This window comes from Ascaphus truei, chromosome 12 (genome assembly GCF_040206685.1).
Source record: "Ascaphus truei isolate aAscTru1 chromosome 12, aAscTru1.hap1, whole genome shotgun sequence".
Taxonomy (NCBI): domain Eukaryota; kingdom Metazoa; phylum Chordata; class Amphibia; order Anura; family Ascaphidae; genus Ascaphus; species Ascaphus truei.
This window is the reverse complement of record NC_134494.1, coordinates 21,524,754-21,594,539: the sequence shown is the minus strand read 5'-3', so window position 1 is coordinate 21,594,539 and position 69,786 is coordinate 21,524,754. Positions and strand designations below refer to the sequence as shown.

At 48.0% G+C, this 69,786-nt stretch overlaps 4 protein-coding genes and 1 long non-coding RNA gene across 12 annotated transcripts; 2 read left to right on the top strand and 3 right to left on the bottom strand.

Annotated features, from left to right (window-relative positions):
• Window positions 1-23,571: 23,571 nt before the first annotated feature.
• PTS (6-pyruvoyltetrahydropterin synthase) lies at window positions 23,572-33,598 on the top strand. The gene is made up of 7 exons (XM_075566936.1): window positions 23,572-23,712; window positions 28,787-28,955; window positions 29,781-29,860; window positions 31,977-31,999; window positions 32,645-32,701; window positions 32,925-32,995; window positions 33,132-33,598. The coding sequence occupies exons 2-7, from the start codon at window positions 28,852-28,854 to the stop codon at window positions 33,253-33,255; spliced, it is 459 nt and encodes a 152-aa protein (XP_075423051.1). The 5' UTR covers window positions 23,572-23,712; window positions 28,787-28,851; the 3' UTR covers window positions 33,256-33,598.
• A 53-nt stretch (window positions 33,599-33,651) lies between these two features.
• On the bottom strand, window positions 33,652-37,653 carry BET1L (Bet1 golgi vesicular membrane trafficking protein like). Its single transcript, XM_075566937.1, has 4 exons — window positions 37,510-37,653; window positions 36,319-36,410; window positions 35,901-35,957; window positions 33,652-34,268 (listed from the first exon to the last, which is right to left on the bottom strand). Exons 1-4 carry the CDS (start codon window positions 37,526-37,528, stop codon window positions 34,101-34,103), a joined length of 336 nt encoding a protein of 111 aa, XP_075423052.1. The 5' UTR covers window positions 37,529-37,653; the 3' UTR covers window positions 33,652-34,100.
• A 1,259-nt stretch (window positions 37,654-38,912) lies between these two features.
• SIRT3 (sirtuin 3) lies at window positions 38,913-45,741 on the bottom strand. Of its 7 annotated transcripts, none has more exons than XM_075566929.1 (9): window positions 45,511-45,722; window positions 44,854-44,894; window positions 44,600-44,720; window positions 43,396-43,554; window positions 41,288-41,520; window positions 40,564-40,664; window positions 39,962-40,123; window positions 39,375-39,578; window positions 38,913-39,185 (listed from the first exon to the last, which is right to left on the bottom strand). In XM_075566929.1, exons 1-9 carry the CDS (start codon window positions 45,549-45,551, stop codon window positions 39,156-39,158), a joined length of 1,092 nt encoding a protein of 363 aa, XP_075423044.1. In that variant the 5' UTR covers window positions 45,552-45,722; the 3' UTR covers window positions 38,913-39,155. The 7 variants fall into 7 exon arrangements, with proteins under 7 accessions (XP_075423044.1, XP_075423045.1, XP_075423050.1 ...); XM_075566930.1 differs by having other exon boundaries at window positions 38,913-39,167; window positions 45,511-45,721; XM_075566935.1 differs by lacking the exon at window positions 44,854-44,894 and having other exon boundaries at window positions 45,634-45,741.
• On the top strand, window positions 42,703-56,526 carry PSMD13 (proteasome 26S subunit, non-ATPase 13). Of its 2 annotated transcripts, XM_075566927.1 has the most exons (14): window positions 42,703-42,850; window positions 45,926-46,028; window positions 47,434-47,512; window positions 47,813-47,847; window positions 47,982-48,037; window positions 48,275-48,318; window positions 48,465-48,551; window positions 48,818-48,989; window positions 49,072-49,151; window positions 49,383-49,508; window positions 54,096-54,158; window positions 54,441-54,521; window positions 55,903-56,019; window positions 56,179-56,526. In XM_075566927.1, exons 2-14 carry the CDS (start codon window positions 45,928-45,930, stop codon window positions 56,272-56,274), a joined length of 1,137 nt encoding a protein of 378 aa, XP_075423042.1. In that variant the 5' UTR covers window positions 42,703-42,850; window positions 45,926-45,927; the 3' UTR covers window positions 56,275-56,526. The 2 variants fall into 2 exon arrangements, with proteins under 2 accessions (XP_075423042.1, XP_075423041.1); XM_075566926.1 differs by lacking the exon at window positions 42,703-42,850 and having other exon boundaries at window positions 45,836-46,028.
• Window positions 56,527-60,318: 3,792 nt separating this feature from the next.
• Window positions 60,319-66,160, bottom strand: LOC142463808 (uncharacterized). The gene is made up of 2 exons (XR_012787502.1): window positions 65,903-66,160; window positions 60,319-60,506 (listed from the first exon to the last, which is right to left on the bottom strand). It is a non-coding gene; the product is annotated as an uncharacterized LOC142463808 (long non-coding RNA).
• Between the last annotated feature and the right edge of the window lie 3,626 nt (window positions 66,161-69,786).

Genomic DNA, 69,786 nt, shown 5'->3' with positions numbered 1-69,786 from the left:
TTATCCTCCCTGAGATGTCTGGCTTGAATTTGTGCGTCCGGCTCTAGAGCTCTCTTTGGCCCTGGGGCTTCTTGTCATTGGTTGGGCGAAGTAGTAGCGGTGCCCGACAGCCTGGATGAGCTTACTATTGTGACCCTTGTCCCGGAGAAGAAGCAGTGCCAACTGGAGCACATCTGTGCACAGACTTTCCACACGGATGCAGAACAAAAAGGTAGATACATCTATTCGAGGATAGAACAGCCAGACAGGACGACCAGGTCAGCGTCATGTGCCAGAGAAGCCTGTGCCAGAGTCACATGCTGCAGGTGAAGATCCGTGTACAGGGCCGTTGGAGCGCAGAGCTGCAGCTCACGGTGGTGGTCCCATTCAGAACATGGGAGGAGGCTCTTGAGACTGCAGTGCCACCAGAACTGGTCACTCCCGATACCAACAGCCATAGCACAGCCAAAGTGACGATTGCAAACACCTCCACCCCCAAACAGACAGCTTGAGCGGAGACAGTCTGTGCACTTCACCTAGGAGTACCTCCAGCCTGGAGGCAAGCCGGACAAGGAGCAATCACTGGATATCTCAGAACCCAGCGGGACGCCCACAGAATCCCGCTCTCACCGCCTCGCAGCCTGGTGGTCCGGCAATCCGTCAGCCGCCGGATATCACTAGCCAACCAGTATTTGCTGACCAGCAAGCAAGAGAGCATGACTTTGGGCGCAAGTCCACATGTCTAACCACTGTCGAAGAAGAGAGCAGCCAGAGACCTCATCTGCATCCAGCATCAGGAGCCGTTAGTGAGCAGAGCGAGCAACACTGCAAAGTGTCAGTCAGAACGTGTGCTTCTTTGTCATTCCAACTACAGTTCCAAAATGAAGCATGAGTTCTAATGGTTAGTGTCACGGGAGACCAGGACTAACACCCCGGACAGAACGACAGAGTTAATAAAAGTGAATTTATTGGAAAAAGATAACCACAACAGTTCCATACAGAAATAGACACACTCCCAACTGGGAACACCCTGCAGGCCTAGGTGCAGCGAGCTCCGTGAGATTTCCCCGATCTTCTCCCACGCAGTGTCTCACAGGAACCGGACTTCAGGCCTGGAACTGACACTGGAACTGGAGGCTGGCACTGACACTCAGGCCTGGAACTCTGACTGGAACTGGAGGCTGGCACTGACACTCAGGCCTGGAACTGACACTGGAACTGGAGGCTGGCACTGACACTCAGGCCTGGAACTGACACTGGAACTGGAGGCTGGCACTGACACTCAGGCCTGGAACTGACACTGGAACTGGAGGCTGGCACTGACACTCAGGCCTGGAACTCTGACTGGAACTGGAGGCTGGCACTGACACTCAGGCCTGGAACTCTGACTGGAACTGGAGGCTGGCACTGACACTCAGGCCTGGAACTGACACTGGAACTGGAGGCTGGCACTGACACTCAGGCCTGGAACTGACACTGGAACTGGAGGCTGGCACTGACACTCAGGCCTGGAACTGACACTGGAACTGGAGACTGGCACTGACACTCATGCCTGGAACTCTGACTGGAACTGGAGACTGGCACTGACACTCAGGCCTGGAACTCTGACTGGAATTCTAACTAACAGGGCCTCCCTCCCCACCACTTTTTATATTTCAGAGAAAAACAAATCTTAACAATAGATTAGCACCCAGCGAATTGGAAAATGTAACTAATACAGATGGGTTGTATAACGCAATATACATGGGAGAAGCGAAACACATTCAAAGGATGTTATAAGTGCAAAGTGACCAGGTGTGTCACATGGGAATTAATTGACACGGAGGATATAAAAAAAAAAAAGGCTTTTGCGCAAATGGCCGAAATGTTACAATAAGGCAATTTATTAACGGCAACCAGTATTTTGTAGTGTATACGTTGGAATGCCCATGTGAAAAACAGTATATAGGACGCACAAAGAGACGTCTTTAAACTCGTTTTTGGAACATAAGAGAAACATTGTAGCTGAGTTTGAGAAACATGGCATATCTAAGCACTGTCTTAGAAAGCATGAAACAAATCCCACAGGCTTGAAAAGAAAAGGAATTGGATTAGTCACATTGGGACACAGAGAGGGGTGATAGACTTTTACCGGGTAGACAACATCAAACGCATTGGATACACTTCCTGCAGACTCTGTCACCAATGGGTCTTAATCAAGGTCTAGATTTCGCTGCTTTTATTGTATTGTATATTGTATTGTATGTCTTTGTTGGTATGGCGCCATTAATGTACATAGCGCTTCACAGCAGTAATACACGTGGTAAGCATATAAATAACAAATAATAAATAAATATAAATAACAGATCATGGGAATATGTGCTGAACAAGTGAAGATGGCGGTGTAGCCTTGTGTGTGGTATGTGCCAATAAAGTTTTGTCAATCTACCCGCAAGTAGCTTGGATGTTTGTCACACGCAGTGGCGCCGGATCTTCTCTCTTGCTATCCATGGGAATAAGCGCTTCAGACAAACGTACCATTTAGGAAGAAGAGTCTCTGCTCCGAGGAGCTTACAATCTAATTGGTATGTAGGAGGAACGTACAGAGACAGTAGGAGGGAGTTCTGGTAAGTGCTTCTGCAGGGGGCCAAGCTTTATGTATCATGTGTCTAGTAATATCTACGGTGCTACTCATTCATATGCTTCTTTAAGCAAGTGTGTCTTAAGGTGGGTCTTAAAGGTGGATAGCGAGGGGGCTAGTCGGGTACTGAGGGGAAGGGCATTCCAGAGGTGTGGGGCAGTCAGTGAGAAGGGTTTAAGGTGGGAGGGGGCTTTAGATACAAAGGGGATAGAGAGAAGACATCCTTGAGCGGAACGCAAGAGTCGGGATGGTGCATAGCGAGAAATTAAGGATGAGATGTAAGTAGGGGCAGAAGAGTGTAAAGCTTTAAAAGTGAGGAGGAGAATTGCATGTAATACGGGATTTGATAGGAAGCCAGGAGAGTGATGTAAGCAGGGGAGATGCTGAGAGATTTAGGAAAGAGTAGAGTGATTCTGGCAGCTGCGTTTAGGATAGATTGTAGGGGAGACAGGTGAGAGGCAGGAAGGCCGGACAGCAGGAGGTTACAGTAGTCGAGATGGGAGAGAATGAGGGCCAGAGTCAGAGTTTTATTAAGATTTAAAGTTTGTATCATTTTTATTATTATTTATTTTCCATCATTTAGTCCCTTGTGTACATTCATCGTGCTATTTTTATTCTCTTATCCATTTACATTTTTGCAATTATTTTTATATTTATTTTTTTACCTTTTATGCATAAAAATGGTTAATTTCTTCACCTTTGTGATGTCACTGACTTTTTTGTTTGGTGTCGAACCCATTCATTCTATTTCCTGTCTCTTCAGTTAGTACCCAGCATACATCTCCCCATCCTTTTTTTTCGTTGCCTGAAGCTTCTGAATTATCGGCACCTTCAGGGACCAAGTTTCACATCCATACGTGAGCACAGGCAGAGTACACTGGCCGAACACTTTACGCTTTGGCACAGTGAATGGTTCCCTTGAAATATTGTCCTGTTTCTTCCAAATGCGCCCAATCCCATCTTCATTCTCCTATTAATTTCATTCAAATGGTTCCCATCCATTGTTATTTGCCGGCCAAGGTAGATATGTTCTTCGACTTCTCGTTCTATTCTGTTTCTTTTGATCTTTGCAGAGTTGACACATTTTGTTGAACATCACTTTGGTCTCGCTGAGTGTCATGATAGAGGGGGTTTGGCCCGGGATAAAAGGGGTTACACCCCATTTGGCCACCCCCTACTCTCACCTGGGAAGCAAGGGGTTAACTGGACTGTGGTCCAGTAATGTGTTTTTACCTTGCTTCAGCATCCTAATGTATATTCCCCTGTATAAATGTATTGTTTCTGTGCCAGTGTCTGCACCACACACACACTGGGGCTTAAGGGGTTAATGAGCTACAGTTTAGGAAAATACAAATATGTGTGGTGTCTTTTCAGAAATATCTGGGCTTCAAAAGGCTTGATTGAAGTTGGGTGTGAAAAGTACAGAGGGGGTTTAGTGTACAGTATGTTAATACCTAATTGGCAGACCAAGGGTATATTGCTGGTAGAGACAGCTAGGCCCATGTCTGGAGCATTGGGTGTGAAATCTAGCACCTGTGACAAATGTTCTCTACACACGAGTCCCTGCTTCAAAGGATTTATTGACCAGGGGTTATGGGGGCCAGGGGTGCGGTTACCCAAGGAGATATCAGAATGAGTAACCTTATTAAATATAAGAATATTCTGAGATGTCCTCGACTGAACGTGCTAAAAGCTACATATGTGTATTCGTGGGACTGATTCGCACATAAGGATTATAGACACATGATGTCTAGCAGGTACTAAGAGACAGATATTAATATCTCTCTTAATTTTAATATTACACTGTAATATTTAGTCTTATTGGGAGCGTCATGCGTGCCGGAATGTATTAATATGACTCGCGTGCCAGTAAGTATCACTGAACTGAAGTTATGAAGTTATTTAGATAGGAAAAGCAGTTTTTAAACGTCCTTGGGTGGGAGGAGTTTTACTCTGGGGAAAACTGTCAACCTCACCACTGATTTATGAGAGGGGCTGGGTTTAGGTTGTGTTCAATGGGAAATAATTGTATAAGAACCAGGCTCAGCCTATGGCTATTGTCTTTCGTGTCTTTGTGTCATTCTGAGATTGCTGTATGAACTGCTAATCAAGATTCGTGATTATTTCATAATTCCAACTTTAAGTAAGTGCATATTTTGTCTGTTATTTGTATAATCTCGTGTGTTCACCTTTTTCAAGGAATAAATGATATTTTATCATATCTAAGCCACTAGTGGTCGCTATGTCATGGGGACAGTCCTTATGACGTGGTCACTATGTCATGGGGGCCCTGGTGTGCCAGTCTTTATGATGTGGTCGCTATTTCATGGGGCCCCTGGCGTGCCAGTCCTTATGACGTGGTCACTATGTCATGAGGGCCCTTGTCTGCCAGTCCTTATGATGTGGTCGCTATGTCATGGGGTCCGTGGCGTGCCAGTCCTTATGATGTATTCGCTATGTCATGGGGCCATTGGCGTGCCAGTCCTTATGATATGGTCGCTATGTCATGGGGGCCCCTGGCATACCAGTCCTTATGTCATGGCATACCAGTCCTTATGTCATGGCATACCAGTCCTTATGTCATGGCATACCAGTCCTTATCTCATGGCATACCAGTCCTTATGACATGTTCGCTATGACATAGGGCCCCTAGCGTACCAGTCCTTATGACATGTCTCAATGTCATGGGGCCCCTGGTGTGCCGGTCCTTATGACATGTCGCAATGTCATGGGGCCCCTGGTGTGCCGGTCCTTATGAGATGGTCGCAATGTCATTGGACCCCTGGTGTGCCATTCCTTATGACGTGGTCGCTATGTCATGGGACTCCTGGCATGCCATTCCTTATGACGTGTTCGCTATGTCATTGGACCCGTGGTGTGCCGGTCCTTATGATGGGGTCGCATTGTCATGGGGGCCCTAGCGTGCCGGTCCTTATAACATGGTCACTATGTCATGGGGCCCCTGGCATACCAGTCCTTATGAAGTGGTCGCTATGTCATGGGACCCCTGGTGTGCCAGTCCTTATGATGGGGTCGCTATGTCATGGGGGCCCCTGGTGTGCCAGTCCTTATAACACGGTCGCTATGTCATGGGGCCCCTGGCGTGCCAGTCCTTATGAAGTGGTCGCTAAGTCATGGGGCCCCTGGCATACCAGTCCTTATGATGGGGTCGCTATGTCATGGGGGCCCAGGCATGCCAGTTCTTATGACATGTTCACTATGTCCTGGGGGCCCAGGCATGCCAGTCCTTATGACATGGTCACTATGTCATGGGGGCCCAGGCATGCCAGTCCTTATGACATGGTCACTATGTCATGGGGCCCCTGGTGTGCCGGTCCTTATGAAGTGCTCGCTAAGTCATGGGGCCCCTGGTGTGCCGGTCCTTATGACATGGTCACTATGTCATGGGGCCCCTGGCGTGTCAGTCCTTATAACATGGTCGCTATGTCATGGGACCCCTGTTGTGCTAGTAATTATGATGTGGTCGCTATGTCATGGGGGGCCTGGTGTGCCAGTCCTTATGATGTGGTTGCTGTGTCATGGGGGGCCTGGCGTGCCAGTCCTTATGATGTGTTTGCTGTGTCATGGGGTCACCAAAAGGTTAAACATTTAATTGAAACTGGCGCCAAGTTTGACTGACCTTTTACCCTCCGTCAGCTAAAGTTGGGCACCGGCCAACCTTAAACCTTTGCTGATAGTGATTAGCACATACGTGTGTTATAAACACAGGGTTCCTGTGTGTTACGCCGGTGCTGCCCGCAGACCAGACCCGTCCCCTGAGCTGAAGGGGGAAGTGGTAATACACGCACCCGCAGTAAAGGGAGCGTGTCCGGAGTGTGGTATGAAGCGTTGCCAGGCCAGGTGTAGTAAGGTAGACAATACTTGCCGGTACCAGTTGTAGAGATAGAGTGATGAATGCCTTGCCGAGGTCAGGGAGTGGAGAGTGGAGATAGGTCGTAGTCCAAGCCGTGTTCAAGGGGTTACCAGAGTAAGCGTTGTCCAAGGAGTGCCGAGATCGAGAGCCAGAGGGGGTAGTCGTATAAGCCGCGTCAGAACCTGTGAAAACACTGAGAGATCCAGAAGTACTTCCATACAGAGACTATGTTAAATGTCCTTAAATTCGCTTTTTCTGTAGATTCACATCAGTATAACAGAATTCAGCATTCTTGTCGTTTGCACACAAAAACAAAACGTTTATTTTGAAAATAATTACTTACATACAAAAATAGTAAGAATGACGATGGTGATGTTTCAAATAGATTGATATTCTTAAGAATAGTTGCACATAGTAACCTTCTTTCAGTTAATATTCTATCCAGGTATTAACATGTCCTTTTCTCCTCTTCATGGTATTATCAATCTGGACTGGTCTTTCTTCCTCTGGCCTATCTTCTCTCCATCCTTCCTTCCTTCCTCAACTCACTAAGCTCACTGCTGTATTTATCCATAAAGACCCACCCAGTCAGCCATTTTAACCTTGAAGATGGTATATCCTAACATGGCATTTATCTACATTGCTGATGATATGAACTACCTCTCAACATATAAGGAGCTTCAAAGTTGCTGAACGTATAATTACTTCTGAATATAAATGTCTTATGACAGCACTTTTCCTAGCTAGGACTTGTGCTGAAGCATTATTAACACACCAGCTGCTGTGACAGCTTCAAACTATTTAGGACTATAGCCTTTGACCTTTGTTCATTCTTGTTATTAGAATAGACTTCATATGTAAATGAATACTAAGAGATAGACAAAAATGATCTTCAAGCTCATTCCAGAGTTAGAGCAGTTTTCTTATAAGACACCATTTCAACAATTGTCCTTTAATCATTCATTCAGATGTGTGTATATGTTTAAACTTCTTTTAAGAAAAAGACAATTTCTTACAGCCCCTCTAATTTATATAAAAATATAAATAAAAAATCCATGTACCAATCACACACCAGTTGTATCACATTCAAAGATTATAAGGACAATATGTCAAAAGATATCTCCTAAATCAAAGGATCATTATTGGAAGAGTTGGAGGTTTTTTGTAAATTTCTGTTCATCATTTTTTTCAAAATATTTAGTCCATTGTTCCCAAGGGAACTCATTTACTTGAGATATATTAAATTGTAATGGAATCATATTTACATCTTTTGAGAGAATCTGTGACATATTCACTTGAATTCCATGTAAATATATTCCAATTGGACTTCCTCCAATACAATCCTTTTAATAAAACCTCAGAATGTGTACACATAGGAAAGAAAGCTTTAACTATTTCTTTATCTGACATCACTTGTATACATACCCTGCCTTTTTCTACCAGAGTGACAAGATCGTGAAATGTTTTTACTGTCTCAATACAAAGTAAGCATGAACGATAAATAATCTTGACCTGGCGTAATAAACAAAGTATTTTAGAATAAAAATGTAAACAAGCGTAAAAAATCTATTCGTTAAGTCTTGCTATAATTGTGTAAAAAATAAAAATCTGGATATTGGAGACTATAAAATAATAACTGAATATTACTACCACTATTTCTAGTACTGTTATAGGAAATAAAACTCTTTCTTTTCCCAATATGGACTTTTAAAGAAAAAATAATAATACTTGTACACACTGTACATCGCACCCATAAATCTGTATAATTTTGAACCAATAACAATTCTTCTAGCAAACTTTGTTGTACTCCTAGAGATGTAATTCCCCGTTGTACTTTTTCAGTATTGATTATTTCTTTCAATAGTCCGAGTAGTAATAAATATAATAAAAATAGTCATTTTGTTCTTTTTCCTAAAAAATGAAAAAATATTCAGTCTCATCGGTGATGACTCTTGTTGATTTTCCTCATTCTTCTTGACTCCGATCATCCAATCGTATTCTTTATTCATCACACAATTACATATGACCTGTAAAAATATAGCAGTATCATTATATTGGTAAATATATTTAACCTTAGTCCATCTGGACCATACACTTACAGTACTGTCTACATGTTACATACATAAATCACAAACATAACCTTTAACATAATGTTAATTATAATGTTAACTATATCATAAGATCCTTCTCAATTTGTTTACCAAATACTTTTTTTTTCTAAAAAAAAATGATCATAATTGTCAACTACTTCCCCCCCTTTTAAAATTTTGGAAATACAGAAGACCTATTTGAATTCCTAAATTTTAAATCCAATTCTACCAACTGATTATGGATGATACTTTAAATCTTTATTTAATCCCTAAAATTTCACATGTAAACTTTCATCACTAAACCTGTGAAATGAGAACCCCTCTCTGACTCAAGAATGCGAGGAAAACCCCATCTGGAAAAAACATGATGCCAAAAAACTCGTGCTGTAGTAATTGCATCATTTTGCTTGACCAGAATGCTCTCAACCCATTTTGAAAAGACAGCTCCCGTAATCCAAGCATGTTTTAACCCATTCTTCCCTGAGGGTAAGGAACCATTGTGATCAATTTGCAATGTGGACCATGGGCCATCTGCTGGTGCAATACATTGGAAAGGTGGTTTTTGCCTTTTGAGCCTAGGATTTCCTTTTAAACTTTCCAAAAGTGTCTCTTGTCCTACGTGACCCAAACTTTCATGATTTATGGCCTTTTCTTTATGGACACGAGAAGGCTTTAAATCAACCCGGGAAATAGCAATGAACATATCCTTTGCCTGTTTCTCTGTAAAGGAAAGGAGCTGCATATCTTTGTGTCTGACTGTCGCTGTGGCACTAGTCTCTGTAAGCACTACATTCTGTTCTGTTAAAACCTCTTCCTTAGCCAAGGAATCAACTATTGCATTTCCTTCAGTGAGAAAATCCTGTCCTGTTTTTTGTGTTATTTGGAAATCTTTATTAAGTGTTGTGTTGAGACAAAAATTATCACTGATTTCAGGTAATTGAAACTCACTGGTGACCATTTCAATTGGACAAACACTTCTCTCGTTACCATATTCAGAAGGATTAATTAACACAGGCTTTCTGCCTTTAGAATCTTTCCAAATTACCTTATTGCCTAAATCCACAATATTACAAAGAGGTGTTCCTGACAACATTGGTAACTTTTCTTTTGTTACACTTAACTGTGCCCCGGTATCTATTAAAAACTCTGTATCAAACCCCCCTAAGGTTCCTTCTTTATCCAAAGTTACTGGAGTTAATACTTCAAGAGGACGTGGTTTCAGATAGTCTAGTCAGGATGAATTAAGTCTTTCGTCTATGTGAGTTATGTTACAAACCTGTTTGTGTGTGAGATCATTAGTGTCAGTGTAACTAGCCATGATTTCTGTAATTTTTTTTACAAGGAGAGCATCCCGTGTTTGCTTAGGTGCTGTGGGCTGAACAAATACATTCTCTTTCCGCAAACTTTTTTGTAGATCTAAGAATTTGTCACAGTTTCTTCTATAATGCCCGATTTCTCCGCAATGAAAACATTTAAAACCTTGCAGCCGCAAAGGCTTGTCTGTTCTGCAGTTGTCACTCCTGTCACTCTGACTGTTCCAAGAGCTGTTACTTTTTTGAGTGGCATGAAAGGCATTTCTATCATTAACAACTTCTGAGATTTTAAGTCTGGGATTATTCTGCAAAAGCTGACGTCTAATATTATCAATAAAAAGAGCAGCAACTTCTAATGATTCTTTCTCAGAAGCAATTGCTAATGTTACTGGATCTAAAAATGTAAATTTTTTTACAAATGCTCTAATCATTTTCTCTTCAGAATCTTGATCAGAAAACAGTAATTTGTATGCAGTCTGGAATTTTAACATAAACTCAAAAGTATCCTCTGTAATTTTGGGTTTAAGATCTTCCAAAATATCAACGGTAATGGCATGTCCGGTGGAAATGTAAATTAATTGATTAAGCCTGTCAATGCAAGACCCTTGTATAAAATCACCGTTATCATCCACTTGAGGCATGCTGACAGGCATTTTTAACCTTCGACTCATGTGAGTTGGTAACCACAGTTTGTAAATCTTATTTCTTTGTTCCTCAGTCAAATTAAATCGATCTGTATAAGATTCAAATATGTCTGCATTATGAAATGCATCCAGGTGATTTTTATAATCAGGTATATCTTTTAATACCTTCATTAAATGATCGTGAATCTTTAAATTCAGTGTGGCTGCTTTGTCATGGAACTTTTTCCTTGTCATTTCTGTGCTGCTAATGTCAGTCATATCTAAGTCTGCACTAGAACTAGGAATAAAAGACGCCCCTTGAGTATCTTTTTTCTTTTTGTCTTTACCAGCAGCGCATGCAAATTTGATATTGGATGTTTCAATTTGTTTTTCTAACTCATGTATGCGTTTATGTAAAATGTTACAATTTGAACATTGATCAGTTTTTACAACTTCAATTTTATGCGAATTCTCATCATTGAAAACCATCAAATTAAACACTTTGATCATTTTCATGACATTTCTTAATTTTTTCTTATCTTTATGCATAGTTAGTATTTTCTTATCTATTCTCTCATTTTCTATTTGCACCTGATTCCACAGAGAATTCCATAATTCAGTGTCAGTAGATGTATGAGGTAACACATTTAACATCATATTACTGTCATTTGCATATGAATTAATAAATTCCATTACTTACGTTTTGTTAAGTATTTTCTTTCACCGAAAACTTGTGCTGCAAAAACTCGAATTGTTCCCCCACAAACGTCGCAACGTTTCTTTGAAGAAATTCCACGCTATTCCATTCAGCGCATACAAATGCTCCAGACAATGCTCCCTGCACGTCCCGCAAATGTACCTTCTTCCTTGGGAAACTTGACCAGACAAAGGCAACCCCCGAACAGTCCGTCTCCCTCTAGGAGATTCGTGAAACGTGGTTCTCTGTCTCTGATCTGTTAATCAACTGTAGTCAAATCTACCAAAAACTTGACACTTCTTTTTTTTCTTCGGTTCGTTTCAATTTTTTCTCAAATCTTGGATCCAGGATGTATCGACAACACCCCCTCTAATCCAAATGTGACGAAAAAACTGAATGAAGGCTGGCTCGCCAATGTTAAATGTCCTTAAATTCGCTTTTTCTGTAGATTCACATCAGTATAACAGAATTCAGCATTCTTGTCGTTTGCACACAAAAACAAAACGTTTATTTTGAAAATAATTACTTACATACAAAAATAGTAAGAATGACGATGGTGATGTTTCAAATAGATTGATATTCTTAAGAATAGTTGCACATAGTAACCTTCTTTCAGTTAATATTCTATCCAGGTATTAACATGTCCTTTTCTCCTCTTCATGGTATTATCAATCTGGACTGGTCTTTCTTCCTCTGGCCTATCTTCTCTCCATCCTTCCTTCCTTCCTCAACTCACTAAGCTCACTGCTGTATTTATCCATAAAGACCCACCCAGTCAGCCATTTTAACCTTGAAGATGGTATATCCTAACATGGCATTTATCTACATTGCTGATGATATGAACTACCTCTCAACATATAAGGAGCTTCAAAGTTGCTGAACGTATAATTACTTCTGAATATAAATGTCTTATGACAGCACTTTTCCTAGCTAGGACTTGTGCTGAAGCATTATTAACACACCAGCTGCTGTGACAGCTTCAAACTATTTAGGACTATAGCCTTTGACCTTTGTTCATTCTTGTTATTAGAATAGACTTCATATGTAAATGAATACTAAGAGATAGACAAAAATGATCTTCAAGCTCATTCCAGAGTTAGAGCAGTTTTCTTATAAGACACCATTTCAACAATTGTCCTTTAATCATTCATTCAGATGTGTGTATATGTTTAAACTTCTTTTAAGAAAAAGACAATTTCTTACAGACTATGTCGAGCAAAGACTGAGAGCAGAGAGGAGCTAGATAAAGCAGAAAGGTCCAATTAGGAACGGAGGCGGGACAGGAAGAGCTACAGGGAGACACTGCAGATTGGTGCAGGCATAACAGGCCAGGTGAGTCTTGTTGGTAACCTGAGTATGCCAGTGCAGTGTGCGGGGGCGGAGCCTGAGGTCCAGGGGACGGGAAGAAGAGTGTGCAGACTGAGCGTGCTCCGTAACTCGTGTACGCGCGTGAACCGAGCCACTGGATGGTGCAGGTGTGCGTGCAGGAGGGCGTGGGCGCGCGCGGCGCTGTACAGAGGAATCGCCGAGGGGAGTGATCCCGCGACGGCGGCAGGGGTGGGGAGCCGTGGAGACCGGTAAGGCAGGGTTGTTTTGTGTGTCCAGGGGCTCCCTACGGGGAGGGAGTGCTCTGTGTGAGGAGCGTGGAGAACGCCGATTCCTGAAACTGTGTAGGGGACTGGAGGGGTGTCTGTGATGGCAGCGTGGCATGCCCAAATAAAGGTTAAGCCTGCATCTGCCAGTCAAGATGGCTGCCCACTGAAAGGGTTTAGGTGCCATCTCAGGGTTGGAATCTAACCCCCAACCTTGGTCATTGTTCTCTCCTCGGCACTGAGGCGTCTTCCCCTGCGGGAGATATGGAACTGAATTTGGGGTCCGGGGTTTGGGTCCTAGCTCTGTTTGCCAATGTTCCCGTTAGTCAGCTCCTTTCCCAGGCCTTGCCCCTTGGGGCTGTCCCAAGGCACTGGCTCTACCCCTTCCCATGATTGGTCCGTTCTGGACGTCCCGGCCAGGAATGTATAGGAGCATAGAAGACAACACAGATCAGAGCTCCACAATTGTTCTTGGTTGGTCTCTGTGCACAAAGACCAACGGTATCGAGAACGATGCGACCTGGGGCAGTTATCCCCGAGTCACTGGCATCCAGGAACTGACTATTGAAGCAGCATCCAGGGAAAGCTAGTTTCGGTAGGGCCCGGCACCCAGTAAGCTAGGAGTGGAGTTATTGCGGTCTTTTTCTTGCGCTGTTCCCGGTTGGCTCCGGCCAAAAATCAACTCGTCTATTTAAAGCAGCAGAACTGGTGACCCCGAAGCTGAACCGCGTTTCATTTCAGCTCCGGACACCCCCTGCTTCCCGAGATAGTAACCTCGGAAGGGGGCGCCGGTATCTCTTTGCAGTTTAAGTGTCCCGCGTCACGCGGGCCGAGAGAAATCCTCAAGATATGACGTCCCGGCTTCCTATTGGTCCACGGTATGCGGGACATTAAAGCCGCCATTAAGATATCCCTGACTAGCCCAGCCAGAGCTGCTACCTGGCGCCCCCTTCCTTGGTAAGTATCTCGGGAAACAAGGGGTCCCCGGAACTGAAATCAGCGCGGTTCAGCTCCGGAGACCCACAAAGTGTCACCAGTTCTGCTGGTTTAACCTCTGCGTTCTGCCTGCTGTTTGCCTGCCCACGTAGTCTGGCCAACCCTGTACTGGCAGTGTTTTTATGCTAACTTTATTGCAGTTATGCAGACCGGTGAGTGCAATGCTTCACATTGAAACTCACTTTTCAGCAAAGGAGATTGTCAATGTTATTCTGAAGCCAGGGTCACGTTGGTATGAATGGCTCCCGATAGCATTAACACAGTTCCCTTTTAAATCACTCCAAGTCCTGTAATATTTCCTCCACTTTATTGGGAAAAGGTAGCAGGGTACAGATACTTGTGGATGGTGTGTAGTGGTGATTGTTAGTTAGGAACCGGTAAAAAGAGATGGCCTCACCAAGGGTTATAAACAGGGAAAGGTTCTTTACTCACTGTCTCCAGGGTTGAAAAGAAAGTGAGGTGCGGTGTGGGCAAAGGAAAAGTCTAGGGGCAGACCATGTCTGAACAAACAGGAGGGGGGGCAGACTAGCCCATTCTGGTGAGGATCTCAGAGACTGCTGTAGCAGCTCACTGATGTCATGCTCGCAGGCAAGGAGTGCAACATTGTTGCAAGCCACGCAGGCACAGTATGTGTCTGCAGACTCCATGCAGCTGGGAATAAAATCTGACAGGCAGAAACTGCAAAGGAGAGAGGGGGGTGAGTCAGAAATGTGGCTCTTGTTCCATAACACTCCCCGTCTGGTATCTGTAGATACCACTATATGGCAAGCTATGTGGAACATATGTGCAATACATACAACATAACAATATACTGCAAAGGTCCATATTTCCATAGCAATGTGATACCGGCTGGTACCACTGGCATCAAAGTCCTTTGGCCAGGCCTTCCAGTAAGGGAAGCCAGGTGGGTGCGCAGCTCTTGGTTAGCTTGACGCACCACAATGTCTCTTAAAAGTCCACGGCACTGGTAACCAGTTTTTCCCCATCACAGTCCGATTTGGGCATTAGGAGGATAGTCTCTGTAATGGGTCTTAAGAAGGTTTTAACGATCCCATTCTGGGCCACTCGTACTTCCACTTTGCGAACCTTTTCGTCTTCGCTTGGGATAGTTCTGATTATAAGTCCCATGGGCCACTCATTTCTTGCCACCTGTTTATCTTTCAACAAGACCACATCCCCCACTTGGATATCTGGTTTCACTGTTTGCCATTTGTGGCGTTCTTGGAGTGTCACCAGATACTCACGTCTCCAGCGATCCCAAAATGTGTTGGCCAAGTACTGCACCTGTCTCCACTGTCGTTTGTGCATATCCTTAGAGTGGAAGCCTTCGACTGGGGTGGGGACGTTCCCTACTTTCTGGGTCAGCAGCATTGCTGGTGTCAAAACGCTTGGCGATTCTGGATCTGTTGACACTGGGATTAAGGGCCTAGCATTGACTATTGCTGATATTTCGGCCATGAATGTGGTTAGCACTTCGTGAGTGAGTCGAGTCAGGTCGGTTTTTAGCATTATAGAATCCAAGATACGCCTAACCACTCCGATCATGCGTTCCCATGCTCCGCCCATGTGAGAGGAGTGAGGAGGGTTGAATGTCCACGTGCACTCTTGGTCACGCAGGTATCTTTGGATACTATTGTCTCTATTGTCCTTAGTGTTTATTTGTAATTCCTTGCATGCTCCAACGAAATTGGTACCACAATCGGAGCGTATTTGTTTAACTGGTCCTCTGACTGCAAAGAACCTTCTGAGGGCATTTATGAAGCTTGAAGCATCCATAGATTCTATAACCTCGATGTGTATCGCTCGCATACTCATGCAGGTGAAGAGTACCGCCCAACGTTTGCTGTTTGCTAGTCCGCCCCTAGTTCTACGCGAGATGACCATCCAGGGCCCAAATACATCAAGTCCTACATAGGTAAAGGGGGGTTCTGTATTAAGTCTGTCGACAGGTAGATCCGCCATCCTTTGGTCTTGGCTTTTGCCTCTCAGCATTCGGCACCTAACACATTTGTGGAGATTACTGGCCACGCACCTTTTCATGCCAACGACCCAAATGCCCGCCGCCCTAATGGCGCCTTCGGTGAAGTGTCGTCCCTGATGCATGACTTGTTCGTGGTAGTGGCGCACCAACAAAGTGGCGATGTGATGCCGGCCAGGGATGATAAGAGGGTTGCTTTCCTCCCTGCTCAGTTGGGACTTATTGAGGCGACCTCCTACTCTCATGAGGCCGTCGTTGTCGATGAAGGGATTCAACTTCCAAAGTGGACTGTTTTTGTTAACACTCTTCTTTCCGCGAATGCAATTGATCTCTTCCGCATATGTTTCCCTTTGAACATGACTCAGAACAGTTTCCTTAGCCTTTGTAATTTCCTCTACGGTGCGCAGCTCTTTGCAGATGTGCCAGCCGTGGCAACCGGTAGTTTTACCGTCTGGTGTCTGGCGGAAGGAGGAGGCTATATGCCCGAGATGGGCTACTGTTCGCAGAAGAGCCGTCCACTTTGAGAAGCGTTGGAATCGATGTGATCCGAATGCGTTTTTGTGCGATACATTGGTGAGTACCACGGATACTTGTGGGGGCCTTATCTCCGTATCCTTTTCGGGATCCACGAGTTCAAAATCGTCAACTGGGGTTGGTAGCGTTTCCGCAGGCTGCGCAAGGAACATTGGTCCTGTGAGCCACGACGTATTCTGCAGTTGAGATGCGGGTACTGATCTGGTGGCGTGATCTGCGGGATTTTGCTCTGTGGGCACGTGGTGCCATTGTTCTGGTTGGGTTGACTTCCTGATTCTTTCTACACGGTTAGCTACGTATACGTAGAATCTCCTTTTCTTATTGTAGATGTATCCCAGTACCACCTTGCTATCTGTGTAGAGTTTGACGGCATCTGGTTTGCTGTCCATCTCATTCTCGATAAGCTCCGCCAGTTCTACTGCTAGCACTGCACCACACAGCTCGAGTCTGGGTATAGTATGGTCAGGTTGTGGCGCCAGCTTAGCTTTGCCAAGGATGAACCTGATGTGGCAACTTCCATCCACGTCCGTGGTTTTTAGGTAGGCCACCGCTGCTATAGCTTTGGTGGAGGCATCTGAGAACACGCAAAGCTCTTTGCTGTGTGCGGCGGTGAGAGATATAGGTGAATAGGGGCGTGGGATTTGAAGTTGCTCGAGGGCCTTCAAGGAGTGTTTCCACGTTTCCCACTCTTTCCGTTTTTCTGGAGGTAGTGGGGTGTCCCATTCCTGTTTTTCGAAGGACATTTCTCTGAGGAGGGACTTCCCTTGTATAGTGACAGGAGCCACGAATCCTAGCGGGTCGTAGAGACTGTTAACGGTGGACAGGACTCCGCGACGTGTGAAGGGTTTTTCTTCGATGGTTACCTGGAACGTAAAAGTGTCTGTTTTAAGATTCCAGCTTATCCCCAGGCTCCGCTGTATGGGAGGCGTGTCGGTCCCCAGATCCAAATTCTTGAGATCTGGTGCTTGATCATCTGCATGGAACGCCTTCATCACTGTGGCACTGTTGGAAGCTATTTTGTGCAACCTTAGGTTGGCCTTTGCTAACATCTTTTGTGTCCTCTTGAGTAGATCTACGGCTTCTTCTTCGGTGGGAACTGATTTTAATCCGTCGTCCACATAGAAGTCTCTTTCGACGAAGCTCCTGGCGTCTTTCCCGAACTCTGCTTCCCCGTCTTGGGCCGTTCTTCTGAGGCCGTAGGCTGCCACTGCAGGTGATGGGCTGTTCCCGAAGACATGTACTTTCATGCGGTACTCCGTGATTTCCTTTTCTATGTCGTCATCTTGGTACCACAGGAATCTTAGGTAGTTACGGTTGTCTTCTCGCACAAGGAAGCAGTGGAACATCTGTTGAATGTCTGCGGTTACGGCGATAGGTTCCTTGCGGAAGCGGATCAGCACTCCCAGAAGACTGTTTGTCAGATCCGGCCCGGTGAGGAGAACATCGTTTAGGGAGACTCCCTGATGCTGGGCGCTGGAGTCGAATACCACTCGGATTTGGCCAGGTTTCTGGGGGTGGTAGACGCCAAACGACGGGAGGTACCAGCATTCTTCGCCTTCTTTCAGTGGGGGCGCCGACTCTGCATGGCCACTGTGGAAGATTTTTTGCATGAAGGCCACAAAGTGTTCCTTGGTCTCCGGTTTCCTTTGTAGGTTGCGGCGGAGCGAAGAGAGCCTAGACATAGCATGGTCTCTGTTGTTTGGGAGGCGTCTTCTTGGCGAGCGGAAAGGTAGTGGGGCCACCCAACTGCCCAATTCGTCCTTGAAGAGCTCCTTATCCATTAACCTCAAGAATTCTTTGTCTTCCATTGATGGCGCCTGTTTGTCGTCGTCCTTTGTTGTCTGGAACACTGTACTCCCTAGGTCATTGGGGTATTTTCTTGCCACAGGCGCGTCTCCGTAGTTCCTTTTGGTCTCGAGCTTCTCGTGGACCTGAAAGTGGTTCGGACAAGGTTTGAAGTGGGATATACGACCGTTTTCCAACAAGTTCGTATGTAGGGCGCCTACGTTGTCGGGTCCTCGTATCCTGTCTATGCATACTTCTCCAACTACCACCCATCCTAGATCGAGCCTTTGAGCGCTTGGGCCGTTGTGGTCCCCATTTCGCTGTTCGCGGATCTTGTGTGCTCTCATGATGTCTCTGCCAAGTAGCAGCAGGATCTGGGCATCTTCGTCTAGTGGTGGGATATGATCGGCAATGGTTTTTAGTTGGGGATGGTGTCGCGCCACGTCTGGCGTGGGGATCTCAGTCCTATCTTCTGCCATGTGATTGCACTCGATGAGTGTGGGAAGGGGCATGCTCACTTTGCCGTCTATTGAGCATATGGTGTAGCCATTCACTCTTCTCCCTGTAGTCTCCATTCGCCCTGCGCACGTTCTGAGAGTGTAAGGAGAAGTACTGTCTTGTATGCCGAACATATCGAAGAATTCTGACCTGACCAGCGATCGGTTGCTCTGGTCGTCGATGATTGCATACATCCGTTTGGCTCTTTGGGGTTGTCCCTCAGGGTGCACTGCTACCAGACATATTTTAGAGCAAGATCTACCGTCGTTTCCTTCTCCGCATACTTCTGTGCATTTGGATGCTACTGACGTCGGGGGGGGGGTGTCTCCCACTTCTTCCTCCCCGCCCTGCTTTGTCGGAGGGTTAGGGGCTTTGCTTGCTTTGGGCTTCATAGCTTCCGGGTGTAGGGCGGCTATGTGCCTGTCGCTATCGCACTCTGTGCATTTCATAGCTTCTTTGCAGTCCTTGAATAAATGAGTTGTGGAAGCACAACATTTGAAACAGGCTCCCCATTCCCTGAGTAGGTTCTTTCGCTCCTCTATGGGTTTCATCCTGAATCCGAAGCACTTGTTAAGTGGATGCGGCTTTATGTGGATAGGGCATTCTTTGTTAAGGTCCCTTGGTTTTTTGTCCCTGTCGGCCGTCTGGCTGGGACTCGCGTGGGTCGTAGGGGGCACGTCCGTCCTGTGGACCGAGATGGGTGTTCTGGAGTCCTTGTGCCTTGCTGTTGACCTTTCGTTCCTCGGGTGGCTAACGCTGGATGTGGTTTGCGCCCCTAAGACGAAGCTGGGGTCGTTTCTTGTCTTTGCCGCTTCGCAGATGAAGCTCACGAAGAATGAGAATGGGGGGAAGACAACCTGCTTCTCCCTTTTGTATTTGGAACCTTGTGAAAGCCACCTTTCTTGGAGGTTGAAGGGTAGCTTCTCCAGGATGGGTCTCACTCCACGAGCTGAATCTAGGGCGTTGAGACCTATTAAGGAATGGTCTTTCCTTGCGAACTCCAGTTCTTGCAGCAGGTCTCCAAGATCTCGTAACTTCGAGTAGTCTTTACTCGTGATCTTGGGGAAGCTCTCGATTCTTTTGAAGAGTGAATCCTCGACTGCTTCAGGGCTGCCATAGGTCTCTTCTAGCCTTTCCCACACTAGGTCCAGACCTACTTGGGGTTGATGTGCGTTTGCCGTCCGAAGTCTCTGCGCTTGCTCCCTGGATACGTTCCCCAAGAACTTAACTAACAGGTTGAGCTCTTCCCTTGCTGAGAAGTCCAAGCTGTCGATTGCGTCTTTGAACGTGAACTTCCACGTCCGGTAGTTCTCAGGGCGGTCGTCGAAGCTGATGAGTCCTGCGTGCACCAAGTCGCGCCGGATCATGTACTTGGCTATGTCTGTCAGACCTGAGACATCGGCGCGTTTGCCCCGTTCTGAGGTAGTTGCTGGGACGGTCTGTGCGGTCGCCTCTTCCTTGGCGTGGACGCGTGATGGCTGCTGGCCAGTGTGAGGGGCTGTTTTCTCCCGCGTGGGTGTACCTGGATTGCGAGCCTGTGGTGGTGCATCCGTGTGCGCGCTGGCGTGCGGATCACTATTGTGGCTGTGGCTATCCCAGGCAGCACGTGCCATTGATGGAGCAGCATCTTCTCCTCGTGGTCCTGGCGAGTCTTCGGTATCTGTGGAGTCGCCCCATCCGTGTTGAGATGGTGCGCTTGTGTTCACACTGAAGAGGCTCCTTACATAGTCTTCAGTGCGTCGAGCTGGATCCTCTGAGGCTATCCGTCTGTACGGTTGCTCCCCGCCGTCCTGTTGCGCGGCTGCTTCTAGGACTTCGGCTTGGGCTATGGCGGCAGCAGCTTCTCTTTCTTGATTTAGGGCCTCTAGGTTGGCGTCCACCTCTGCTTTCTTCCGTGTAGCGGTGGCAGCGGCTGCAGCGGCGTTGGCAGTGGCGGTGGCAGCGGCTGCAGCGGCGTTGGCAGTGGCGGTGGCAGCGGCTGCAGCGGCGTTGGCAGTGGCGGTGGCAGCGGCTGCAGCGGCGGCTGTCTGCTCCTCCTCTTCCAAGCGGGCCCTTTCTAATTTCATGGTCGCCTCTTTCTGAGCGTATGCGGCCCTGGCGCGTGCGGCCTCTGCGGTGGCTCGCGCCTTGGTAGCGCTAGTGCTTGCGCTGGACGCGTTGGATTGTGCTGATCTTGCTGACCTGGATGAGTGTCTGGATGCGCTGGAGCGCTGTGACGCGGTCTCCAGGAGGAGCTCTTTTCTCACGCTTTGCGCATCTGTGATGGCGGCCCGCACGCGGCTGTCACGTGCAAGATCAATGTTGTTTTGTAAGTCTCTTTCTTGCAGGCTTTCACCGGTGTTAGCCCTGGCCAGGTAAGTGGCATATGCCTCTGACAGTCTTTGGTAGCGTGCGTGATCAGTCTTTAATTGAGTTATTGCCTGCTCGAGCTGTTGTACAGAGTTGCCAGCGCCGGCGACATTGCATACCCCAAGTGCGGTTGTTTCCCAGGCCAACTCTAATTTGGCGCGGTGCGCTTCAATGTCAGTCTCATATTTTTCGCGGGCCTTTTGTGTCAGTGTGACTGTCCGTTTAGGCCTTGCGCCTGCCCGCGCCTGTTGTAGTTGCGCGGCGGTCTCTGTGTCTGAGAGATCGCTTTCCTGCGTGATGTCTGGTGAGGCTCTGAGTTCTGCCATGCTGTAGGTGTGTGTAGGCCTTTGCCAGTGCGTGTGGCGTGCGGTCTTTTACCTGTCAGCGATGGGCGTCTGTCTCAGATGATGCCGAGCGGTGTCCTGCAGCGTGCAGCGTTGGGGTAGCTGTACTTACAGATGTCCGTTGGCTCCTCACTGTGGGGCTGAGCAGCGGGTGGACTCAGACAGAGAAAAAGGCAATTAGGTATTGTGAGAGAAGCACTGTTAGTTGCAAGGCTGTGTGCAGTTTGCTGTATAAAGCTTGCTGCCCTGTCTGGCAGAGTGAAGCTGCTGCTTGTCCTGGGGTGCAGAGACTATTCTGTATAGCATAGAGTCTTTGAGTAGTAGCTGCTGTGTGATTCCTTTGTGTAGTATTAGCAAAGTAAGGCTGCTCACTGTCTTTGCATAAAGCTGTGGTAGTTTGCTGTGTAGAGGCTTGTGGCTCTGTGTAGCAACGTGCTTGTGCAATGTGGTGAGAGACTGCTGTTTATATATTTGCTACGTAAGCTGCTCGCTTGTATCTTTAGCATAAAGGCTGTGGGTAGCAGCTCCTCTGTGTGTATTTCCCAAGGCACACGGTCCTCTTTTTACTATTCTGAAGCCAGGGTCACGTTGGTATGAATGGCTCCCGATAGCATTAACACAGTTCCCTTTTAAATCACTCCAAGTCCTGTAATATTTCCTCCACTTTATTGGGAAAAGGTAGCAGGGTACAGATACTTGTGGATGGTGTGTAGTGGTGATTGTTAGTTAGGAACCGGTAAAAAGAGATGGCCTCACCAAGGGTTATAAACAGGGAAAGGTTCTTTACTCACTGTCTCCAGGGTTGAAAAGAAAGTGAGGTGCGGTGTGGGCAAAGGAAAAGTCTAGGGGCAGACCATGTCTGAACAAACAGGAGGGGGGGCAGACTAGCCCATTCTGGTGAGGATCTCAGAGACTGCTGTAGCAGCTCACTGATGTCATGCTCGCAGGCAAGGAGTGCAACATTGTTGCAAGCCACGCAGGCACAGTATGTGTCTGCAGACTCCATGCAGCTGGGAATAAAATCTGACAGGCAGAAACTGCAAAGGAGAGAGGGGGGTGAGTCAGAAATGTGGCTCTTGTTCCATAACAAATGTACAGTATACGGCAGAGCTGTTATAAATGATCACAACGTGGAAATGTAATAGTTTTAAAGTCTTGACAAATATATTTAAAAATACCGCGTTGTGAGCACATTCACACATCTCAGACAATTCTGCAGCCCGGCCTGTCCCCATTATCTCTTAGCATGCAATGCTTCCCCTGCAGCCAGGGATTCTGGGTAATAACATGCAAATGAGCACAAATGGTGTCATTCTTTACACCAGGGGGTGCGCAAACCGGGGGGGGGGGGGTGCAAGATTTTTCAGGGCGGGGGGTGGTTGCAGATGCCCCCCGGCTTTCCCTAAGGCATTTAAATGCCGGGGATCGCGTGAGGCCTCTGTAACTATCCTTATCTTGTCTTCTGCGACACGTCGCCATGGCACTGTGACATCACGTGACCCCGCAGCTTCATTTGATGCCGGAGACAAGGTAAGGGAGGGGGGGGGGTGGCGTGAGCAGGAAGGGAAGCAGGCAGGGGGGCACAGCGGGGAGAGATTGCACACCCCTGCGTTACACTGTACGGTGGAGGGTTTTTGTCACTTTTAATTTTTTTACCCACCATAACTTTTTTAATGTCTAAATGTCTATATAAGATAACATCACAATATTCACCTGGTCCTTCCCTTTTTCTGATCTGGCCCCTGCAGTTGAAGAGCCCCGCACAGGGGGGGGGCCCCGTGTAATGGAGCGAGGGCGTATAAAGCCGCACTCAAAACATACACGGCATTGGAAATGGGCATGTTTAACCCTGTACATTCCAGAGGCTACCAACACATCGCGTAGCTAGACTGTCTGGCAGCCAAGGGGTTAAGACGACGTTCTGTCCTTGCCCGCGTGTTGGAGCATGTGATTGGGGTGATAACGGGGACATTTAGAGGTTTTGGAGAATATAGAGAAAGTGAGTGACTTTTTGATATCCTGTGTTTAGTGCCGTGGGTGGGGAGGACTGCCCTGCTCCTGCCCCCGTGTTGGGTTCACACAAAGCTCTTGCTGTGAGAAGAATAATTCCTGCAGTAAGTCAGCTGAGGCCTCTGCTAATGTGCAGAACGCATTGTGCCAAGTGCTGTGATAGTCACACGGGGCCCCTCCAGGAATACTCACCCTGGGAAGGTGCTTTCAGCACCAGCCAATCACAGCTCGGGCAGGGAAGGGGTTTATAAAACAGCCCTCTGCAGGGATCACACTGGGAAGGAATTAGTGGGACAACGCTCTGCAGTAGGCAAGGGTTGGCTGAGCGACGCTTTGCAGATCCCTGGCAGCTAAGGGGTTAATCAAACGCTTTGCAGGTCCCCGGCAGGAAAGGGGTTAATCGAAACAACGCTTTGCAAGTGCCTGGCAGGTAAGGGGTTAACGGGAACAACGCGTGGCGGATAATTGGTTAATCAAACAGGGATGTAAAGGTCTCTGGCAGGTGAAGGGCTCATCGAAAACAGGGTTTGCTGGTCTCCGGTAGGTGAGAGGTTAATCGAAGACCGCTTGGCAGGTCTCTGGGACATGAGGGAACAGGAAACGCCGGTACGTATCTCAGCAAAAAGAATTGTTTATCTGTGGCGGAGTATCTGGTAAACGTTAAATGACCCCTGTCACGGGAGACCAGGTTATTTACCAAATCTCCTGGAACTCAAATCGGCATAAAATCCCGTCCGCGGCCGCTACGATCGTTTCTGAGAACTTGGGCGCAAATGTCGGGACTTAGTCTCTGGCGGGCAGGCTTTTCAGGCTCAAAATCGAAGCCGGTTGCTCTGCTATTCGCACAGAAGCAACTTTGAAAATCCCGCCCGAGCTCTTACTACCGGAGACTACCAATCTGATTGGCTCATCCATTCTTATAGTATTTTCAGTTTCGTTCACAAAACTGAACAGCCAATCAACGCGTGGGAACTTTCCCAAGCAGCCAATCAGAGCGAAGCTGGCTAGAAAAGCCGGGTCAGTGGGAAATCCGAAATAGCCAAGAGACATGCGCAAGCTTGCCACCTCTTTCCCTGGCTATCTCAATGCCACCCGCTGGGCAGGCTCCCCAAGGTCTGGCAGAACAAGTGGCATCCCGGAGGACTGTCATTGATCTCCGGACCTGGTACTCCGCCTTTCCCCGCTAACCAAATGCTATTCTCACCTCTGGGCATCCTCTGGCTGCTTTGACCTCCGATGTCCAGCAGACTTACCGGCGCCTATGGGTTTGCACGGGCAGCCTGTTTGGACATCGATTCCGAATGTAAAAAGCACATTACATTATATTAAAGTATCTTTTAATACACTCTGAGTCTCTGGGTACAGGGGACAGAAAAGGAAAAATATATTGTAGTTTTATTTCTATCTGCCTTATTCCCCACACACTTTCACTCGGACTCAGTTTGCACTCTCAGAGTCCCCTCTCAACCTTATATACGGTTAGGGAACCCACAATCCTTATACTGGTTGTGGGTCACCTTGGCACTAGCTGGGGTCCCCCCCCCCTTAACCTAGGTATTCCCTAAGCTACAGGAATACATGTTTTATCCCTGTGCCTCATTCTCCTTTCTGGGCTGTGCTGAAGCAGGGTACCCTAGTGGTGAGTCGTGCATGCGTTTTCAAGGGGGAATATTGCCGAGACAATGTGCCCACATATATCCGAGAATCAGGCATGATTCCCGGGTACATTTATGGGGGAATCGACAACTCCAGACCCCAACCTTCTAGGCACATTCTGCCAACGGTTCCTCCGCAAAAAAAACTTGAAACTCATACCCTAGCAATCCCTGCTCGCTGGCACGCCCGGAAAGGGATAAACACCAACAATGGTTTTATTACAGACAGTATACTGGAATGGTACAATGTTGCTGGGCCCAAGAGCTCACTCTCTTGGACCCTTATACACGGGGCAGGGGTAACCAAAACGGGCTTGACCTTTATTGTATGGCCTGGTTACCCCCTCCCGTCACAATCCCACGTAACGGAGTTTCCCTCTGTGTGCCGCCATGTTCAGTGTTCTGCGTCCCCCTGCCTCTCCCGGCTGTCACCGCATGTGATACCATTTACAGCTCTGCCTGTGACCGGGACCACTTAGTGCCAAATATCAAAGAAAGAAGCACTCCCAGAAACTCCTGTATCCTGCCACGGGTGACCGTCCCCCGCCCCCCCCCTGTCCTGGGGTAGAAACTGCTGTATCCTGCCACGGGTGGGTGCCCGTCCCCCCCCCTGTCCTGGGGTAGAAACTGCTGTATCCTGCCACGGGTGCCAATGGGAGAATTCCCCGATCGAGGTGGGTCAGTGGGTCTGTACGGTGGGTCGGTATGACAGCGGCTCCCGTCTGCCTGCAGTACTCTCCCTCCTACTGTCGGTGCTGGATCCAACTTCTGCCCGACCAGAGGAGGGAGCTGGAGAGTCCCCGGACTGGCAGGACCGCTCCTTACCCCAAAGTAAGTGGTGAGAGGTGGCTCTTACATCTCCTGGCTGACCCTCCTCCTGTAGCATTGTGTTGTTATGGCGACCCGATGTCACATGGCGATGCGTTGCTGCGACGCCGCAGGAGGAGGGTCGCTCTTCAAGGAATCGCCAGGTAAGTACAATGCGCCCCTGCGGGGTGCTAATCTCTCCCCCCCCCCCCATTCTCGGGTTAAAAGCGGCTGAAATTAGCATGGTTGAACAGAACCGGTCTTGGATATAAATAACTATTTATTAAACAAACAATTAGAAGATTTTATCCTCTTGATACGGGTCCAAAATCAGGGCGGAAACGTCGAGCTAAAACGTTTCCTTAACAAATACCGCGTTATTTCTGTGCAAGACCAGCGCAGGGCTGTTCAGCCATCTTTATTTCAGCCGGGACCACATGGTGACAGCAGGACGGGGTGTTTGTATCGCATGGGAATGTAATAGGACGGTCTCTGTTCAGACTGCGCTTCTATAGCAGTGATGTATCCCCGGTGTTTCCGCAGCTGATATATAGGGAGATATACAGGGAGAGATTAAAGTTCTGTAACATTACATTGAGGTCTAGTTTTATTTTATACACTACTAGCTGATATACCCGGCGTTGCCTGGGATGTAATGTTCCCGCTCCCCTCCCTCCCCTCTCTCTCTCCCCTCCCTCCCCTCTCTCCCCTCCCTCCTCTCTCTCCCCTCCCTCCCCTCTCTCCCCTCCCTCCCCTCTCTCCCCTCCCTCCCCTCTCTCTCTTCCCTCCCTCACCTCTCTCTCTCCCCTCCCTCCCTTCTCTCTCTCCCCTCCCTCCCCTCTCTCTCTCCCCTCCCTCCCCTCTCTCTCTCCCCTCCCCCCTCTCTCTCCCCTCCCCCCTCCCTCTCTCTCTCTCTTCCCCTGTCTCCCCCCTCTCTGTTTGTCCCCTGTTCACATCAATCCGGTCCCCCCTCCTTTACAGGTCCAGACCCTCCCCCCCATTTACAGCTCCGTTCCCCCCCCCCTTTACAGCTTCATGCAGTGTGTGCGTGTGCGCGTCAGTCAGTGTGTGTGTGTGTGTGCGCGTGTCAGGCAGTGTGTGTGTGTCAGTCAGTGTGTGTATGCGTCAGTCAATGTGTGTGTGTGTGTGTGTGTGTGTGTGCGTGCGTCAGTCAGTCTGTGAATATGTGCGTCAGTCAGTGTGTGTGTGTGTGTGCGCGTCACTCAGTGTGTGTGTGTCAGTCAGTGTGTGTGTGTGTGTGTGTGTGTGTGTGTGTGTGCGCGTCAGTCAGTGTGTGTGTGTGTGTGTGTGTGTGTATGCGCGTCAGTCAGTGTGTGTGTGTGTGTTTGTGTGTGTGCGCGCGTCAGTCAGTGTGTGCGCGTCAGTCAGTCAGTGTGTGTGTGTGTGTGTGTGTGTGTGTGTGTGTGCGCGTGTCAGTCAGTGTGTGTGTGTGTGTGTGTGCGCGTCAGTGTGTGTGTGTGTGTGCTTCAGTCAGTGTGTGTGTGTGTCAGTCAGCGTGTGTGTGTGTGTGCGTCAGTCAGTGTGTGTGTGTGTGTGTGTGTGTGTGTGTGTGTGTGTGTGTGTGTGTGTGTGTGTGTGTGTGTGTGTGTGTGTGTCAGCCAGTCAGTGTGTGTGGCAGTCAGTGTGTGTGTGCACGTCAGTCAGTCAGTGTGTGTGTGGCAGGCAGTCAGTGTGTGTGTGTGTGGCAGTCAGGCAGTTCGTGTGTCAGTCAGCCTGGTGTTGCCCCCCCCTGACTGTTTCCCGCCCCGCCCGCAGAGGGGGGGAGGGCTGTGTGTGTTCTGACTCTTCCCCCGTCATCCCCCCCCCCCATCCCACCCGTGCGGAGCTGCTGATTGGCGCTGGCTTCTCCCCTGGCGCTCCCGGCGGTAATACGGGGCCCGCGGTGTGAGGAGAAGAGCCGAGTGGGCAGGCGGAAGGCGGCGGCGTGTGAGAGGCGGCGTCGGCGACGCGGCGTGAGTGCATCGGGCGGGAGGCGGCGTGAGTTTGGCGGGCGGGAAGCAGCGTGTCGAGAGGTGAGGTGGAGGAGGCTTGCTTTTGGTGTGACGGGGGGGTTTGAGGTGAGGCGGCGGCGCCGAGGAGCTACGCCGATGCCCGTGGGTAGCGGTGCTGGCGGCGCCAGGGAGGCTTGGGTTTGCTGTGACCGGGGGTGGGATGTGGGGAGAGGTGAGGCGGCGGCACCGAGGAGCGGGTGCTGATGCCCGTGGGTAGCTGTGTCGGCGGCGGGTGAGTGTGGCAGTTGGGTGAGGTTATAGAAGCACGCAGACCAATAAGAGGCGTGCGGCGGCGGGGCCACGGACCATTCTGATTGGCCAGAGGGTGAGTGACAGACCAACTGACCAATCAGATTGCCCATAAGCACAGCAAATATATGTTTTCTGCAAACAAACAACGTTTTAATAAATATAGATATAGATGTGACCGATTTCAGTTGTATTGTATTGTATGTCTTTATTTATATCGCGCCAAAAGTGTACTCAGCGCTTCACAAAGAATAGAGTACAGAGAATTATAATAATACAATAAGCGCAGCAACATCAGACAATAGGAAAGGAAATCCCTGCCCCGAAGAGCTTACAAACTAAGAGGTGTGATGGGAGATTTACAGAGACAGCAGGTGAGGGAATAAGTGCTGTGTATGGCAGTGCTTGGGCACAATGGGCGGTAGGAGTGGCCGAGTGTTCTGTGTAAGTTCATATCTCGGTGGCGACATCGACTCTTCCCGCTCTACTTTTATAAGCCAATGATAACTTTAACAATAATTAAAAAAAAAAAAAAAAAGGGTTTATTTAATAAAAGAAGTCGCTAAACTGTTTAGGGTTGTAGCCTGCCTTTGACAGAGCGATGCTCTGCAGGGAAGGGGTTAATGGAGTGACGCTCTGCGTGATTCGCAAGGGTTAACTGAGATGCGGTGGAATAGACTTTGCATATTTGATGTCATTGTGACAAGGGGCTGGCTCGGACCAATGAGAGGGCGGGATACCCTGGCCAATCACATGCCGCTTCCCTGTGTCTGCCCTGTAGGCTGCTGATCAGAGAGGCAGACATCAGACCGGGTGCTGACGCTGTTCTGCTACTTGGGCGCCAAGATGTCCGAGATGCAGACCTGTGACTTGCTGACACCGCCCCCCCGGCCCCGCGTCATCCAGATTTCACGCAGTGTGACGTTCAGCGCATGCCACAGATTGCACAGGTAAGCATCAGATCACCCCAAGGGGTGTGGGGGGGGGGGTGTGTATTATGTACACATTATGTACGTGTCTGTTACTGTATGTGTCTGTTATGTACGTGTCTGTTATGTACGTGTCTGTTACTGTATGTACGTGTCTGTATGTGTCTGTTACTGTATGTACGTGTCTGTATGTGTCTGTTACTGTATGTACGTGTCTGTATGTGTCTGTTACTGTATGTACGTGTCTGTATGTGTCTGTTACTGTATGTACGTGTCTGTATGTGTCTGTTACTGTATGTACGTGTCTGTATGATGTGCAGACTTGTTACCGACCTGGAGTCCGTCTCCCCTAAGTTTATCAGCAGGGTCTCACAGACTTCACTGGAGTCTCACTGATAAATCATCACTTTTTCATTAAAATGACATTTTTTTTTTGCCTTTGAATCTCTGAATGACAATGATTTGGGTCCCGCTGATCTCTGTACAGATGTGGGGTTCACAGCACCCTTTGTTTCATTCATATGTCACATATGAGCTCATGTTATTTTATTGTTTTTGGGATGTTCACGTGTTTGTTTCAGTGTCTGGGTCCTGCCTTGGTGTATTCACATATGTGACTATTTGTATATTCACCGTTCCATCTTTCTGTGCTCAGTTCATGTACGTGTCTGCGTGTTGATGTGTGCGTGATGACGTGTACATGTCTGCGTATTGACGTGTACTGTACATGTCTGCTTATTGACTTGTATCCAGGTGTCTGAGTGTTCATGACTGTGTGTCATATACGTGTCTACTTTCACATGCGTGTGTGCGTGTATTTTCATGTGTCCCCTTACTGCTTTGCAGCTGCTCTCTGAGCGCAGAGGAGAACAAAAGTATCTTTGGCAAATGTAACAACCCCAATGGACACGGTCACAACTACCGAGGTGAGAGGGGCCGCAGGGCGGGACCGAGGTGAGAGGGGCCGCAGGGCGGGACAGAGGTGAGAGGGGCCGCAGGGCGGGACCGAGGTGAGAGGGGCCGCAGGGCGGGACAGAGGTGAGAGGGGCCGCAGGGCGGGACCGAGGTGAGAGGGGCCGCAGGGCGGGACCGAGGTGAGAGGGGCCGCAGGGCGGGACCGAGGTGAGAGGGGCCGCAGGGCGGGACCGAGGTGAGAGGGGCCGCAGGGCAGGACAGAGGTGAGAGGGGCCGCAGGGCGGGACCGAGGTGAGAGGGGCCGCAGGGCGGGACCGAGGTGAGAGGGGCCGCAGGGCGGGACCGAGGTGAGAGGGGCCGCAGAGCGGGACCGAGGTGAGAGGGGCCGCAGGGCGGGACCGAGGTGAGAGGGGCCGCAGGGCGGGACCGAGGTGAGAGGGGCCGCAGGGCGGGACAGAGGTGAGAGGGGACAGAGGGGAAATGGGGTGGGGTTCCCTGAGCAATGCCCTGAGGGATGGGGGGTCATTGAGCGATGCGCTGCAGGGATGGGAGTCATTGAGTGATGCGTTGCAGGGATGGGAGTCATTGAGCGATGCGCTGCAGGGACGGGAGTCATTGAGCGATGCGCTGCAGGGACGGGAGTCATTGAGCGATGCGCTGCAGGGATAAATTAAAGGGACAGCTGTATTGTAACGTCTGCTCTTTATCAATTTAACTTTACAACTTTAATTCAATGTAAAATTAATTAAAGTTAATACAAGTCAGTTTCCCAGCCTGAATAACTCACTGGACCAAGTCACATAAGTATTTGCCATGTAAGGCTAAAGGGTTACATTAAGATACTGCACAGATACTACTATTGGAAGATACATATGCAGAGATGTAATAAGGATATTGACATTTGATTCCTTCTTTGGCAAATCAGAGCCAGAATCCGTAATGTTTTCTGCTGTACGACGAGCAGAGGATTCTGGGTAGACCTTGTTGTGTTTGTTTTTTGGAAGCGACAGTGAGAGACCATGTGTCTATGTACAGATGTAACACAACGATGTCTCCGGAGTAAAGAAACGCGGCTCCGGCGGTGACTAAGCCTGCCGTGACATCACTGTGTGGGGTGGGGGGTCCGTGTTTCCAGATGTGACTCCCCACAGCGATAATGCTCTGACACCAGGGCGGTCACGGAAACGCCACATCTGTACAAAGCATCGCTTAACGCAATCTTGTCATAAAAGTAACACATTAGTACATCTCTGCGTCCATGTATAAAACCCAAATTTGATATGTTGAGCAGGCAATTATTTCCCCGAAGGAAATCAAAATGACGGTAGGGGTGGAGCTGGAGGCGGAGTTTGAATGTTGTCCGTGGGGCGCGTATGTAAATAGTACATCACGGTGCATGACAAGAATGAGCAACTTTGGTGTGGCAAAAGTGCATCCAAATTGTCCGTTAACTTGTTGTCGGCGTAAGAAGACACAAGGTGGGGATATCCTAAAAATGTTACCTGTTGGGGGAAGGAAGGAGGGGGGGGAAGGAAGGGGGGGGGGAAGGGGGAGGTGTAACTTTAGTACTGAAGTTGAGCACCGCTGGTGTAAACAATCTCATATGCTATTTCTCCAAATCATCAAAAGCCGCAGTGATTGTGTGTTCCTTACTTTAATAACCCCATTGTACATGAATGAATGTAAAGACAGCAATGTCACAGCACGTTTTAAGAGTTTCAAATGAACTCATATTATGAATCTGATTGAACACGACGGGGGCTGTAGGGGCGGCTCAGTGAGTAATGACACTTGCCGCTATCAGCTCCTTGTGACCTTGGGCAAGTCACTTTACCTCCCTGTGCCTCAGGCACCAAAATCATAGATTGTAAGCTCCACGGGGCCGGGGCCGGGTCTGTAACAATCCTATGTACAATGCAATGTATACTGTCAGCACTATACAAGAAAACTATTATTACTATTACTACAGAAACAAAAATGTCTGAAACTGAATACAGATTTTTTTTCCTGTTATTTCTCTTCTGAATAGTTGATTGCTGTATATACCTCTGATGTTTGTTTAATGTTATATCTCTCTCTCGGGTCTCACTGTGTATGTGTGTCTGACTGTATGCGTCTCTCTTTCAGTGGTGGTCACTGTGCGTGGAAAGGTGAGTGTCTGATATACACACACACACAACGCACAGGCATGAGAGCACACACACAGCATAGACATGAACACAGACACACCGCACATCCGTGAATGCGCAGACATGCGCACGCTGCACAGACGTGAGCGCACACACGTATCTGCATTGTGTCCCTGTCACAATCCTAAATCAATCATTACATCAGATACTTTGTTCAAATGATTGCTGACCGTATCATCCTGATCATTAATCAATAATGTCATTTTAAATATCACTGTCCCTGAGTGATCGCTATTTGAAGGACTTAATAATCAGTACCTATCGCTGGCGGCTGTGTGTGTGACAGGCACCTACACAATCTGTCACACTCTGCTGTGTATAGATATCCCCCTTATCCTCTTACCCTCGCACCCCCCCTCTTCCTCACTATCCCTCCCCTCTCTATTCATATTTATCCATCCTCCCACCACCCTTCCCTTTTCTTTCCCCTTCCCACCATCCTTTCTCCTTCCTTTAAGCGATACTCCCTCACCTAACCTCCCCCCCCCAGCCATTGTCACTCCCTACTTTTTTCTAGCCCAAGCCTCTTCCTTTCCACCCTCTCATATTGTGATGACACACACAAACGCACACACACACAGTCTGACTCTTGTCCCTCTCTCTCAGATTGACCCTGTCACAGGGATGGTGATGAACCTGACAGATCTGAAGCAGCACATGGAGGTAACAGGGCAGCGATAAGCCTATACTGGGTGTAAAGGGTTAAGGGAGTTCCATGTCTCCGGTAGTGTGGAAGTGTTAATGGAGTGACTCTTCAGGCTTGTAGTGAAGGAGTTAATGGAGTAACGTTCTGCAGGTCTCTGGCAGGTGATGGGTTAATGGAGTGATGCTCTGCAGGTGTCTTTCACGAGTGGGGGGGATAATGTGTCCTCTCCTCTCCCCCCAGGAAGCCATCATGGTTCCCATGGACCATAAGAATCTGGATCAGGATGTCCCTTATTTCAGAAATGTAACCAGGTGAGTGACATCATAGCCTCCCACTCCCAGCACAGAGCACCGCTCTGCACGTCTGCAGGAAGAACTCCTCCGTTTCCGAGGCTCTGGAGGGGTTGGGTTACCACTCTATAACTAACTCCACTCACTGTCTCCGCAGTTCAGTAGAGAACGTGGCTGTGTTCATCTGGGAGGGGCTGCAGCAGAGGGTCCCGGAGGGCCTGCTCTACGAGGTGTGTGTGCACGAGACAGACTGCAACAGTGCTGTATACAGGGGGGAATGATGAGTGAAGCACCCCCAGAAGAACTACACCCCCCCCTAACATCTGCCCCAGAAACAAAGAGGCATGAATTGTGGGGGTACTGGACCAAATAATGGGATTTTAATGGATAAATGTCAACTTCACAATCTGCGAGACTCCATTGAAGCCAGAGACCCCGATACTAACAATCAGTTGGACTGAGAATCAATGACGGCTGAGAATTGTGTGTGCATATAATCGGGCGCAAATATATATTTATACACACACTTTAGGTATTTCTATTCATGTTTTATTTATTTCTATACCGTATATTATACCCCTGAATGTATACCATACAAATATCTTATTTTCATGATGACTCTAATTGATCGTGTTATTGAAACAAAGCAGTTTAAAAAAAAAAAAGTACACAGTGGCTGCCAACATTTGTATTGTTTATTTGAAATCTAAGAGCACGGATGGTTTAGATGAAAGCGTTTTCAAATCATTTTGTAGGCCGGCGTAGCATAACGGTTTCTCCAACGGAAAAATGTGTTTCGGGTGAAAATGGTGCATAATTTCTATTGTATTTTTTAAATTAGTAGAACTGCATCTTTAACAGGAGGTGGGTAAGAAAGGGCAGCGGGTCAATGAATTACTTTGCTGCCAGAGGAGCCTGGAATGCATTGGAGTAATATACATTAAGGGCCAAGTATGGTGTGTGTACACACACACACAATTATTGTGACCATCCATCAAGGTCCATGTTCGGGGGCGTTCTAGAAAAGTGCCAAGACCCTCCGACCTCATCAGCGGGGAGCTGGGCCCTCTGAATCACAGGGGGCTGTACATAAGGAATGTCTCTTTTTTGGGTATGGGGGTCCCCCTCACGTGCTGGCTCGGGACACAAGGAAGTAGAGCAGGAAGAAGAGACCCACGAGGGCGGACGACACGAGGCAGAGGAGCTTGCGATTGTCCCGTCCAGAGCGAGCCATCCCCGTGAACCGCTTCACGCTGCCGCTCAGCAGGCCTGTGACACTCATGAAGTCAGAGTCCTGAAGGGGAGGAGAAACAGTCATCTGCTGCATCTCTATACACTTCCACTCCCAGATAATAAACATGCTGCCCTGTATAATGATGTCACGTATCTCTATACACTTCCTGATAATAAACAGGCCGCATTGTATAATGCGGAGTATCGCTATACATTTCCATGTCCCGATAGAATACTTACAGTGCAGCGTGTTCACCGAGTATTACTGTACACTTCCAGTTCCCGAACATAAATGTGCTGCACTGTATAATAATGAAGAGTATCCCTACACACTTCCTGATGATGAACATGCTGCGCTGTATAATGATTTTGCATATCTATACATTCCCTGATAATGAACGTGCTGCGCTGTATAATGGAGCTCAGTATCTATGCACTGTCACCTGATAACGACCGTGCTACACGGTATAATGATCCTGAGTAGCTCTGTACAGTCTTCGATGTTGAACGTGCTGCATTGTATAATTATGCCGAGTATCTCTACACTTTACTGAGAAAAAACACCCAAAATTCCAATGTGGCATGCAGAGATTTTACTGTAAGAATATGTATACAAAGTACATCTAAAGAAGGTACGGTGCAAAGTCCCTGCCGCAGTTATTAGTAATACAGGTCTCAGGTGGGGGGGACCTGTAGGCCGTCGGTGGCTGAGGATCGATTGTTGGGGTGCAGCATGCACCTGGATTCCCAATGATAATGTTGGCGGTGTATCTCTCTACACGCGCTGATAATGAACGTGCTGCACTGTATAATGAGCTCGAGTATCTCTATACACTCCCCGATTATAAACATGCTGCGCTGTAGAATGATGTCAAGTATGTCTGTACAGTTCTTGATAAGATGCTGCACTGTATAATGATGCAGAGTATCTCTGTACACTCTGATTATAAACGGGCTGTGCTGTATAATGATGTTGAGTATCTCTATACAGTTCTTGATGATGAAAGTGCTGCACTGTATAATGATCCAGAGTATCTCTGTACAGGCATACCCTGCATTAACGTACGCAATGGGACCGGAGCATGTATGTAAAGCGAAAATGTACTTGAAGTGAAGCACTAACTTTTCCCCACTAATCGATGCATGTACTGTACTGCATCATATACGTGCATAACTGATGTAAATAACGCATGTGTAACAGGCGCTATAGTCTCCCCGCTTGCGCACAGCTTCGGTACAGGTGGGGAGCCGGTATTGCTGTTCAGAACGTGCTGACAGGCACATGCGTGAGCTGCCGTTTGCCTACTGGGCGATATGTCCTTACTCGCGAGTGTACTTAAAGTGAGTGTCCTTAAAGCGGGGTATGCCTGTACACAGATGAATGTGCTGCGCTGTATAACGATGTCGAGTATTTCTGTACACTCCCTTGTGAATGTGCTGTACTGTTTAATGATGCCAAGTATCTGCACACTCCCTGCTGAACACGCAGCACTGTATAATGATCCCGAGTATCTCTACACTCCCTCATGATGAACGAGCTGTGCTGTATAATGATACAGAGTATCTGCACACTCCCTGATGATGAACGCCCTGCGCTGTATAATGATCTCGAGTATCTCTGCACTCCCTCATGATGAACAGCGTATCTGCACACTTCCTGATGAAGAACGCGCTGCGCTGTGTAAGGTCTCACCATGCCATCCAGGTACTTGTTGTGGTCGTCCGCTTCTCTGTCAATGTCCAGTGCCAGCTGCAGGGAGTCATACAACAAGTATATTATAAAGCATGTACACACACGTAATAAAAAGCAACGAAGAGGAGAATTGATTCCATGTCTCCTAGAAACAGCACCAGATTTAGCGAGTAAAAGATGACCCCGACGCTCCTCTCACATTCCCCAGCTGTGCCTGCGGGGATCCCAGCCATATAGCATGGTTGCGGTGTGAGGTTATGGAGGTGGACATTGGGCTTCGGATGTTGGTGTATGAGCTCTGAAAATGCAGGTCTGTGTCACTGCTGTGGCTCTTCCATCTCCACCAAACCCCCTCTCTCCCCGCTGTCATCTGCAGCAACCCCTTCTCCCCTGCCCAAAAAATGCGCTCTGCACTCACCGATTTGAGCCGTGTCACCTTAGAGGACAGTGTGTCCGAAAGGCGTTTGTTTTCTGTATTCAGCATCTCATCCGCTGCCCCCGAGCTCGGGCCTGGGAGAAAATAGAGGGGGTTAGGAATTAAGTGAAGACGTTATGGTGGAGAGAGGGGAGTGGAGGGGGAAGAGAGATGACAGGAGAGGTGGAGTAATGGAGGCAAGATGTGGGGTCTGGACATACAGGGATCTCCTTTGCATGAAGAACATTAAGGATAATAGTACCGTTGTCTGACGTTACAGTATATAACAGGGATTTCTTTTTGGAAAGGTTTATATTTAGGATGTAAAACAAATACATAAAGAGGCTTCTTATTAGAAATCCCTGGCAAAAAGGGAAACTGCAAATTTGTACCGAAAAGGTAATACCATCACACTTCAACTGTTGTAAACATAGCTTTTGAGAATGTGTGTGTGTGTACACCCAAATAGTATAGACCAGACTGCTGGAGAGGGTGATGCTATCCGAATACTTATAGGGTACTGTACAAAAATAACAAGGCTAGGCACGCCAAAAATGTATTTTATTGGCCCAGCGTTTATATCATTATATAATGATTTGATAAAAGGCTAGAGGGTCGCCGAAACGCTGGGCCAATAAATACATTTTTGGCATGCCTAGCCTTGTTATTTTTGTACAGTACCCTATAAGTATTCTGATAGCATTACCCTCTCCAGCAGTCTGGTCTATACTATTTGGGTGTACACACACACACACATATGTGTATATTGTGTATAATATATATATATATATATATATATATATATATATATATATATTGTATGTCTTTATGTACATAGCGCTTCACAGTAGTAATACGCGACAATCCTATAAATAACAAATAATCTAAATAACAGGTCATGGGAATAAGTGCTTCAGACATAATAGTAACATGTAGGAAGAGGAGTCCCTGCTCCGAAAAGCTTACAATCTAATAGGTAGGAAGAACGTACAGAGACAGTGGGAGGGCGTTCTAGTAAGTGCATCTGGACACACACACACACACACACACACACACACACACACACACACACACACACACACACACACACACACACACACACACACACACACACACACACACACACACACACACACACACACACTTCTCTCCTGTAGCTACATGTATATAAAAGCCCCCCGTATGACCCAGTACCTCGCCCCCACTCCGCCATCTTTGTTTCTTTCCGCTCTGTGACGTGGCAGGCTGCTCCCCTCCTCGTGACGTCACCTCCCTCCAGTGCCGACTCAGCCTGGAAGCGTCATCCCGGGAGGCGTGGTCTTCCACTTCGCCCCGCCTCTCCGCGGAAACCACGCCCAAAAAGCAAATAATGGCTGTTTATACTGTTGCTATAGAGATAGAGCCTTTTAAATGCCCACGTGATTCAATGTCCAGTCCCTGCCACGTGACGGAATATGACCCCCAGGGGCACATCAGGTGATAACACAACCTTTGTTGTGTCTCACTTGCACCCTTCTCTCTGCATATCCTGCATATCAACGCAGGCCTAATCAATTGCCCCCTAAACAGCTGATAATTCATATTTGGGACTTGATGACAGAGGATAATGTAGCTTTTCCCACTGTCCCACGGATCCTGATCCAGCATCTTTCACTTCAGAGGTCAGTTTCCCAGTCATAACAAAACCTCTCTTTCTATCGAACCCCTACACAGAAGACTTATTTATTTCAAAGTATTCTATTTATAAGATCTGCCGCACACAGGGTGCTCCCACTCAGATCTGCGCCACTTGGTGTGCTCCCCCTCATCTGCACCACACAGGGCACCCCCACTCAGATCCACCCCACACTGGGTGCCCCAACCTGTTTTATCTCTCTCAAATCTGAATCTGATAGGGTGCTTCCCCCTGAGATCTGCCTTACACAGGGCACACCCCTCAGATCTGCCCCATACAGGGCACACACCCTCAGATCTGCCCCACACAGGGCACACCCCCTCAGATCTGCCCCACACAGGGCACACACCCCTCAGATCTGCCCCACAGAGGACACCCCTCCCTCAGATCTGCCCCACACAGGACACCCCCCCCTCAGATCTGCCCCACACAGGACACCCCCCCCCCTCAGATCTGCCCCACAGAGGACACCCTCCCTCAGATCTGCCCCACACAGGACACACCCTGCCCCACACAGGACACACCCTGCCCCACACAGGACACCCCCCCTCAGATCTGCCCCACACAGGACACATACCCTCAGATCTGCCCCACACAGGACACACCCTGCCCCACACAGGACACACACCCTCAGATCTGCCCCACACAGGACACACACCCTCAGATCTGCCCCACACAGGACACACACCCTCAGATCTGCCCCACACAGGACACACACCCTCAGATCTGCCCCACACAGGACACACACCCTCAGATCTGCCCCACACAGGACACACACCCGCAGATCTGCCCCTTACAAGGTCTTTCTCCCTCAGATGTGCCCCACACTGTGTTCCCAATCAGATCTTCCCCAAACAGGATGCACCTCACCCCCTCTCCAGTAACATAACACAAACCTTTCTCCCACAGAATGAATCATACATTTTCAACATAAATATATTCAGTTTATTATGTCGCAGATTCCTCAATAATCAGAAAGGATTGCATTGTAAGTGGCAGGTCCCTGCGTCCCCTGTGCTGTGATACCACCTGGTCCCATAGACACCTTCACATGGTCGCTCTTCACACAGGTGACACAAACGTAGCCCTCGCAAACGCATGGATCTTGTTCATGGGCTACCAGGCCCTGTCTCACACGTGAGTTGCAGCTGAGCCAATTTGATGGTCAGATCCCATCCTGCAAAGAAAGAGACATCTTCTCATCTTAACCTAGCATGTTTGAGCGCAGCCACCTTACCCACCCTTGTGTACTAGGTGGTCAGTGACTCGTAGCCCCGGGTGTCTGTAGTTTGCAGTGTGTGGTGCTTTGGCACATGGATTACTTCCTGTGAGTCCAGTGGTTTGTGTCCCTGTGCTCCGTGGCATACCGTTTGTGGCCTCTCACCTTGCATCCTCTCTCTAGCTCCTCCAGATCGTGCTCCCATCCCAGGAGTCGTACAAAGCGCCTGACTCCAGCGGTCACCTCCCCTAGCTCCATCACGTCAGACCCCCTGACTCCACGAAGGAAAGGGCCCACGGGCTCGCGATTAATCAGGACCCGGGGCGTTGACCCGCTGACTGAGTACGCCAGACTGGCGAAGGGTTCCACCTGACAAAGTGGCAGTTTTAACACTGGCTGCCAGACGACAATCTGCCCTTGTTTATCTACTCTTGTCTGTCTCTTACCCCTATCTTTTCTGTCTCTCCCATGCCCTTAGTCAGTCTCTCAACCTCACTTTTGTCTCTCTCCCATGTCTGTCTCTCCCCTCTGTCTGCCTCTCTCCCCACAGGGTCACTATGCCTTGTCTATGCCTTGTCTATGCACTTGCCTTTCTCTTTCCTTTCTGTCTGTCTTGGTCCTTCTAGCACCATTTGGTCTTTCTACTTACCTGTGTCTCTCTCCTCTGTCTATCTCACTCTCTGGTGTCTGTCTGTCTCACCCTCTCCTACGTTTGTCTCTCTCCCCTGCGTCTCGGCCTGCGTCTCTCTCACCTCCAGCGATGTCCCGATGATGAGCAGGAGATCTGCTCGGGGGAAGTCTGCCAGGTGCAGGAGGAAGCGAGGAGGCAGTTGCTCCCCAAAAAACACAATGTCAGGCTTAATGAGACCCCCACAGGACGAGCAGCGAGGGACCTGGGACTCCAACACGGCGTCCTGCAACAGATACACCCAAATTATACACACAGGGACCCAAGACCTCACTACAACTTCCTGCAACACAGACGACCCCAAATGATATACCGAGACCATAGACCCCAACACTATGTCCTGCAAGACCATTCTTTAGTAGATAAAACGCAGGACCTGGGTACCCAATATTGCGTTCTGCAACACCGGCCAAAATTATACACAGGGACCCAGTATCCCAACACTGCTTCCTGCAACACAGACACCCCGAAATAATACACACACGGACTTGAGACCCCAACACAGTTCCTGAGACACAGACACCCCAAAATTGTACAAAGGACCCGAGACCCCAATACTGTGTCCTGCAGCACAGACCACCCCCTAATTATTCGCAGGACGTGAGACCCATGTAGCCTGTCCCTCCCGCCGCAGAGTGACAGTGACAGAGGGGACATATGGCTCACCTGGAAGGTCTCTCCTGGGTAAGATTTGAGGCATGTGGTACACGTGGCTGATGCGAAGGAGCCGTGAGCTTCCACTAACTTCTCCAGAGGGACCCCGGCCACTGAAACACGAGCGGAATAGTGTGCGTGTGTATAAATATATATATATATATATATATACACACAACAATTAACCACAAGGCTTAATCTCATCCCTTCAGAGGGAGATGTCACTGACCCTATTAATTTATAGGAATCCTATGTATGGGGTGCCCCGTTGTCAAAGAGGGACGTGCCACTGATAATGTTTTCTTACTATAAATTAGGGTTATAGACACATTATTTTACATCAATATATAAATTCAGCTCGCCCATGAATTCTGCGGGAATGGAACATTCCAAGAATTGGGTGGGTGGAACCAGTTTAGTGTATTCATGACAACAGCCAGAGCCAATAAGATGGCACACTGTGATGATGCCTGAGCACAGCCTCCTGATTGGTTAATGTCACAGCCCTGATTTATAAGGATGGGGGAGATGCTGCACACCTCTAAATACCACATATAATAATAAATACCGGTGCTCCTGGTTCAGGATTCTCTGTGTGATAATCCATTTCTTTCTGGATAAAGGCCGTGTAAGGCCGAAACGTTACGGCAAACCCTTTGGCAATAAATCTGCATTTACAAATCCGCAGTGCCCAGTTCTTTTAACCCTTTATAGCCCTGATTTACACCATCCTCACCCCTCTCCAGCCCATCGATGTTCTGCGTGTAGAGGCGCAGGAGCACCCCCTTGTCGTGCAGGAGGCGCAGGAAGTGATGCGCGGGGTTGGGTCGGTGGCGCCCAGGCAGGAGCTCGTGGGAAAGGCGCAGGAATGGACGGGGGTCCTTGAGGAAGAAGCTTAGATCGAAGATGGCTTCCGGGTAAGGGAGGGAGTATTCCTGCAGCCTACTGTACAGCCCACTAGAGGGAGATCTGCAGGGAGAGACTGGCATGAGAGAGGGGAACAGAGTGGGAGACAGAGGGGTACTCCAAAGCGGTGGTTCAGGATTCCTGGCACCGATGGCCAAATGTAAGGCTGGAGAAAACCCATCTTGAGATAAACCTGTGCAGAGCCCAGACAGCCCCAAGGTCAGTCAAGTCCACAGGAATCTGTACACAGCACCCCAAAGACAGACAACCCCTAGCCAAGAGACTCCCTTATCAGACAAAAAGCTACTTAATTGTAATACCTTTTAGACCAATTAGTGCCATCAGATAATGCAACGGTAAGTGGAGAACATACATACAAAACACACTAGATGGCGCTCAAACACTATATCTAAGTGCAAATAACAGTGATAACCAATAAAATATAATCAATAAATTATATAACTTCACCGTGCAATAAAATAAAAGTAAAGACACTCAAACCCTTCTGGGACTGTTTCAGGGTCCTCAATCAAGATATTGGAACGGAATCAGGGGAGCGTCAGTACCTGGAAAAATATACAAACTACCATAGTGTGTACTGTTTGGCAATATAAACATGAGACATGGTAGTGCTCCAAGGAGCAAATAGAGGTGCTAGATAAGGACTATGTCCATAAACAGCAGACAAAAAGGGAGAACTATATCCCTGAAGAGAGACAACAGAGCCAAGGATTAAAAAGCTTTTTAATCCTTGGCTCTGTCTTCTCTCTTCAGGGATATAGTTCTCCCTTTTTGTCTGCTGTTTATGGACATAGTCCTTATCTAGCACCTCTATTTGCTCCTTGGAGCACTACCATGTCTCATGTTTATATTGCCAAACAGTACACACTATGGTAGTTTGTATATTTTTCCAGGTACTGACGCTCCCCTGATTCCGTTCCAATATCCGGTAAGTGGAGAACAGCTGTGTGTGGGAAGATCCTTTGTAACTGAACCAAGTTATTTTACCATCAAGGATCTTCCCAGTTCCTGAGATACTTACCGGTTTAATTGCTGGTGTTCTCTCCTGGATATTCAAAGATGGCGCTCGCAGTCATCCAGCAAGAAGCCCTTCGATGATGTGGTGGTTTCCTATTGGCCTTCAAGACTCGCGGGATTTGGCTGCCCATTTGATTTCCCTAGTCGGAGCAGAAACGCCAGCAACTCAACCAGTAAGTTTCTTGGAAACTCGCGGTCCAGCTCTGGAGGACCATCCTGGTTCAAACTATGCAGGCAGCATTGCTGCTCTAACCCTCAGAGTGCCACTGGAGGTCTGGCAGAACCAGAGTGCCCAAAGGACCTCTGGGTCACATGACCGCTTCATGATACGACCACTTCACGCTCCGTCAGAGTGGTGAGTCCGATCACCCCATAGAAAATGAACAAGTACCCATGACAGACCTGGTACGTCATAAATCCCTCTGACATGCCAGGGTCCATATGTGTGCCAGGTACGTCATTAGGGCACTCTATAGGTTGACCCTCTTCCTGAAGGGATGGATACTCCCATTAGTAACAAGCCTATGCACGCTAGCTTGTGGTACACGATAGCTGAATACAGGTGTCAAATAAAGAGGATTTTGTATGTGTCTTACATCGGCCTCCTGTTCGCGTTCCTTGATAGGGAGAGATCATTTGAGAGGGGCCCGAAAACAGACATTTCAACCTCCAGGGACTGAAATCAGGGATATGGCGGTTCTAGACCACAAAATGGCATTTTAATTGGAAATTACTAATTTTTATTCCTTTTTATGCCTGAGACGCATATACTAACAAAAATTAGCAGGACTGACTCCAAATCAATGAGTGTTGACAATTTTGAGATAGAGAGAGTAGGGGAGATAGACTGTCGCTCATACTTAAGTGTCACATACGTACATTACAATCACACGCGGTCACCTGAAGTCTGGGATCCCACTGTCGGTGCTGATACCAGCTCCCACCATAACCAGCACCCGCCGACACAGCCCCCCCTGTATCCTGAGCACCACATCTTGGAGAGAGAGACTAGTATTCCCGCTGCCACCTCCCCCTCCCCCAGCGGGGACCCTGCTCTGGCTGTGATGGGAGAAATGACACAACACATCACTAGTATTATATATACGTGTTACATTGTATATAACATGCATCCAATCAGAACACGCCTCTCAATGCTAAAAGTTAGCCTCCCACGTAAGAATACCCCAGGAAACCAGCATTTCACATGGTTCCATTGTTTTTAAATGGTGCCTTAATTATAAGATGTCACTATGGGGCAATAAGGCACTCAGAAGTTGGGTCACTGCAATAAGATATTATAGGGTCCGTGTCAGAGCAATAAGGCACTCAGGAGCTGGGTTACTGTAATAAGAAGCAACAGTCAGTGCTGGGGTAATAAGGCACTCCGGAGCTGGGTTACTGCACGGAGATGTTGCAGGATCACCAGTAGAGCAAATAATGCCGTCAAGAGCTGGGTAACTGTGATAAAATGTTATAAAATCACCGTTGGAGCGTTAAGGCAGTGGGGCGCAAACTTTTTTCCCTGCGCCCCCTTGCCGGCAGTCCCCTTATCTCCGCGCCCCCCCCCCCCCCTCACCCCGACGGCATGAAATCACGTTGCCATAGCAACGTGACGTCACGTGACCTCGAAGCGTAATTTGACGCCGCGTTGCCATGGCGATGCGTGTGAGAAGCCAATGCCTTTGGGAAGTGCGCGGGGCCTCACCCCGCGCCCCCCATTTTGCGCACCGCTGCGTTAAGGCACTTAGGAGCTGGGCTGCTACGATAAGATATTACAGCATCCCTGATGGAGCAATTAGGCACTCAGGAGCTTGGCTGCTGCTATACGAGGTTGTAGGGTCACTGCTAGGGCGATTAGGCACTGGGTTACTGCAATAAGATGTTACAGGGTTACTGCTGGGGCAATATGGCACGCATTAGCTGCGTTACTGCAAGATGATTTTTCATGATAAGTGCTGAGGCTACTATGAACTCAGTAGCTGGGTTATTGCACTAGTATGTTATATGGGTTATAGGGTCACAGATGGTACGTGTCGGTCACTTACAAGTTATGTACCTTTTAGGGTCACAGATGGTACGTGTCGGTCACTTACAACTTATGTACCTTTTATGTAAACGTCCCTCTCCTTTGAGGCAGCAGGAGGGTACTTTAGAGCAGTTACAGCAGAAGTAGGGCAGCAGCGGTTTGGGGCTCCCTCCCCAGCAGAAGGCGCGTCCCCCTCTCGCTGCAAGAGAAATAGAGAGAGACAATCACTGCAGGAGGAGACGCGAGGGTCTGCGGATCTCAAACAGAGAAGGGGTTAATGGGCGATGGTCTGCAGGTTTCTGGTAAGGGGATAGTGTCAGAGCGAGTGTTACCTGTCACCCGCTGCTGAGTTACAGACCCCAAGAGCACCTGCCTGAGAGATGGAACACCAATCACCCAGAGCACAGCCATCCTCTGTGCAGTGTGTGCGCACAGGGATTTCTGTGTATAACGCTGTCTGTATATATAGCTGTGTGTGTATATCGCTGCCTGTATATACAGCTGTATGTGTGTGCAGCTGTCTGTCTGTATAGCTGTGTTTTCTAGCTCTGTGTGTCTAACTGTTTGTGTGTATCTAGCTGTCTGTGTACATGCGTAGCTGTGAAGATAGTTGTGTATCCAGTAGTCCGTGTGTGTAATGTTTTGTAACTTGCTGTCTTTGTGTATAGTTGTGGATGTAGTTGTGTGTCTATCGCTGTATGTACTTTTGTAGCTAGTTGTGTGTGTAGTCCTATGTTTAGTTGTGTGTGTAAATTTGTATCTAGCTGTGTGTGTTGTCCTGTATCTAGTTGTATAATTCTATATCTAGTTGTGTAATTGTATCTAGTTGTGTAATTCTGTATCTAGCTGTGTGTGTAGTCCTGTAGTAGCTAGCTGTGTGTGTAGTTTTGTAGCTGTGTGTGTAGCTCTGCAGCTGTGTAGCTGTGTGTGTAGTCCTGTAGCTTGCTGTGTGTAGTTCTGTAACTAGCTGTGTATGTGTGTGTAGGTACCGTATAATCCCGAATAGAAGGTCGTCACTTGTCAGTGTCATTGCCTCTGTCCCTCCCGCTCACTGTCCCCTCTGCACACACATATATACACACATCCCTATATTACTCCTGGGTGGTAATCACATAGTAAAGGTAACTCTCTCTGCCCTTGGGCTCTCAGGCTGAGGCATGTGTCACCACAGGGGCCTGGAGTTTGATAGACAGGCCGCAGGGAGTTGTTAGGGGGCGTTGCCTAGTAACGGTTGGAATTGCGGCCGCGCAGCATGACGGGAGTTGTAGTTTCACCAAGGGTGCTTTACGGCTCGGGCGGTTTCACGTGACCGGAAGTGAGTGTGCATGTTGTAGCGGGCACTTCCGGTGGCAGCGGCTGATTTCCCTCACGTTTCCTGGGTACTGTCTCATCCTTCTCCCGCAGACATGAGGGACGTGACCGGCTTCCTGCAGCTGCAGCAGAGCCAGAGCCCCGGGCCCGAGAGGGCAGCGATGTGGCATCGGATGGAGGAGCTGTACAACAAAAAGTGAGGGCACAACAACTACAGAACTAGGGAAGGGGAACACAACCATATAGTGATGGCACAAAGTGATAAGACAATATTACACAACCAGGGGCAGGAGACACAACCACAGAATGCTACAACAGTTACACAATCACAAGAATGACACAACCATGGCTTCTCACTTTGTGCAATCATGATAACATTACACAACCAGGTGCAGGAGACACAGCCACACAACAACACAACCATAGAATGATACAACATATACACAATCGCAAGGATGACACAACCATATCATAACAGCTACACATCCAGGGACAGCAGATACAACCATAATAATAATACAACAACTGCACAATCACATAATGACAGCTCCATACTCACATAATGATAACAGCTACACAACTAGGGAAGGGGAAAACAACCATATAATGATAGCACAAAGTGATAAGACAATATTACACTACCAGGGTCAGGAGACACAACCACAGAATCCTACAACAGCTATACATTCACAATGATGACACAACCATATCATGATTGCACAACGTGAGAATGCAACAGCTACACATCCAGGGACAGCAGATACAACCAAATAATAATAATACTACAACCAAATAATAATACAACTGCACAATCACATAATGATAACAGCAACACAACTAGGAGGGTAACACAGCCATATTATTATGGCATAACGTTATAAGACGGCTATTGCATCTATGGGGCAGCAGATACAGCCACACAATAATACAACTACACACTCACATAATGATAACAGCTACACTACTAACTGAGGTAACACAAACTTTGTAATAAGACAACTACACAACCAGGGGAAGGAGACACAACCGCACAATAATAATATAACTACAACACAATCAGGAGATGGGGACACCACCATATGATAGTAGCAAAACTAGGAATTGGGGGGGGGGGGGGAGGTGGTACAAACATATATGGTAACAGAAAATAACACAGCCACCTACTGTTAACACAAATGCTTCACAATGATGACAATACTATACGAGTAGGAGAGGAGCATAAACTGTGATAACGCCACAACTGCACAACCAGGACAAGGAGAGACAACTGTACAGTGATTATATAACAAGTACACAATCGAGAGGGGGGCACAACATCATAATTGTTACATAAACACAGCTATAGCACCTCTACACAACCATTAATGCTACACAATATTTATTTTAAAACTGAGGGGGCATAGGACAACATCACACAGTCGCATTGGTAGCCCAAGCGTATTAATGGTTCAGAATGAGTACTGAGAAAATACACAATCGTCACATTGTGACAACACAACCAGGGGCAGGCATAAGGCAGTTCCAGAATAAAACCACCACAAGAACATAAAGAATAAGATGTACAGAATACAACTACACAATGTGTGTGTTCTGTTTGTCAGGCTCTGGCACCAGGTGACTTTGCAGCTCCTGGAGTTTGTGGAGGATCCGGAGTGTGCTAAAGGAGATGGCCTCATTAAGGTGACTATGTAACCCTGCTTCATGCTATTACACCAAACCCTCAACCTCATGTTCCCATGCAATGTGCAGAACTTCTGTATCCCATAGATCTTTTCTATACCACCCACTGCCTGTGGATCTGTGTTGGCCTCTATGCAAATGCCCATTGGCACTACACCGCCCTTTTCCAACCACTGCCCTATGACATATCACCACCCTTTCCAGGCTGGCACTATACCACTCCTCTTTCCCCTATTCCACCCTTAATACCCGCTAGAGCTCTACTTTCCAGCACCTCATCCATCTATTGTCTCTCCTCAGCTCTACGAGAACTTTATCAGTGACTTTGAGCATAGGTAAGATCCAAGTTATACTCCCTCTGTGACTTCACATTGACCCTGCTTCCTTGGTCGTCTCTGTCCCTCCGTTCTTGACGTCACTTTTTTCCTGCCTCCCAGGCGCTGGCACTTCATCATGTCTTTCGTTTCAGAATTAACCCGTTGTCTCTGGTTGAAATTATCCTCTGTGTGGTGCGACAGATGACAGGTGAGGAAAGGACTATGTGTGACAGCTAGTTCTGTTAGACAATGGGTTTGGAGGGGGTGGTATGTGGTGCTGGGTTGTGATGTCTTGGTGCGCTGGCCCCGGTTGTGAGGCGTTATGCGCTGGCTCTGGTTGTGGGGCGTTGGCGCACTTGGAGAAGGAGACGAAAGGGGGGCTGTTCCTAGGTCTGATGACTTGGGATGGGAGATGTTCCACAAGTCACTTTTGTTTGTCTTGTAGATCCTACGGTGGCTCTCGCCTTCTTGGAGAAGACACGGGAGAAGGTTTGTGGCTCTGTTTATATTCACGTGGCTGAGGCGTTGTACCGAAAATACATTGACTGCTCTCTGAGGGCCCACGAGGCTATGGATGGTATGGTGGTCCTGTCTCCTAGAAGAAAATGTTGATCTCGGTCTCCCAATGATTTCAGGTAAAGAGCAGCGACGAGGCGGTGATATTGTGCAGAACGGCCATTGGTGCACTGAAGCTAAACATCGGAGACCTACAGGCCACTAAGGTGTGTGTGTGTGTGTGTGTGTGTGTGTGTGTGTGTGTGTGTGTGTGTGTGTGTGTGAAGTGACATCAAATGTCACTGTGGGGAGTGTAAATGTTCCCTCTGAGCACCCCACCACTTCATGTAATGTCAGGTTGGGTGGCAGTAGGAGGCGCCCTTCAGTGTCAACCTTGGTGAGAAAAGTTTGGCGCCTGGTGAGACCCGTGAAATGAAGGCAGCAGGGATAGTCCCTCTATTTGAACTCTGACCCCTCCTATCCCTATACCCAGGAGACTATCGAGGCGGTGGAGGAGATGATGGGAGGATTGGCTGGAGTGACCTCGGTGCACAGCCGCTTCTATGACCTCTCTAGCAAGTACTATCAGACAATCGGTAACCACGCCTCCTACTACAAGGATGCGCTGCGCTTCCTGGGATGTACTGAACTTAAAGACCTGCCAGGTAAAAAGGGTGCTTCCATGAGTCTTAACATATCAGAACAGAAAGTCGGTGCATTATGTCACCCGGTCCTGTGTTCTTGCAGTGTCAGAACAGCAGGATAGAGCCTTCACTCTGGGATTGGCCGGGCTGCTTGGGGATGGAGTCTACAACTTTGGAGAACTGGTGAGTCATCTGAAGTTTCACACCTGAAGAGAAGGGGCATGAGGCATCCCATGGTGGGTAGTGGTGGCACTTTGAAGATGCCACCTGCCCACAAACAACTAAGTGTTAGATGAGAAGGGAAAGATAGAGGGGTATCCTCTTGGTCAGAAGAAGAGATGTTTCCTCTGGGTGTGGGATGGATCAACAGGGGAAAGTTGCTTTCCAGTGCATCCTGACCATCTTCCTCTCTAGCTGATGCACCCGGTGCTGGAGTCCCTTCGCAGCTCAGACCGGCAGTGGCTGATAGACACGCTCTACGCCTTCAACAGCGGCAACGTGGAGAACTTCCGAGCTAAGAAAACGGCATGGGGACAACAGGTGAGAGCCCAGAGACTGTGTGAGACACACACGCACGGATTCTGATATCCCATTCATTTCCGGTGTCTGCGTACACTAGTGGTGGGCAACATGATATGCTTCAGCCTCACAGGGGACATTACCCTTAACATTCACTAAAGCAGTAGAACACATAGGGGCGAGTGAGACGTGTTGGGGGGTAGGAACTATATCTCTTGCTTTCTCTTCCCTACGCGCAGAGCACAGGGATGTTGCAGTCGCAGTTAGGAGGGCCTCCCTGGTCAGCTGCTTAATGCCAGTTGCGCTCATTAATACTGTCCCGCTCCTATCCTTACTCAGAACTGGTGTTGAGCGTAGTCGAGCGGGACGCGATGTATGTGCGTTCTGTACAGCTGACCGGAGGGAGCGGGAAGACACTCCGATCTGCAGCAGCAACGTCTCCGCGCTCTGCACTGGGGAGAGAGGGCAAGCAGGCTGTCGTGGGCCCACCCGAGGCCCATGCTTCTCCTGGATCCCTGGTTTGCCAATCTGTCACTGAGCAGGGCCCTGGGAGAGAGGGCACCCGTTGGGAGATGTAGGTGAAGCCCTCATGCTGCCTGTTGCCCACCAATGGTCTACAATCTGACGTGTGCTTTATTTTGTGTCTTTTCACGACTTTGCCTGTGTCTGATCTCCTGTCTACTCCTAAAAATATAGAAATTGACGGCAGACTTTACTATTAAGACTCTACTAGTAAGACCACACCTTGAATATGGAGTACAATTTTGGGCACCAATCCTAAAAAAAGACATTATGGAACTAGAGAGAGTGCAGAGAAGAGCCACCAAATTAATAAAGGGGATTGATAATCTGACGTATGAGGAGAGGCTAGCTAAATTAGATTTATTTACATTAGAATAGAGGCGTCTAAGGAGGGATATGATAACTATATACAAATATATTCGGGGACAGTACAGGGAGCTTTCAAAAGAACTATTCATCCCACGGGCAGTACAAAGGACTCGGGGCCATCCCTTAAGGTTGGAGGAAAGGAGATTTCACAGTAAGGGCAGTTAAAATGTGGAATTCATTATCCATGGAGACTGTGATGGCAGATACAATAGATATGTTCAAAAAAAGGTTGGATATCTTTTTAGATAGGAAAGGTATACAGGGATATACCAAATAAGTAAACATGGGAAGGATGTTGATCCAGGGATTAATCCGATTGCCAATTCTTGGAGTCGGAAGGAATTTATTTTTCCCCTTACGAGATATCATTGGATTATATGACACTGGGGTTTTTTGTTTGCCTTCCTCTGGATCAATAAATAAGTATAGATATAGGATAAAGTATCTGTTGTCTAAATTTAGCATAGGTTGAACTTGATGGACCTACGTCTTTTTTCAACCTCATCTACTATGTAACTATTTGATCTTTGGCTTTCTTTCGTATTCAGGGTAGTCTTGTGTCTATCCCAAACATTGTTGAAGTGAAACCTCTTTGGTGGCACCTATTGAATTTTGATGGGACAAATCTACTGCATGGGGACGAAAATCTGTCACAGAAGTGATGTAATGTGGCGGTGTTGGTTGTGCATGCGCAGACACAACCATCGCAGCCAGTGCATGCGCAGAACCAGTATTCGCCAAGTGCGCATGCGCAGAAATGTCCGTAAAGGCTGTAATTTGCTGCTGTTGGTGCATGCGCAGACGTGGCCATTACAGCCAGTGCATGTGCAGAACCGTCCGTAAATAAGCGCGCATTCGCAGAAACGGAAGTCTACGAGTACGCATGCGCGCAGTAGTCCCTTGCAGCGTGTGCCTGCGCAGAAGCGACCTTTGCCACGTCCGCATGCACAGAGACAACCGTCGCCTCATGCGCATGCACCGGAGGCTATCTCTGCTTGCGCATACGAATAGACTGCCACATTCACATGCGCAGAAAAGTGTGCCGGCGCATGCGCAGAGGCAGTGACACACACCAGCTGCTGTGGTCTGTGTACACATGCATAAACATACAAACTAAAGGAACAGTGTTATTAGAGGAATTCCCAGTGAGTATAAATATAGAAGTGCAAATAGCAAAAATTTGAACCATATTATGTATCATTAAAAACAAGAAGTGGCAAAGATGTAAGGTGTGTAAACATATAACACATGAATTGTATATATATTCATATAATATAGTAACTGTAATGATTTTAAAAAAACGGGTATGCGCCGAGCACGCACGTTATAGAGTCAGTCAACCTTCTTTGCATTTTGTCACTGAGATTGTGTCTTTATTTTTATGGTTTGCATTGAATGAAATACTTTTCTGAGTAACGGCATTTAGATACTTTACAATACAAAATATATGTATCTTACTTTAGTTAACGTAATTCATTTATATCATGTATTTCAAGTGATAATATGGGAAGTTCGACACCACAATACATCAAATGTATGTGATGTGGTTCCTCGCGTTCCCTCTGCCTCCCCCCAACTTTAAGCATCACCTTTTTGTCCTAGAATTTGCCTCTAAAATATGCTTCTCTCCGGCACTTTAAGGGTTTCAACAATGTATTGGAAAGTTCCAACCATATCCCCATCGCGTGTCTCTCCTCTAAGCCGTACATATTAGGGTCCTTTTTAGTCTTCCCTGATACATTTTATGCTGTAGATCATGTCTCACTGTAGTTTCTCTTCAATGTATTTATGGCCTTTCGGAGATCTGGTCTCCAGAACTAAACGCTGTACTCTTGGAGAGGTCTTACCACTGATCTATAACATGGGATCGCCCCACCCCCTCTCTCTGCTGCTAATACCTCTCTGTACAACATAGCACCCTGCTCCTTTGTCTCATTGCTCGCCTGCTTTTAAATCCGCAGAAATAATGACTCCCGGGTGCCTTTCCTCTATAGTAGTTGACATGGGGCTATTCATTCTGCTTTTGGATTTTTGTGAGCCAGATGCATTATTTTGCACTTATTGGTATTACATTGCACTGGTCACACGCTCGACCATTCCTCTAATCTACCGAAATAATTGATCAGATTGTTTCCCCTCAACCCCACGAGTGCCGGCGGCTACAAGGCCTACTTTCCTTTCCAGACTACCTGTAATGTCAATAATAAAGATAATAAAAAGCATCCACCCCCCACCCCCCCAGTAAATCCATGCTGCCTGTGAGATATGGTGCTCAAAATCACATGTGAACTGTGTCACAAAATAGTGTCTTTACAGAAGTCTTAAGATTCAGGTAAACATGGCGATGTCCTCAATATTACTGTCCCTCGTAAAAGTGCCACGGAGATAGTGAAGATGCCTAGTGGTCTGTCACAGTATGTGAAAAGGAAAGATCCAGCGCTCCACGGATTTGCAAAAGTATCACGTTTATTGCGCCATACACATAAATTTGATACTTTTGCAAATCCGTGGAGCGCTGGATCTTCCATTTTCACAGTTCAAGCTTGGATGTTTGTGACAGGTATCCCTTTGCACCAGCAGCACCGGCAATACTGTTTTGTTTTTTGACTAATGGTGTGCAGCATATCACTGTTCATTTGACTCCCACAGTATGTGGCACCTAATCAGACTCAATAAGGCAAGATGTACAAATGCAGAGCCAGGAAACATAAAGGGACTGTGCCCATGTTTGTCTTTTTATACTAAATCATACTGACTTGGTGATCACTGGGACCTAAGTTCTCATCCGTAATGACATCGGATTCTCTGTCTCTGTTTGTAAGTATTTGTTAGAATTGCTTCTTTGCAGGTGGGCTCTCACAAATTGCTTGAGAGAGTTCTTTTTATTTATAAAATGTGTTACCAGGAAGTATTACATTGAGAGTTACCTCTCGTTTTCACGTATGTCCTGGGCACAGAGTTATGATGACAGATACATGGTTACAAATACATGGGAATATAAATAAAGATACACATGCATGCCTCACTACCTTCTCCCGAATCCATACCTCTTACAGTGGAATTACCTCCTCTTCTGAGATCCCAATTTCTTGACTACGTGCCTCCTATTAATTTCAGAAACACCCACCTGTTCTTCCTGTAGTAGGTGCTTTTGCCGTGCAGTTCTGCCCTCGCTAGTGTAACGTAGAGGTGGTGCAGAATAGATTGAGGGATACGCCTGTGAACTATAACCCTCGGCCTCCCAAAGCTCCTAGTAGTCCAGACTACCCTTCTCGGAGGCCTCTGAGGCAGCAGTTGCCCTTTAGGTGGTGCCTGCGTGTGGCAAGAGGATAAACAAAACCTAACTATTTCAGCCTAGCAATCTCCTCCCAAAACAGCGAAGTGGCTACAGATGGGACAACACCTGCATTTCCAGAATATTTTGCAGACAACTACTGCCTTCCATCTATTGCGTTGTACAACACCAAACATTGTAGCAGCAGTAAAAGCTATTGACCGTGCTGTGTACACTTCTGCTGCGTCCAACTCCTGCTTGTTTAAAGCTCAACCTGCTGCACTTGGAATAACCAGATCCCTACATGCAGAGTGAGCATCTTTTGTTTTTCTCCCTCTCTCCTGATGCAGAGGGGAGAGGGATGTACACGAGAGTCCCTGCCAGTCCACTCTGTCCCATTGTTCTATTCCGCTCTCTTACCTGTGTTTCCTCTTTACCTTTAGCCGGACTTGTCTGCCAATGAGTCCCTTCTGCTAAAGAAGATCCAGCTGCTGTGTCTTATGGAGGTGAGAAGGGAGGGGATGTGTATACAAATGCTGGAGGGAGGGTCGGCAAACCAATCGGGGGTAGACACAGTCACCTGTAAGGAAATTCTGGGGGGTGGTGGTGTTGAGTAAGCCCTCGTGCTCCTTGTCATGTATTTTGTCCCTTGAAATACTTTCTGGTACTGTCTGTGTACAGCTATTTGTCAGGATACACTTTCCAAAATATTGCTTACAGTGTGTCTGCACTTGCCTTTCAATCTCTTCCACCTCCCACCTCTCACCTGGTCTTCCTCTGTTCCCCAGATGACATTCACGCGTCCTGCTAACCACCGCCAGCTTACCTTCGATGAGATAGCGAAGAGCGCGCAGGTTAATGTAAATGATGTGAGTACAAGGCTTTTAGTTTACCGGTCTCTCCGTTATAATGGCCCTATCTCTCATTCGGAGGCGTCCCGCCTAGATCTCGGTTGGCCGATGTGGAACGTCTGGTTATAAAGCCTCTCTTTCATATACCTGTTTATGGACTATGGCCATTTGCTTTTCTTCTCTCTCGCTCTTATTTTTCGACATCTCGCTTGTGGAACTTCCTATTCTAAAGACTCTGTCCCTCGTTCTGTCTCTAATCCATTGGTGGCCAACAGGTCACCAACCTGTAAGACCCTGCAGCTTCTCCCAGAGGGAGCAGAGGTGTTGCTGCCGCGGATTGGAGCTTGTCCCCACACCCTAGGTCCAGCTGTTTTATTACAGAGTACTCGGTGTCCTGCTCCTCTCCTGTGCTCAGCACTAGGAGTGGGACAGTACCTATTGGCATGTCAGCATTAGACTGCGCTCAGGGTAGAGGTAGCGTGCGTGTGCCCGCCATTGTGCGCTGCTGTCTCCCGGGCGATGTGTGAACATCCCAATACTGGGCTGCAGCAGATTAGGGAGGTGATCGGGGTGGGGCGTGGCAAACATGCCACGGAGCTGGTTCGCCCTCATTGCCTGAACCAGCTCATGTGACGCTGACGTAACGCTACTGCAGCCTGAAGGACAATTTCACTTGTCTGTCCAAACTGTAGCAGCGTCAATGCGCAACTTGGGCACCAGGAGGAGCATTTATCTTGCTATAGCTCATTCTCTAACATGAGAATGTCCCGATCGCGCGCATGTAGCGACGCCGGCACCCTGAGCGCAGCCTAAGGCAGCCGACACGGGAGACTGGGGAGGTGTTCCCACCCATCATTGCAATGTCCCTGTGCATGGGGAAGAGAGGTGCACCTCACCCCCCATGTCTCCCATCTGCTCTCTCATGTTATCCTTTCAATTAGTCTCTCCCCCTCTTCCCCCTGCATGTCACCCTCTCTCCTTCTCTCCCCATGGGTCCCTCTCCCTCCCATCCAGCACACACCCCTCACATCTCCCAGTCGCCCCCCCAGTGTTTTCTATGACGCCGGTGCGTGTTAACCCTTTCGCTTTCAGTGTGGACAGCCATGCTTTGCTGGGCCCCCTTGCAACCCTTGAAGTGCATCATGTTGGCCACCGCTGCTCTAATCGGTCTGTCTGTCTGTCTCTCTCTGGGTTGGTAATCGTATTCAGGAAGCTTCCCCTTGGCACTTCTCCCTCAGACCCTTATTCATTCTCCTGCGCAGCAGCTGCCCCCGTGAATATTTTGAATAGGATCAGATTCTCCTGTACTGAGAAGTGGCTTCACATCATATTGATGAGGGGACTCTCCTCTCCTGTATGGAGATCCTGGTTATGAAGCATCTCTTGTTCTGTCTCACAGGTGGAGCTCCTGGTTATGAAGGCCCTGTCGGTGGGGCTGCTCCGTGGTAGTATTGACGAGGTAGATAAGCGAGTGCACATCACGTGGGTACAGCCTCGGGTTCTGGATCTGCAGCAGGTAAAGGCTCCACACCCCTTTTCTCCTGCTCAGTCTGGGACAGCCAACTCTGTCAGCAACCTCTCCCTGGATTTTCTTTCTCCAGTCTGGTTTTTATTCCTGTGTTTAACAGGATCTATTTCCCCATCTTGTGCATAACCGTATCTTTCTCCTCACCAGATTAAGGGTATGAAGGACCGCCTTGAATTCTGGTGCACAGACGTGAAGAGCATGGAGATGCTGGTAGAACACCAAGCCCACGATATCTTGACGTAACTCCCATTCATCTTTGTCACTGTACAGAGAGACCGCAGCTCTGTTAACGGGACCTGCTGCGATTTTCAGCACGGTGTAGGGGTTATAACAGGACTCATTTGGGAGTGTTTCGGTCCCCTGATGTTGTTGTATGAAACGTCCAATCTGTTTTCTAGCTTTAGCTATAGGATGCAGCCTCTTCCTTGTTGTGATATGGGGTTTGTGTCTGCACTGAGGCAGCGACGGGAAAATAAACCAATTTCTGTAAAAATGGTCCTGTATCCGTGTGCATCTTGTACTGAAAGTGGTTAATGCACCATAACTGGATCTTTCAACCGTCCCTAGTGTAAATAGACACACAGGCCCCATTTCAGTATGTTGTGAAAGTCCTGCGCTGGAGACTATTTTAGTCCCACTCATTTGAATGGGGCTGATCTTTTATTCGGCACGGAGAAGACTGCATATTAAATAATTGCCACCGTGAGGACCTGTAGCTCATTGTCTGTCGGGCTTATTAAAGGTAAACAATTTCTTCAAAGTGCAGGTCCCCTCAAAGACCGATACAAAATAGAGCTCTACTCGCACGTTCATAACATTTCAGATCCCATATGGGCCCATCAGGTGAAGGGCCCATATGGGGACCTGAAACATTGTTAGTCCATTGTTCTTGGCTAAATGGGGAACTTCATTATGAACTTGTGAGTAGAGCTCTGCTTTGTATCTCTGTCTTAGAGGAGACCCGCACTTTGAAGAAGTTGTGTTGGCTGCACAAGCCGGATTCTCCTCGCCTGTGGCTGTTTCCCCGCACTTTGGAATTGGGCTTATTAAAGGTGACATGTCCCTCCCAGTGACACTACTGGTTTACCAGCACACCTTCCCATTGATGGGCGATGGGAGCACTCCCTCCCATGGAAGGATGCTGTCTCATCACATTATTTACATGGCAGCATCAGAGTATGGGTTAGCGTTATAAGATCAGTAAAACAAACTGCGCGTTATGCTTTGTAAAAGAAACATGTTAAGAAGATATGTTGCCCACCAATGTGATAAGTTTATGTGTCTCCCACCCCCAGCTCTGGCCCCTCTCTTGCTTATTGTCACAATCGGTTACATTATAACAGAGATCAGAAGCTACATATCACTATATTGATAAACTATAATATTCTAGAACAGGTTATGCAGCAAGATTATCCAACTTGTTACTTTGCATGTCAACATTTTGTCATATTTGTGTAAGATCGACAGCATTACCTTTTTAATATAGTTATATAAAATAATGTTACATGTTATCGAATACCATAAATTCTTCTAATTACAATAAGTATTTGTGGTTGGCGTTCGCAGGTTTTGGGACCGCCTTTAATGGAACATGCCTGTTTCCAAGTATTCGTTTTATCCAGTTGAAAGTTTGCTGTCAAAATGGGTATTCCCCAGTTTTACCAGATACATTTTGCGTGCAAATCCAACAGTGGTACTAAACCCTTTCAAGTCCTGAGCTTTTTTGTTTTTTATTAATAGTATTTTTTAGTTATTTTTGTTGGACTGTCAAGACTTCTTTATAGATTATGGTATACTGATCGTGAAGACAGTTGGAATGTAAACAGTATAATTATAATAACGTCTATAATTCTTAAGAGACGTTCTTGCTTCTCTATTCCCCCATTTTTTTAATAGGACGACTGGGGGGGTAACCCTGAGGCAAATACCACTGTTTGCAGCTCTGGGGACCCCCAGTTCCCGAGATACTTATTACCAGTGAAGTTAGCGAGTTTCAATCTCCCCTGGGAAACAAAATTGCTGCCAAGTCTCGGCCCAATAGGAAGCAGCAACATCATTGGTTGTGACTTTCTATGGGATGGCCATTAAAATCCCCTTTAGAAACCATGAAGTAATACCGGTATCTCGGAAACCGAGGGGGGTCCCCGGAGCTGAAAATAGTGCGGTTCCACTTGGGAGAGTCACCGGTTCCAATCCAGAACAGAACAAAAAATAGCCTAGGTGTCACAAGATGTGGTATATATCTGTAACCCTCATAAATAGCCTCTCCTCCATGTAAGACAGTATTTATAAATATCAATAACAAATATAAGGCAACCATATAAGAAAGACGATATCATTGCAAAAGATTGCTGCCAGTTCCCAAGAAAAGTTTCTTTTAATTTGGTATTTGAATCAAAGAAAAAAAATGAAGATGACCATTTGGGTCGTCCAGTAGAAAGCGACAATGTCGAGCCCTGATGATGTCACAGCTTCTTATTGGTCTGCGGTTGGGAGGCTGACCTGACAGCCGCTTTGATTTCCCAAAAAAGAACAAATTAAAGGAAAGTTTCTCTAGAACTTGGAGCGGGGATCTGTGGCATTGAGAAAAGCGCGGTATAGCGCAAAGCCCCTCCCAGGTTCTGATTTCTGAATACAAAAAAAATCAAATATAAACCATTTTTATTTAATTTAAGTTTTTTTTTTTTATCAGCAAACCTTCAACTCCATTAAAAACACTTTACCGTTATCTATTTTTTTTTATTAAAAAAAATAAAAATCTAGACAGGTTCCCGTGTGCGCCAGCACTATTCTGTCTTGTATCCGTGCTACAATTCTTGGTCTGCGTTGTATTTACCTTGCGGTACACCGGACTCAGGTGGGTTATTTATTATACTGAGATAGTACCGATCGGGGCAGTGTAGTACGTCAGCGGGCGTTTCCGTGCGATACTTACACGGTCAGTTTAATGAATGACCCCCGTGGACTGCAGATGGCTATTTGGAGATCTACGTGAACAGGTCGGTGGAGGGGAGAGGTCACGGACAAGCGACTGGATGTTAACCCTTACAGAGGCCAGCAAAACATTGCAGAGTTATTCGTCATCTTTAACCACTACGCCTGCAGTCACTGACTTTATATATACCGGAATATCTATCTGCGCCCTGCCCCCCATGTGTGCGGGGACTCATTTAGTTTATATAGTGCGGTACGTCTGCCACTGAATGAAAAGGGAATGGATAAAATACACTTTGCGGAGTAACCATGTATGTTCCATACAATGAACGCATCTGAAAGATAGAACACGTTTATTCACTTGTAGGTGCGTTCGCCCCTTTTTCTATAAGCTGCAATAGTGCCGATCTAACGCTATCACAGCGGAGGCCGCGTTGAATTCAATAGGCCTTTTCGGTCCCATGGCAGCTTAACCCACGTGCCGAAGGGGTCGTGGTGCCACAGAACTTCTGGCACAGTGCGGTCCATTTCGGTACTGAGCAGATTGCGTCCTGCGCTCCACGGGAAGGGAAGACGCAATGAAATCCGGGGGGAAAAAATGACATTTTGAGGATGATATAGTCACTACACCCTGGGGCACTCAAAGGGTTAAAGCATAGAAAGGACCCTGTGTGTATATACAGGGAAAAAAAGTGTGCATTCGGAATATATGTGCGGAAATAAATCTTTAAACAAAGCTCTGTTTATGAGTTTCCCTTTGCTGGAATAATCGATGATCGTGTGCCCAAGTGCACTGGTTAAATGGTAATGGCAACCTATATCTATCACGGGCTAGGACATTCGGTCGTGGCCATTTTGCCGCCACTCACCTCACCGCAGGGACATCTTGCCGCCGGCCGCTTCGCCGCCCAGATAAGCCGTTAACCTAAAAAACACTAATACTAACGCTGCCCCTATCCTAAAAACCTTAACCCTTTACCCTACCCTAAGCGCCTTATCCTAAACCCCTGACACTAAAACCGTAACCCCTGACCCTAAAACCTGTAACCCCTTACCCTAAAACCCGTAACCCCTTACCCTAAAACCCGTAACCCCTGATCCTAAAACCTATAAGCCCTTACCCTAAAACCTTAACCTCCTACCGCTAAAACCCCCTTATGTTAACTTGCACCATTGGTGAAACGACCAGCAGCTGAGGGTCCCGCGGCGGAGTGGCTGCAGTGAAGGGTCCCCCTGATGATGGCGGTGGGACGGCTGCACTGAAATGTCTGATTCCGTGTCTGTCGTTCGTCACAGATATATTATGTATACCTAGGTAGGCTGTACACGTCCGTAAGAAAATGACACGCACAGTTTGTGGTTTTCGAAGCATTGTATTCATTAGAATAAGCAGCCGGCGATGGAATCCCACGGAAAGGCTCGGGCAGCGCAGCTCCGGCCCGCTACTAGGACCTGTGCTTGTAGTTCTCAATGTGCGACAGGGTCCAGCCAAAGGGAATCAGGAAGGTCACGAACATCACGCTCAGGGCGATCGCTTGTTGCTGCAGAGAGACGGAGAGGGGTGAACCTCGGGGCACTGAGATCAGTGTGAACCTCGGGGCGCTGAGATCAGTGTGAACCTCGGGGCGCTGAGATCAGTGTGACCCTCAAGGCGCTGAGATCAGTGTGAACCTCGGGGCGCTGAGATCAGTGTGAACCTCGGGGCGCTGAGATCAGTGTGAACCTCGGGGCGCTGAGATCAGTGTGAACCTCGGGGCGCTGAGATCAGTGTGAACCTCGGGGCGCTGAGATCAGTGTGAACCTCGGGGCGCTGAGATCAGTGTGAACCTCGGGGCGCTGAGATCAGTGTGAACCTCGGGGCGCTGAGATCAGTGTGAACCTCGGGGCGCTGAGATCAGTGTGAACCTCGGGGCGCTGAGATCAGTGTGAACCTCGGGGCACTGAGATCAGTGATATGACATTTTTATGGAAAAAATCTGCTAATTTTGTTATTTGTTTTACAAACGTAAATTCCACTTGCTTTTCAAAAACAAATGTGTTCATTTCAGAAAGCAGATTATTTTTACAGCTTCAACATTCCCTAAAAATAGCAGTCCCCTCGAAGGATCCCTTTTTCCAGTATGGGAACTGGGAGGTCTCCTGCAGCTGAACCGTGCTATTTTCAGCTTTGTGGGGGGGGGCCCTGGTTCCTGAAATAGTTACTGGTTATACTTACTGGTTTTTAAAGGGGATTGAAATGGCTGTCCAATAGGAAGCAGGAACTGATGATGTTACAGCCTTCTATTGGCCTGGTGTTAGGCTGCCATTTTGTTTCCCCAGTTTCAGTAATCACAATATGGAAAAGAAAAATTTACAATTGATTGATACTTGGTGGATACGGTTTTAGCCAATGCACCAATATCAGTTTTCAAGTAGTCAACGTGACCATCCCTGTTAGTCTGGACAGGGCATCTGTCGGGGCCTCCACACACCCAAACAGCAACGCGCTATAGTCCAAAGGCAGTCTTAAATGGAACAACCTATTCAAATAAATGAAAGTTTTGTTCTAGAACCTCCTGACCGTTCCACGGTAGCACAAACAGTGGGGAATTGCAGTGTCTGTGCACCCACACTTTGTACAGACTGGCTCAGTTTCAGTTCGAAATGTATTTAGTTGTCTGGGTACCAGGAAGGCACGATTGATCAATTTAAATTGCAATTCGTGCAAATTAGCATCTAGTGTAATCGTGTGCACCTCCCTATATCCAGAAAGTAGGGTCTCCAAATCGAGGAGATCTGGGAAATCAGTTTGCCATCTATCGAATAAGGCAGTCCAATGTTTAGCGGTACCAATCTCCATTAGAAGGGTATATATGAGCCGCGGGGTAAATCCCAGCTGCAAAAAAGCCGATAAATTGGACTACAAGGAGTTACCGTCTAACATCTGCAGGAAGTCTCTGAGTAATAAGTGGCTGTAATGTCTGATTTGGAGAAAGGCAAAAAAGTGAGAATTTGGTCAATTATATTTAGTTTTGAGTTGGTCAAATGTAGGAAAAATGTGTCTCTGTTATGAAACAGTCTCCTAAATGCCCTTCTGGGTCCAGATATCGAATTGTGAAGGTTCTCGACCTGCAGCGAAATTGAGGTTACCCACTATCAGAAGGTGCCTGGAAATGGCAGGTGGGAGTTTGAACATTTGCCTCCATTTTTTCCAGGCCCAGGTTTGGGTCTCTGAACAATATACTCTCCCCCGCTCGGCACGTGAAGGAGCAGAGCGTATGGAAGAAAGCCCAAAGCGCAGGAACTGATCAGCTGGCTCACTATTTCCCACTTAACTAACTCCGATTTACCAGATACCCCCCGTCTCTGACATATCGCACCAGGGACACAAGATTAAATATCCCCACCTCTGGGAGGCCAAGACCTCCTCTTATTGATTGTATTCTGGCAATATGGGCCTTGTGTTTCCTGTTATGCCAAATAAAATGTGTGAAATATCTATGTACTTCAGCGGTATCTTTCTTCTGTATAGCCACAGGTAGTGTTTGTATTAAAGAAGCCTGGGGAATTAAATCATTTTTATTAAAGCGACTCTTCCCGACAGTGATCGGGGTAATCTCATTCACCCAGATAATTCTCTCTCTCGATTTTAGCAACGATTGGAATAAAATTCAGTCTGTATAATTGATGTAAATCTAAAGGAAAACAAATACCAAAGTATTTGATACCGTCCTTAGCTACTTTAAGTGGTACTAGTATAGTAGGGGAAGTGGGGGGTGGGAAATCTCTTGCCTCGGCCTAATAGGGTTGAAGTCTGGGGCAATAGGGATGAACATGTTAAGGTAATAATGGAAGAATAGGATCCCTTCAGGCGCACTCTACACGCCACGTATTGATATGATTAATGATTAAAACAAGTTTTAATAAGAGTTATTTAAAAAATTATAGTATCGATTGGTATATTGGTCAGCAACAAAGACGTGTACAAATAACACATTGGTGTAAACTTGTAGCAGGTAAGTAATCGCACTGAAGTCGTTTTACGGGTGGGTATATCTAGTCCAAGTAAACCCTGTCGGTTCCACCAGCAGCAGATAAATAGATACCAGACTGATGTGTACATAATAGGATCTGATACTCAAATCCCCTTTGGGTTTTTGCCACAATAAGTGGATTCAGTATCAGTGCGGGTATGTCAGTACACAGAGCTGATTTACTGTGTAGGTGGGATTGAATAGTGGTTATATAATGTAAGAGTTGTAACGAAGGTAATGCAACCAAGTAGTCAACTCCTGATGTATGAAGCATGGAGTGATCGTATAACCAGTATCTAAAATGTATCTGTGGAAAACCGGTTACTCTGCAGTAACAAATACATACAAGGCTGCTATTTGAAAAAAGACCCCTTCTGTAGTCTGCTGCTTATAGCCCCCCGTGTAACTGGCAAACATACCTAACTGGTTCATTATTTTATAAGTAGAACACAGCAGAGAAATATCTCAAGGGAATCTGAAATAATTCAGTATAGTGGATACACACTTATATGGATAGTTACGTGTATCTGATGTTATATACGGATATAGCGCCAGCCAAGTAATCATTAAAAAGGTCACAAGGTATATAACTGGTTAATGTTCGGGGCAGTGGATATTCACAGTTGAGTGCAAATAGCCGCACGGCTATTCGCACTCAGTCCATCCAAGCCAGGAATCGAACCCTGGTCCACTCTGTTAATGGGCTGTAGCATTACCAATTTCTGATGTTTTTCTTGTGAATAAAGGAATAGAAGGTAGACAGAGCATTCCCCTATTGACATTACAGTATTCATAGCAGCTTGGCTATTCGCACTCAGTAGACAGAACACTCCCCTATTGATATTACAGGCGACAGGCAAGTTTAAATATACGCGCTGAGGGGAGCGGAGGAGCGGTCACGTGACAGCAAACATCCAATGGGGATGAGGGACTAGTGGCGGTGCAGAGGGGAGGGTGTGGCGGTGCAGCGGGGGGCCCGGCGGCTGGTCACAGCAGTTGCCGCCAGCCCCGCTGCAGGCACCACGCCACTGCTCACGCGCGCACCAGTGTGCTGCGGGGGTGGGGCCGATGCTGGTCCGATGGGGGGGGGGGGTCACAGCAGTTGACACCGGCCATGAAGCACCTGCCTCGCGATGTAGCTCCCACGCCAACCGGGGCTCCCTCTGACGCCGGCGTGCCGAAAGCTTAACCCAGACTACTTCTGGCGCTACCACAGGGAGACACTGCGATGTTCTTTGCAGCGATTTCTTATTTTTTTTTATTAACAGGCGCCTGGCCGCACGGGGGGGGGGGGGGGGGCACTGACAGGGACTAGATATACCTGTCACGGGAGACCAGCACTTTTAACACCAGTGCAGTGACTCCGCTATATGTGCTCGGTTATGGTCAGTATAGGAGTAGCAGAGGGCTCTGCAGGAAGGCAGTGCAGTGACTCCGCTATACGTGCTCGGTTGGGCCAGTATAGGAGTAGGAGAGGGCTCTGCAGGAAGGCAGTGCAGTGACTCCGCTATACGTGCTCGGTTAGGGTCAGTATAGGAGTAGCAGAGGGCTCTGCAGGAAGGCAGTGCAGTGACTCCGCTATACGTGCTCGGTTGGGCCAGTATAGGAGTAGCAGAGGGCTCTGCAGGAAGGCAGTGCAGTGACTCCGCTATACGTGCTCGGTTGGGCCAGTATAGGAGTAGCAGAGGGCTCTGCAGGAAGGCAGTGCAGTGACTCCGCTATATGTGCTCGGTTGGGCCAGTATAGGAGTAGCAGAGGGCTCTGCAGGAAGGCAGTGCAGTGACTCCGCTATACGTGCTCGGTTGGGCCAGTATAGGAGTAGCAGAGGGCTCTGCAGGAAGGCAGTGCAGTGACTCCGCTATACGTACTCGGTTGGGCCAGTATAGGAGTAGCAGAGGGCTCTGCAGGAAGGCAGTGCAGTGACTCCGCTATCCGTGCTCGGTTAGGGTCAGTATAGGAGTAGCAGAGGGCTCTGCAGGAAGGCAGTGCAGTGACTCCGCTATATGTGCTCAGTTAGGGTCAGTATAGGAGTAGCAGAGAGCTCTGCAGGAAGGCAGTGCAGTGACTCCGCTATACGTGCTCGGTTAGGGTCAGTATAGGAGCAGAGGGCTCTGCAGGAAGGCAGTGCAGTGACTCCGCTATACGTGCTCGGTTAGGGTCAGTATAGGAGTAGCAGAGAGCTCTGCAGGAAGGCAGTGCAGTGACTCCGCTATATGTGCTCAGTTAGGGTCAGTATAGGAGTAGCAGAGGGCTCTGCAGGAAGGCAGTGCAGTGACTCCGCTATATGTGCTCTGTTAGGGTCAGTATAGGAGAAGCAGAGGGCTCTGCAGGAAGGCAGTGCAGTGACTCCGCTATACATGCTCGGTTAGGGTCAGTATAGGAGTAGCAGAGGTCTCTGCAGGAAGGCAGTGCAGTGACTCCGCTATACCTGCTCGGTTAGGGTCAGTATAGGAGTAGCAGAGAGCTCTGCAGGAAGGCAGTGCAGTGACTCCGCTATATGTGCTCGGTTAGGGTCAATATAGGAGTAAGCATATGGCTCTGCAGGAAGGCAGTGCAGTGACTCCGCTATAAGTGCTCGGTTAGGTTCAGTATAGGAGTAAGCATATGGTTCTGCAGGAAGGCAGTGCAGTGACTCCTCTATACGTGCTCGGTTAGGGTCAGTATAGGAGCAGAGGGCTCTGCAGGAAGGCAGTGCAGTGACTCCGCTATACGTGCTCGGTTAGGGTCAGTATAGGAGTAGCAGAGGCTCTGCAGGAAGGCAGTGCAGTGACTCCGCTATACGAGTATAGCGTATAGCATAGTATAGTATATATGAGTGAGGGGATCACTGGTGAGGCGTTCTCACTTCAAAGACCAGCATTTCCATGCTAAATAAAGGGATTCCCAATTCAAAGGTCGGGGGGAGGGGGGGGGTTGTTACTTACCGCTGGGGTGACAGGGTCCCTGGCGGGTTTGCTCCTTACGCCCGCCTTGCACATGGTGTGGGGGGCGGGGGTCCGGCGCAGGAGGCCCAGGGCGTGAGTGAGGAGCGGCATGGTGAGTGTTTCTTTGCGTCAGGCTGCGCAATCTCTGTCTGTCTCGGGTGTAAAATCTAATCTGCGCCCTTTACTCTCCCGGGTAGGGGGGGGGGGGTAACAGGTGACAGGCGAGGAAAGGACTGCGTGTGGCAGTGAGTTTTGTCAGCCAGCCTTTGGTGCGGGAGGGGACAGCCTGGTTGTGACGCGAGGGCAGTGGCGCTAAGTATGGTGTCTTGGGGTTAGCGGGCTGGGTATGTGGTGCAGCTGCGCTGGGCCCGGTTGTGATGTCTTGTTGCGCTGGCCCCGGTTGTGATGTCTTGGGGTGCTTGACCTGGTTGTGACGTCTTGGTGCGGTTGTGATGTCTTGGTGTGCTTTACCTGTGCTTTACCTGGTTGTGATGTCTTGGTGCGGTTGTGATGTCTTGGTGTGCTTTACCTGTGCTTTACCTGGTTGTGATGTCTTGGTGCGCTTGGCCTGGTTGTGATGTCTTGGTGTGGTTGTGATGTCTTGGTGCTGGGTTGTGATGTCTTGGTGCACTTTACCTGGTTGTGATGTCTTGGTGTGGTTGTGATGTCTTGGTGTGCTTTACCTAGTTGTGATGTCTTGGTGCTGGGTTGTGATGTCTTGGTGTGCTTGACCTGGTTGTGACGTCTTGGTGCGGTTGTGATGTCTTGGTGTGCTTTACCTGTGCTTTACCTGGTTGTGATGTCTTGGTGCGGTTGTGATGTCTTGGTGTGCTTTACCTGTGCTTTACCTGGTTGTGATGTCTTGGTGTGGTTGTGATGTCTTGGTGCGGTTGTGATGTCTTGGTGTGCTTTACCTAGTTGTGATGTCTTGGTGCTGGGTTGTGATGTCTTGGTGTGCTTGACCTGGTTGTGATGTCTTGGTGCGGTTGTGATGTCTTGGTGTGCTTTACCTGTGCTTTACCTGGTTGTGATGTCTTGGTGCTGGGTTGTGATGTCTTGGTGCGCTGGCCCCGGTTGTGAGGCGTTGGCGCACTTGGGGAAGGAGACGGAAGGGGGGCTGTTCCTAGATCTGATAACTTGGGACAGAAGATGGGAGGTGTTCCACAAGTCACTTTTACTTGTCTTGTAGATCCTACTGTGGCTCTTGCCTTCTTGGAGAAGAACCGGGAGAAGGTTTGTGGCTCTGTTATATTCACGTGGCAGAGGCGTTGTATCAAAAATACATTAATGATTGAGCTCCGAGTATGGATGGTATGGTACAGGGGTCTCCAAACTCAGTCCTCAAGGGCCATCAACAGGCCAGATTTTCAGGATATCCATGCTTCAGCACAGGTGGCTCAATCAATGGCTCAATTGAAGACTGAGCCACTGATAGAGCCATCTGTGCTAAAGCAGGGATATCCATAAAACCTGGTCTGTTGTTGGTGGCCCTTGAGGACTGAGTTTGGAGACCCTGGTATGGTATGATGGGTCTCCTAGCAGAAAATGTTGATCTCGGTCTCCTAATAAAATTCATGTAAAGAACAAAGAGGTGGTATTGTGCAGGACGGCCATTGGTGCGCTGAAGCTAAACATCGGGGACCTACAGGCCACCAAGCTGTGTGTGAGGGAAGGGACATCAAATGTAATTGTGGGGAGTGCAAATGTTCCCTCTGAGCACCCCACCACTTCATGTAATGTCAGGTTGGGTGGAGGTGGGAGGTACCCTTCAGTGTCAACCTCGGTGAGAAACGTTTGGCGCCTGGTGAGACACATGAAATGAAGTCAGCAGGGATAGTCTCCTATCCTTATACCCAGGAGACTATCGAGGCGGTGGAGGAGATGATGGGAGCATTGGCTGGAGTGACCTCGGGGCACAGCCGCTTCTACGACCTCTCCGGCAGTGGATATTCACACTGGAGTGGAAATAGCGCCACATGGCTATTCACCCGCATTTCCTCCACATGTTACTTCAGGGGGCATGAGGCAGCCCATGGTGCATGTCTGGGATGGTGGGTAGTGGTGCCACTTACAGTAGGTGTTTGTGGGCAGGTGGCATCTTCTGAGTGTTAGATGACAAAGGGAAAGATAGAGGGGTGAGTAGAAGAGATATTTCCTCCGGGTGTGGGATGGATCAAACATTTTTTAATTCCCTTACTTTATTAGCCCCTCCCACCTCGGCTGGGAGGCTATTCCACGACTCCACCACCCTTCCCGTGATGTGGTTCCTCGCCTTTCCTCTGCCTCCCCCCAACTTTAAGCATCACCTTTTTGTTCTAGAACTTGTCTCAAAAATATGCTTCTCTCCGGCACTAAAAGTAACAAGTATCTGGGAGCTTATGTTCCATGCAATGAACGCATCTGAAAGATAGAATACGTTTATTCACTTGCAGGCGCGTTCGCCCCTTTTTCTATAAGCTGCAATAGTGCCGATCTAACGCTATCACAGCGGAAGCCCCGTTGACGTCAATAGGCCTTTCTGTCCCATCGCAGCTTAACCTTCTGAGTGCCGGAGGGGTCGTGGTGCCACGGAACTTCTGGCACAGTGCGGTCACGTGACCTCGGCGGCCATTTTCTGGCAAACGGAAGAGGAATCCTCCGTTTCCGTACTGAGCAGATCGCGTCCTGCGCTCCATGAAGACGCGATAAAAGCCGGGGGAAAAATGACCTTTCAAGGATGACATAGTCACTATGCCCTGAGGCACTCAAGGGGTTAAAGCATAGAAAGGACCCTGTGTTTATATACAAGTAGGTATAATACATGTATAAGTAAAAAAAAAAAAAGTGTGAATTCGGAATACGTGTGGAAATAAATCCTTAAACAAAGCTCTGTTTATGAGTTTCCCTTTGCTGGAATAAATCGGTGGTCGTGTGCCCGACTGCACTCTGTTAAATGGTAATGGGAACTTACATCTATCACGGGCTAGGACATTCGGTCATGGCCATTTTGCCGCCACTCACCTCGCTGCAGGGACATCTTGCCGTCGGCCGCTTCGCCGCCCAGATAAGCCCTTAACCTAAAAAACACTAATACTAACGCTGCTCCTGCCCTAAAAACCTTGACCCCTTACCCTACGCCCCATATCCTAAACCCCTGATCCTAAAACATGTAACCCCTTACCCTAAAACCCCTATCTGTAACCTCCTACCGCTAAACCCCCTTACGTTAACTCTCCTTTTTGGCAACACGACCAGCAGCTGAGGGTCCCGTGGCTGCGGTGAAGGCTCCCCCTGGTGGTGGCGGCGAGATGGCAGCGCTGAAATGTCTGATTCCGTATCATTCGTCACGGATATATTATGTATACCCAGGTAGGAAAGAAAGAAAACGACACACACAGTTTGTGGTTTTCAAAGCATTGTATTCATTAGAAAAAGCAGATAGGAGGCGTGTGACAGCCGGTCACGGAATCCCACGGAAAGGCGCGGGCAGCGCAGCTCCGACCCGCTACTAGGACCTGTGCTTGTAGTTCTCCATGTGCGACAGGACCCAGCCAGAGGGAACCAGGAAGGTCACGAACATCACTCCCAGGGCGAACGCTTGTTGCTGCAGAGAGACAGGGAGAGGGGTGAACCTCGGGGCACTGGGATCAGTGTGAACCTCGGGGCGCTGGGATCAGTGTGAAACGAGGGGCGGTTCTGGACCTAAAACATGACATTTTAATGGACAAAACCTGCTAATTTGTTGTTTGCTTTACAAACGTAAATTCCACTTGCTTTCCAAAAACAAATGTGTTCATTTCAAAAAGCCTCTTCTTTTACAGCTTAATAATTAACCAGCAGTCCCCTAGAAGTCCCCCCATTTTTTTCAGTATGGGAACTGGGAGATCCTCTGAAGCTGGACCGTG

Excerpts from the sequence above, each read along its gene's own strand:
- PSMD13 (XM_075566927.1), top strand. The coding sequence starts at position 45,928 with ATGAGGGACGTGACCGGCTTCCTGCAGCTGCAGCAGAGCCAGAGCCCC. Across the intron at positions 48,038-48,274 it reads TGTGGTGCGACAGATGACAG|ATCCTACGGTGGCTCTCGCC; the intron begins GTGAGGAAAGGA and ends TTTGTCTTGTAG. Across the intron at positions 54,159-54,440 it reads AGCTGCTGTGTCTTATGGAG|ATGACATTCACGCGTCCTGC; the intron begins GTGAGAAGGGAG and ends TCTGTTCCCCAG.
- BET1L (XM_075566937.1), bottom strand. Across the intron at positions 35,958-36,318 it reads AGGTGACACGGCTCAAATCG|CTGGCACTGGACATTGACAG; the intron begins GTGAGTGCAGAG and ends GACTCCCTGCAG. Across the intron at positions 34,269-35,900 it reads ACAAGTACCTGGATGGCATG|GACTCTGACTTCATGAGTGT; the intron begins GTGAGACCTTAC and ends CCTCCCCTTCAG.
- SIRT3 (XM_075566929.1), bottom strand. The coding sequence starts at position 45,551 with ATGACACTGACAAGTGACGACCTTCTATTCGGGATTATACG. Across the intron at positions 40,665-41,287 it reads CATCGATGGGCTGGAGAGGG|TGGCCGGGGTCCCTCTGGAG; the intron begins GTGAGGATGGTG and ends CTCGTGTTTCAG. Across the intron at positions 40,124-40,563 it reads ACCCAGGAGAGACCTTCCAG|GACGCCGTGTTGGAGTCCCA; the intron begins GTGAGCCATATG and ends TATCTGTTGCAG.
- PTS (XM_075566936.1), top strand. The coding sequence starts at position 28,852 with ATGTCCGAGATGCAGACCTGTGACTTGCTGACACCGCCCCCCCGGCCC. Across the intron at positions 28,956-29,780 it reads GCATGCCACAGATTGCACAG|CTGCTCTCTGAGCGCAGAGG; the intron begins GTAAGCATCAGA and ends ACTGCTTTGCAG. Across the intron at positions 32,000-32,644 it reads TGGTCACTGTGCGTGGAAAG|ATTGACCCTGTCACAGGGAT; the intron begins GTGAGTGTCTGA and ends CCTCTCTCTCAG.